Raw genomic sequence first — 70,987 nt, 5'->3', positions numbered from 1 at the left:
ATTGGCATATAGCACTGTGGAAGCTTAAGGTGTACAGTGCAATGATTTGACTTACATATATCATGAAATGATTACTACAATAGGCTTAGTGAACATCCATCACCTCATATAAATAGTAAATATATTAAAGAAATAGGAAAAAAATTCTTCCGTGTGACAATAACTCTTAGGTCTCTCTTAACTTTCATTTATAACGTACAGCAGTGTTACCTTTATCACATTGTACATTATATCTCTAGTACTTATTTATTTAAGGCTTCTTCTTGAGCAAGGCTGGTGTGTATTGACTGAGATGATCTATGAGAAGCCTGGACACAGGGGCCCTCGAGAAGGCTCCTCTCCCTCAGCCCGGGATGCCCAGGGGAGGGACCCCGGTGTGGGCAGTCCGGTGTCCCGCTTTTCCCACCAGAGATGATGATGCTGAGGGGAAGAGGGCAAAGGCTGCTCAGAGGAAGATGATTCAAGCGCTTCCCTCTGTAACCAACACTAAGCTGCTTTGTTATGTGAATACATGAAATCACCTGCTGCAGCTGGCACGCGGGGCACCGAGCTGGATCCGTGTTTCTGACCGAGTTTCTCCCCAGGGCACAGGCGTTCCGCGTTTTGCAGCTGGAATCAGGCGGCCTGGGTGCTCAGCGGCTGGTGCCTGGCGCCCTCTAGTGGCTCGAGGGAGCCTTTCCTCCGCAGCTGAGCCGTGGGGGCCCCGGGGCAGCCAGGAAAAGCTTTCCTCAGGGCCTACTGTGTAAAGGGTATTTTTAGGAACCCCCCACTGTCCCTGAGAACCCATCTGTGAAATGAGTGGGGGAAACCGGAAAGAGGACTTGGAATCCGAAAGCTGGGACCTAAGGCCCCCGGTTGCTTTAGCTCTTCCTGTGTGAGATGGGGATGCTCATATCCTCCCCACCTGCTTCCCAAGATCTTGTGAGAATCCTATGGGATGTGATGGGTGACAGCAAATTACTGCGTTCATAAGAAAATTACCAACAGAGTGAGGTCCAGGATGCTGAGGACCAGTGAAGGGCTGGGGCAGAGGGCTGAGGAGAGGGGAGGCAGTAGAGGGATGGAGTGAGCAAGACGGTGGGGGGCACGGGGTTCAGCAGAGACAGGCCCATGTGTGCAGGGCAAGGGGAGACTTTTGGGGGAGATGTGGGCAATGGCATTGGAAAAGGAGATGCGTAAATACTCATTTCTCATTCCTTTCTCTTCATTCAAAATGATGGTTATATTTGCTTCCATACTAAAATGAAAAAATTAAAATATCTACTTCTCTGAGTTGCTTTCCCGTGGCTTGGTACCCTCAAAAAAAAGGTCCCTACCCCCGCTGAAGGCTGTAATGAGGCCAGTCCTGACCCCGCCTGTGCTCTGGGTCCCCTTCCCCGGCACCCACCAGGGACCCCTGCACATTATCCCCCGTTTGCATCCCCCCTCAGCTTAGTTTTCCGGTCGTTCCTTGTGTTCCGGCAGGAGGGCCCCTCAGTTAGAGCAATGAGGAGGGCGGCCTGCCCGCCTGAGGCAGGACATTCAGTGCTTCAGAAAAAGAGTCTTGGTTTCTAGCACCCAGGCTTTTCCCTTCATTGGCTTTGTTCCTAACATCTCCAAACCTCAGTATTCCCATCAGTAAAATGGGGAAATAATAACTACGTCATAATTACTCAATTAAGATTCAATGAGATCATGATTGCATATATAATATTGTGCCTGGCACTTAGGAAGAAAATACATGTTAGTTTATTCAGGAAGTTTCTATGTTTTAGGTTATAAATGAGAAGCTGCTTGACAAGGAATGTCAGCCAGGCTTCCCATCTCAGGAAAGAGGAAACCTTGCAGTTTGGGATTGCAGAAAGCGTTGGGGGTGTGGGGGGGGGGGGATGGGAGGGAGACAGGAGGGAGAGAAGGGGGGAGGGGAGGGAGACACACCACTGTGTCTGGGCAACACTGTCATCTGCCGAGGTGCCACCTGGCTGCGCGGTGACTCAGCCTTCGCTAAGGCTTGACCCAAAGCAAAGACCACCCTGGGAGAAGCACATGTAATTATTATTATTTTTCCATTTTAATATAATAATAAATTGAAACCAAAGCAGATGAATGACTTGCACGAGGTCACCTGGCCAGTGAAGATTAGAACCCAGACCTTTGTTCTTTCTGTTACCAGAAATGCATTAACCAAGCTGGCAGAAGGAAAACTATCTTTACTGTGATGTAATTGAAAACATACTACAAATGAAATTCCAGTTCAATATTCAGGTCTTACAATTCAGGGTGACCAGTACCCGAGAGGTGCTGGGGTTTCTCAGCTTCTCCAGGTCACCACTATCGACGTATCTTGATTGACAGGAGAAGTCTCTGATGTCTAACCAAATATACTGCTGCTGCAGCCCACCGAGTGCATTCCTGGTTGTTTTTATCTTCAAGGAAGAGAGAACACGTATCCATGTAACCCTTTCTAAAATTGAAAGCTGTTATGAAATTGATTTCCATCCCAATCCCATTTTACCTGAACATTCCTGTGGTGCTTCCCTCTTACCTAAGGCACCCCAGAGCTGTATGAAATTACAGATGGCTTTGAGGTGTCCACATGCTGAAAAAGCTCTCAGGCAGCCCTGAGGGAGGAACAGGGTGCACTAATAGAGGTGCCCCAGAGACAGAGTGGCCAGGATAGAAATTCACTAAGAGTTCCCCACAACCCAGCCAATCTAGCATGAGCACAGCATCTCAGAAGTGCTCAGCAAACACTGGCTGATTGAATAGAAGAGTCAGAACTCAACAGTTGAGGGTCAGGCTGGGAGCTGCACAGGGCTTTCACCCCAGTAAACCAGAAGCTTCTCGAGGCACAGCAAGTAAGAGCCCAAACTGACATTTAAGCAGAAGAGTTGTCATTAATTCATTCATGACTGTATGCATTCATTCAGCTGTGTTTACTGGGTGTCAAGCATTAGGACCAGGAGGGATGGCCTACAACCCAGCCTGTTCCCCATACCTGGAAGCACCCAAGTTGGTGGTGGAAACAGACAGGAAAACAGATGATTACCACACGACGTGGTCAGTGTCACTGGGGAGGAGTCCCAGGTTCCACAGGAGCCCAGAGCTGGGCTCCTGCCCACAGTGACACAGAAGGTGGGCCCAGGTGGAAGGAAGAGGCTGGGCCCAGAGCACCCATCTGTTCACCTTTACCAAGGAGGACACACTCATGCCCAGAGTGTTCCTGGATGCAGCGCAAGACCAGAGTAGGGCACTCGGGTCACTCCAGCCCTGACTGACCGCCTTGGGGCAATGCGTCCTGCTAGAGCACTGCACAGCCAGGGCAGCCCGGCAGCCCCCTGAAGGTCTACAGAATGTATTTGGTGACTAGGTAACACCCTCGTACGATTCCTAAATCAGCACACTGCAAAAAGGTTTATAATGGGATGTTACTCCTGTCTCTGTTCCCGTCAGCCTCCTTCCCTCTGTCCCCCCACAAGTACCCCTTCTTGGTGTCTTATGTATCCTTCTAGAGTTTCTTCATCCAATTTCGTATTTCCTCCTTTTCTTACATAAAGGTAGCAAGCTATCCACACCGGCTTGGACCTTGAAGAGAGGTGCATTTCATTTTCAAAACACTACTGATCTCAAGTAGACACGATATCCATTCTGCCTACGTTCTGGTTTATTGGTAAAAGCAGAGCACAGGTCAAGGCTTTAAGTATTTGACTAGATATGCAGAAAGGCCTGTCTACCCCATCGCGAACGGTGAGGGAAGAAGCACAGTCAGGCTCTCTGGTGTCCCTCCCCAGAGCGTTGCTTAGTAATGGTCACGTGCGGACAAGGATGAAGAAGGTGTGTTTGTGCCCCACGCGGCCTGCCGCTGGGGATCAGGGGAAACATTTTAAAATCTTTTAACTATGGAGATCATGCCTGCTTATTGCAAGCAACAATCTAAAGCAAAATAAACAGAGAAAGAAATCAACTGAGAAGTCAACCTCAATCCCACTTCCCCAAAGTAACTATTGCTAACTTTTGGGCCGGAGGTCTGTGCCCCCATTTCACAGGAGAGCAAAACTGAGGCAATAGATGAGGGAGTGTTTGGGGGGGTTCCTGAGAGAAGTCAGTTATGAAACGAGGGCTGTGCCTGCTCTAGGCCCGGCTGCCCCCAGAGTCCAGGTGGAGAAGCAGAGAGTGGGGGAGGGCGGGCAGGGGGTTAGCTGGCGCCCTTCCTTACTCTTACCCATCTCCGTGCTTCCTTTTCCTCTGCCTTCCCGTGTTTTCCACTTCTACTCCCTGTGTCCACATCTTTCCTCGGCCCTTGTGCAACTCAGAACAAGGACAAGTCTTCCTGACTGCGGCACACCCAGGCTTCACAGGGCGCTTGGCACAGAGGGAGTGCTGCGCACGTGTTTCTTGGGAAGGCTGCCCTAGCCTCTCACACCAGCTTTTACTCCTACAAGGCGTCAGGAGGCATTCACGGGCTTTCCTGGTGGCTCGGGCCCCAGCCTCTAGACCCTCTGTCCAGGGTGTCCTCTGCAGCTCCAGCCCCCGCACCCATCAGCCCTGTGAGGAGGCGGGCAGCTGAGAGGGCTGGCCTGAGGCCCCGCAGAAAGGCGACCGGAACTGGTTTCCAAGGGGTGGCCCTCTTCGCCTAAGCCCTGGAGGCCTGGGGCCGCAGCCACCTTGGGTGAAATCTAGTCCTGACCACACCTGGTCGAAGCTCAGAAGCAAAGGGCAGGGGGTCCTGAGCAGGTGGACTCACCTGAGCCAGGTGGACCCTACACACCAAAGCATGAGCCAGGGCCTAGCAGTTAGTAGGTCCTCAGTAAATGTATGTTGGTGGATTTAGGCCTGGGAAGGAGGTGGCCTTGCAGGGGGGCAGAGGAGAGGAGATGAAGGGCAGTCTCCTGTCACCTAAGACAGCTTGCCAGCAGGCTGGGTGCAGAAAGGACAGAATTTGGTATCAGACTTGGATTTGAGTCCTGGTACCACTTCCTAGCTAATTAAACCAGGGACTGAACTCGGGCCACAGCAGTGAAAGCCCGGAATCCTAACCACTATGCCACAGGGAACTGCCTATTTCCTTTTTTTTAAGTTTTTTTTAAAAAATTAATTAATTAATTTATTTTTGGCTGTGTTGGGTCTTCGTTTCTGTGCGAGGGCTTTCTCTAGCTGCGGCGAGCGGACGCCACTCTTCATCGCGGTGCGTGGGCCTCTCACTATAGCGGCCTCTTGTTGCAGAGCACAGGCTCCAGACGCACAGGCTCAGTAGTTGTGGCTCATGGGCCCAGTTACTCCGCAGCATGTGGGATCTTCCCAGACCAGGGTTTGAACCCATGTCCCCTGCATTGGCAGGCAGATTCTCAACCACTGCACCGTCAGGGAAGCCCTTTTTTTTTAAAGTTTTATGAAGTGTAACTTACATACCCTAAAATTCATGCACTTTAAGTTTACGATTCAATGACTATGTCCAGAGTTGTGCAACCATTGCCATAATCTGATTTTAAATCACTTCATCACTCCAGAAGAAACCCTGTCCTCGTCCCATTCCCACCCCAGCCCTAGGCAACCAGTCTATCTCTGTAGAGTTGCATTTTCTGGACATTTCATGTAAATGAAATCATATAATTTGTGGCCTTCTGCAAGCAACTTCCTTAACATGATGTTTTTGGGGTTCGTATGTTGTACCATGTGTCACTACTTCCTTTTTATTACTGGAATAATATCCATTGTGTGGGTATAACACATTTTATCCCTTCACCAGTTTTTCAGCATTTGGGTTGTTTTCACTTCTTGGCTATTTTGAGTAACGCTGCCACAAAGAACCATGAGCAAGTTTTCGTGTGGACATCTGTTCTTACCTCTCTCGGGTAGGTATCTACGAGTAGAATTGCCTGGTCATACGGCAACTGTTTAACCTTTTGAAGAACTACCAGACTGTTTTCCAGAGTTGCTGCACCATTTTACACCCCTACCAGCAATACACAAGGGTTCTAACTTCTCCACATCCTTGCAACATTCGTTATTATCCTTTTTATTTTTAACTAGAAGTCACACTAGTGGGTGTGAAGTGGTATCTCACTGGGTTTTGGTTTGCATTTCCCTCATAACTAATGATGTCGAGCATCTCATTAGCCATTTGTAAATCTTCTTTGGTGAAATGTCTATCATCTTTTCGGGCCACTTACTTAACCTCTTACTCTTAATTATACCCAGCTCCTAAGGCCATGAAACTTTATGTAGAGGGTTTGCAAAGGGGCTGCCATATAAGGAGGGCTTAAAGATGACAGCTTTTAGTACTGTCGTACTCGTTGTCACTTTGGCCCCCTAGGAGTACGCTGGAGTTGGGGCCCAGCTGCCCTCCCTCCTCAGGCGTGTTGGTCGTGCAGCGGATCACCTTGGGGGCCGGCTGGAATGCCATCAGCTTCTGGGGTTGAGGCAGAGGGCCGAGTGAGTGGCCAGGCCCACTAGCACCCACCCCTCCTCCCCTCACACAGGACCGCCAGGGCCGAGATGGGCACCTTCTCGACAGAGCTGATGGTGACACCTGCCGCGCAGGAGACCACAATGTGCCTGGCCTGGACGTCGGCCCCGATCTCGTCCAGGATGAAGGGGATGATGTGTGGCTTCACGGCTAGGAACAGGACGTCACTGTGCCTCACCGTCTCCTTCTTACTCCGGGTCAGGTTCACAGCCATCTTCTGTGGGAGGAGACCACTGGGCTCATGGGGTGCAGGGACCTCACTAGGCCCAGGAACTCCCAAGGAGCAGCTGAACCCCCCAACAAGCCTGGAATTCCCTGCCCCAGCCCCTCAGGGTCTGTCTGCCCCTACCGCCACCGGCACAGTTTTCCGATGTTGCTACCCGGCAAGTGAGCATAGGTGCTGGACACGGACAAGCTTCTCCCCGGCAACCAGGAAATAGCTGTCCCCCATCCCCACTTCTCTGGCACCCAAGGCACCCCTCTGCCAGGTAAGATGTCTCCATGGCTGGAAAGCCTGGAGAGCCTGGGAAAGGAGGCCGAGTTGGTGGCCCCCAGTGCTGGCTTGATTCCCAGCCAGGGCAGGCCACGTAAGACAGGGAGCAGCCAAAGCACTTGGTCCTCCTGACTAAGCTTAAACATGTGAACTCCTGACCAGAAACTGGCTATTTTTAGTGGTACTTTATGATCTTTTTTTTTTTTACCCCCAAAGTTTAAAGTTTATGCATACAAAGTTTTAAATATATATTTTAATTGTAGGCAATCCCATTTCATTTTCTTATAATGACCTTGCTGACTCTAAAGGCTCATTTTGTCTGCGCAGCGGCCCCTGCTGTGGCTCCCATGGCCATAACGTTTGATGCCTGTGAAGTTCCTTTGGGTACAAGTGTTGGATGGATGAGATGAGATGAGATGAGCAAAGACCCATCCTCCCCACCCAGCCACTTAGGACATACCCTCAGGAAGCCTGGTGCTGCCATTCTGCCATGCACATATACTCTCCTTCTCTGGCACCTGTCTTCTTGGGTGCCTACTCTATCACTTTATTCCGTCTGAACAGACAGAGAAGTCCAGAAAGGAAACGGGGAGTTCACTAAGCTTCCAGGACTGCCCACCTCACTCCTCTCCTCTGATCCTCGCATCCACCAGTCAGATGGGTTGAGCTGTTCCTGCCCTTCCTCCCTTCTCACCCCCCACCCCACGGTCCTGCCCCCTCTTCACCTCCAGCTGTCCCAACAAAGTGGACAGTGCTTCATTTCTGCTTTCACTTGTCAGGGGTCTTCACTCTCAAGGCTTCAGGACATCCTTCCTGGTCTGTCTCTGGATAGCAGGCTCATCTTCCTAAGAATGGAGATGATTCAGGGAATGAGGGCGAATCCTGAGCTGCTCCCAGCCAGTCAAATGGCAGGTCCCTTTGACTCCTTCCCGATATAGGAATCTCCAGGGAGTCACACTTTGCATGCATATTTGCCTTGCTGTTGTTGTTCTTATTACCAATAATCCATGTTTACTGTAGAACAATTAGAAATTAGATCAAATGGAAAAATGAACACTGCCTTTAATCCCACCACCTAAAGAGAATCAATGTGACTCTTTTGGAATATGACTCTACACCTCTTTTTCATATGCGGTAAGGCCCACCTTAACCTTGATTTTTCTTTTTTTTTTTTTGGCCATGCCATGCGGCTTGCGGGATCGGGCCTTTTCCCCGACCAGGGATCGAACCTGGAGCCCTTGGCAGTGAGAGCGCTGAGTCCTAACCACTGGACTGCCAGGGAATTCCCTTAACATTGATTTTTTAAAACAGGTACGTACTCCTGTTGTATGTAAACAGGTCAGGTTGTGTATGAACAGGAGATTCAAAAACCGAAACAATTTGGTTTTAGGATGGTGGGATTATGGGTAGTTTTCAATTCATTCAAAATTAGCTGTAATGTTGTTACTTTACTCAGTGGAAAAAAATTGTAATTACAGCTCACTTCTAATGGGATTTGGTTCACTGTCTGTATTAGTTTTCTGCTGCTGCCGTAAGAATTCACCACAAAGTTAGCAGCTTGAAACAAAATGGATTAGTTATCTCACATTCTGTGGGTCAGAAATCTGAGTGGGCCCAACTGGCTTCTGTGCGCCGAATCAAGGTGTCAACTGATCTGGGTTCTTATCTGGAGGTTCTGGGGGGAAATCGGCGTCCAGTCTCATTCACGTTGTTGGAAGAATTTGGTTCCACGTGGCTGTAGGACTGAGGTCCCTTTTCCTCGCTGGCTGTCAGCTGGGAGTCATTCTCACCTTCTAGAAGTTACTCACATTCCCTGGCTCATGGTCCTTTTCATCTACAAAGCGGCAATGGCAGATTGAGTCCTTCTCAAGCTTTGGATCTCTTTGACCTCCCCTTCTGCCTCATCTCTCCTGCCTCCAGCTGGAGAGAGCTCTGCTTTCATGTGATTAGATCGGGTACATCGGCATAATCCAAACCAATCTCTCTATTTTAAGGTCTGTAAACTTAATTACATTTGCGAAGTCCCTTTGCCATGTAACAGAACACAGTCACAGTTTCTAAGGATTGGGGGGCATGGACGTATTTGGGGAGAACATTTTGTCTACCACATTGTCTCCCTGCGCTGATGAGCACATCCTTACTTTTTGAAATGAAGCCGATTTCCTAGGTATTTTTAGCTCGCATGGGATGATGTGAGCAGGCCCATCCTTGCCACTGATTCCATGTGACTGGTTAGGAGTCCACAGACCTTTTAGAGCCACAGATACATCACTGAGAAGCTGGTAGAACTCTTTAGATGATTTTGATATCCTTCTTGTAGAGAAAGCGACTGTATGCCCTGGTACTCACAACATGCCAAGTGGCAGTTCTTCATTTTGACGTCTTATGGAGGTAAGATAGCCATTTACAAGTCAGAGACAAATCTTCTCTCCCCATCTCCAACAATATTCTTGCCAAGTCCTCAAGTCCTGGCTGTCCATAGACTAGCTCCTTTTCCCCTTTGCTATTCAGTTGCTATTAATTAACTTTGTACGCCAAAATAGAAAATCCATGAACTTCAATAAGTCAGGCATAAGGAAACCCCGTTGAGCGGGAAAGGTAAATGTAGGGGAGTTGCCAGATGTAGCGGCTTCCGAATGACATGTTAACTAATGCCTGTGTCATCAGCAGAGCATGGGGCATGCTGATCTCTACCCCATAGATTTGCATTGCCTCAGCCTTGATTTCTTCATCTGAAAAATGGGAATAATAATACCTACCTCAAGGAGTAGTTGCAAGAATTAAGTCGTATAATGTATATGAGGTTGCCTAGCATAGGTCCCAGGTTCAGAGTGAATGCTCAGTAAACATTCGCTTGCCTTCCCTGTCCCCAGAACCACTAATACAATAATTGTTTACAATACTATTTTTGGAATGAGAGTTGGAGGGATATAAATATTACAAATAAAAGGAGAATCTAAACCGTTACTACAGTCTTCAGCGCCACCTAGGGGTTGGGGGATCTTGGTCACGCCCACTCTTCAGATCCTTATGTCGCTCTCATTCCCCATTATTGCTCCCTCTCTCCTACGTCAAGGACACTACAAATTAAATACAGAGACACAGAGTGAAACATCACTTTTATTTCAGCAGATTATCTACATTCGATTGTTTTCTTTTTGCTAAGTAAAAAAAAAACACACGTAAATACATGTGGGTTCTGGTGATAAGTTCTCTAAAATAGTGGGGGAAATAACCTACATATGCACAGGCAATGCTCTGTCTCTGGAGGAGCAGAGGAGCGGGTGAGTTTAGGGCTGTCTGATCCCCAGGGCGATGAAGTCCTAGAGCTGAATCCCAAATCCTCCTTTTTAAAAGGAAATGGTGGCCCAAAGCCTTCTGCATTTGTCTGAGGTCACAGTTTATGGCCCTATTAGATCCAGAAACCAGGTATCCTGATACCCTGTCCACTGCCCCTAGCCTAGAGCCCTTCATCCTCCCTTCTAGCACTCTCTCAGGGGACTGGGGACCCAAGTATATGTACAAAAGCCCAGAGTGGGTCAACATTTTGGTGAATGGGGCTTCTTTTTAGACCTTCTCCCTACCTAGGGGAAACAGAGGGATTTTTTGTTTTGTTTTAATTCATCATATAATAGAGTAAATCAGTCTATTTTCGCACTTCTCATTGTAGGGTCTGTTGTCCCACACTCGGTTGAGAATCTGCTAGAGAACAGAAGCTCCTAGCTGACAATCTGTCCCTGCTCAGCTATATCCTTTAACAAGTAGGCTGGGATTTCCCTCTACAGCTCTGCAATCGGGTTGCATTAATTACTCATGTAAGTGCTTAGGGTGGGTGACGGACAGGAGAGCAAGAAATGGAAGGACACACGAGACAGGTAAAATAGGGCACTCAATTGGGGCAGGGGTAACTTGCTAAGTAGAAAATTAAGACCTATGTCAAGACCTGCTTTGTGCACGTGTCTAGTCAGAGCCTCCATGGCTGCACCCCACACCTACGGCTCCAGCTTCCTTGGTACAGGCGCCCCATCCGAGGCACAGCTGCACTTCTGCACCCTCATGTTGGGCAAGCTGACCACCTGGGGCCTGGGCTTGCCTCCCTCCGGGACGCTGACAATCATGGGCAGCGAGGTCGTCTCTGAGGCGATGCACTGTCTCGGCCCCAGAAATGGCCACCTGAAGGTCAGGGGCTCTGGGGGCTGCTGGCAGGTGCCCACACACTCATAGGCCAGGAAGCCTGGGGGCTCCAGGACCCAGTTCTCAGCCCACTTCATCCCCTGCAGGTCAATGTACACCTCCCGGCGGCAGCAGCGGGTGGCCTCGGTCGCTGGTGCCTTAGGATCACAGTTTCCCTGAGCTCTGTGGGGGGCAAGGAGAGGCAGAGTCAGAGGTCAGCTGGGAGGGCAGAGGTCAGCTGGGAGGACAGAGGTCAGGGAGCCCAGGGCGGGGCTTAGTGGGGCATCTGGAGGGAGACTTATGGTCCATCTCTTGTTATGTTCAAAATGCTGGCTATTTGTGATAAGTGGTGAATGAATAAACATATCCAAAACATAAATTATGAATCAGTTACTGTTCACTACAGGTTTCCTATTATGCTAGGCACTGAACTAAGTACTTTACATATATTATCTCAGATGATACTTGCATTTCATCCTCAGATGAACCTTGAAGAGGTTCCAGTATCATTCCCATTACACATGAGGACACAGAGACCCAAAGGTGTTAACTGACATGCCAGAGTTCCTGCAGCAGTAGAAGGCAAAGGTACATGGACCCAGGCTGTACGATTCCAAAGCCCTCTTATTAATCACCCTAGTACACAGCTCCATCCACTCCAAAGAGCTAACTTGTCCCAAGAAGAAAGAATTCACCAATGCCAGAGGAAAGCTGTTTAACCCTAGTAACCGCTAATGCTAATATTTTTCAAAGAATTAATCAGGGAAGAGGGTAGAGTGAAAAGAGATGATTACAATAATGTATACATATCAATGACAACATAAAGCTTGTTGAAAATACCTGAAGTTTTTTGGGTTTTGGTTGTTGGTTTTGTTTGTTTTCTTTTTGCCTGTTGGTTGGCTTACGGGATCTTAGCTCCCCGACCAGGGACTAAACCTGCACCCCCCCTCACCCCCTGCCCACAGTGAAAGCGAGGAGTTCTAACCACTGGGCTTCCAGGGAATTCCCTGAAGATATTTTCAATAAAATATTTGAATAATAAAAATTCCTACCATTAGAAACTCTTAACATGTAGTGGGGAATCAGTTGCATCCTGGGGCTATCTGCATCTGCCCCCCAGCTGGTTCCTGCCGCCGTGGGCTGGGACCACCCAGTCTACTAGAGTCCTGGCCCTTGGGGTCAGCGGGGCCCCTCCGGGCACCAGGGGAGCTCTGAGGGTGGCAGGGCCACTGAGGCGGTGGCCAGGCAGGGAGAGACCAGCCCCTGTTCTGTCTCCCTGGGCCAAGCTCAGTTACCTAAAAATCCCCCTATGTGTCTGGGCCTTGTTTGTAACAATCTCCGCCCAGCGGGAAGGCTGGCAGGGCTGACAGGGCTACCTCAGCTGAGATGCTGAAGATCAGAACCCTCCCCTGGGGGCACCTGGCCTTGGGTCTAGCTCTGGGCACTGAGAAGGAGAGTCCAGGCCCAGGGAGGTAAGAGGCTGAATAGGACTCAGGATGGCTGCCTCCCTGACAGCTGAATAGCTCGGCGTTACGCTACAGTGTTGTCCTGACACCTTTTCATCCACAATAACGCACTTTAGTATTCACAGCGCTGGGAGATGGGTCAGCTAGAGTCACACCAGTGCTCCGGAGGAACAAACAGAGAAGCAAAAAGATGATTCTAAAACCATTTGCTCGGGCTTCCCTGGTGGTGCAGTGGTTGAGAGTCCACCTGCCGATGCAGGGGACACGGGTTCGTGCCCCGGTCCGGGAAGATCCCACATGCCGCGGAGCGGCTGGGCCCGTGAGCCATGGCCGCTGGGCCTGCGCGTCCGGAGCCTGTGCTCCGCAACGGGAGAGGCCACAACAGTGAGAGGCCCGCGTACCGCAAAAACAAACAAACAAACAAACAAGAAAAACCATTTGCTCAAGGTCAGGCTACTGGTGGCAATGTGAAAACGGTACCCGGAAGCCCTGATTCTACGCCTCTCCCTAAGACTGTGCCAGGGTTCTCGCCACACCCACATGCTCCCATTGGTTCTGCTTTCTCGTTTCCATCCTCATCTTCTCTGATGCCTTAGCTTTGGCCCAGCTCCTTCTGGCCCCGAGGGGTGGGGCCCTCAGTGCAGACAGAGACCAGGGGCCCGGGCCCAGCCTTCCTCACAGTCCATGGTCCCTCCTCATCGCCCTGGGGAGCCTGCGCCCCCAGATCGCCTCCCCAGAGCAGCCCCCCCACCCCCACCCCGCGAGGACCAGGCTGCAGCAGGGAGGGAGGGCCTCACCTCGGAAGCTCTGGCTGAACCTCTTCCCCCGGGAGCGGGCCCCGTGGCTGCGCTGCAGCAGGGCCACGTACTGGGCCCTCACGTGGGCAGGGATGATCAGCCTCTCCACATCGGCCTCGTCCAGGACGGGAGCCTCGCTGAGGCGCAGCTGCCGCAGCAGGCTGCCCAGGACCCGCTCCTCGGTCAGGGCCGCCCCGGGGCCGGCCAGGGGCAGCGCCCAGAGCGCCCAGCAGAGCCAGAGGGGCCGCATGGTGCTGCTCGGGAGACGGAGGGGCAGAGCGGACGTGTCCCCGGACGAGGCTCCGGGAGGGTCCCAGCTGGGTGTGCTGAGGGCCAGGCTGGGCCAGCTTTATAGCCAGGCCTGGGCTGGGCCTGGGTGGTGGGAGGGAGGGAGCCCGGGAGGGAGGGAGGTCACACCCCTCGGACCTCCTGGGAGTTCAGCGGCCAGACAGGTCCCTGAGCCCCGAGGAGGGGGCTGTCTAGAAAGGGCACAAAGGGCTGTCTGGATGCCACACGGGCCTGGGGCCTCTGACCGCTGCTGTCTGGCAGCTCAATAATAATTTTAGTGTCTATTGAATTTGCCTGACCCCACCTCAGTCCTAGTCTATGAAAAAGTGAGCCTATTCTGTGGAAACGAGTGTCCCATTAGCCGGCTGCTTAAATCTCTTTCCTGCAGGCCAGTCTGGGTCTAGGTTTGCTCACTGAGAGGAAGGAGGGAAAGTGTTCTGCACTCCTGCCTGCTCCGGTCCAGGCCCCGTTCAGGGCACTTTCACAGAAGCCCCTTGAGTCGCCTCCCTCCATTCTCCAGTCCCTGCAAGCCCCCTCCCGCTCATCTCCACAGTCCCTCAGGTGACCCTGTCCTCCCCGTGACAGAAGGAAGCTAGACGCTATCAGGACAGGGAAGCTGGCAGCTCGGCTCTCTGCCAGTCCCAGGAGAAGCGATTTCTGCAAATGTCTTTGCAACCACAGGACTGCAGTGAGGGAGCCCTCAGGTGCAGCACCCTTCTGGAGAGCCAGCCCTCTGCACGGTGAGCCGGCCGCGGGCTCACAGCAGCAGCGCAGTCTGAGCCCAGGTCATGCCCGAATTCAGAACAACGGAGCTGCCCAGAGTCACGTGGGTGGGAGCCCCCAGTGCCTCCTCGAACACACATCTGAGGCTGGCTGGGCTCAAGTAGGGGGCCTGCTGCTCGCTGGCTATTTGAGCTGCTAACAAGTCCCCTAACTTCTCAGTGTCTCGGTTTCTCCTCTGAAGGAGGGGGCGATGACAGATCTACTTCACGGGCTAGTGTGAAGATTGAGTGGATTACACGCGTAAGACGCTGGGTGCAGCGCCTGGTGTAGTGAGCACCCTAGAGGGTTTGTTCTGGTTACATCTGCCTGCTCTTGCAGTCTCGGGGGCACCTTTCTAAAAATGACGATGATAAGAAGAGCAGTCATTTCCTGAGTGACGCTCTGTGCCAGGCAGTGTTCTGGGTCCTGGACGTGTATTCATAACAGCCCTAGGAGGCAGGTGTCGGCAACTGCAGATCTTCCAGATGCGAAGTCAGAACACTGCGTGGCGAAGGAACCTGCCTGCGCTCGCTCAGCAAGTCCCCGACGCCCCTCCTGGCACGGGGGATTTGAGTATGCGCAGGAGGAAGCCTTTCCCGAAAGGAGACAGCCTCACCTCCCCCTGTCCTGTCACGTGGGAGGTGAGCAACGACGGTGGAAGAGGACGGTGGTTGGGGGCCGAGGGGCCCAGTGCGCAGGGAGAACCCCTGAGCCCTTTCCCAGCAGGGGGCACTCTGGCCTCCTCTGTGGGTATGCTGTGTCACTGACAGGTCTCTCATGCCATCCCCCTGCCTCTGTGCTCCTCACATGTCCCAGGCAGAGGAAGAGAGAACCTTCTGGTGCTCGAGGGCGGAATTCCCCATGGATGAGAGCACAAATTGCACCATACGCCTATGTGCGTACATATAGATAGATAGATAGATAGACGTATGCATATACCTGCGCGTGTGCATTTGCTTGGGTTTTAGTAGTAAGGTGGGGGGGGGGCTTTGACTTCGAGGAAGGGGAGGAATAATAATAACGCTGATAATAATCATAACGGCTAATATTGTTTATGGGCTGCACACTGTTCTGAGTGCTTCGCGCAGGCTCAGCGGCCATGGCTCACGGGCCCAGCGGCTCCGCGGCAAGTGGGATCTTCCCGGACCGGGGCACGAACCCGTGTCCCCTGCATCGGCAGGCGGACTCCCAACCACTGCGCCACCAGGGAAGCCCACATTAACTCTTTATCCTCACAATTTGCCATGATTGTTCCCATTTTATAGATGAAGAAACTGAGGCATAAAGCTGGGTACCTGACTTACCCAAGGTCATACAGCTAGTAAGTGGCAGAGTGCGGGTTATTTGAAGGGAAGGAAACAAGGATTCTGTCAAACATGCTCACAGGACAAGGTAAGAGGAAATACAGAAATCCTGATAGTTGAACGGGGTGGGAGGGGTAATGGATGGGGGAGAGCTGGGAGCCTCTCAGCGGGCAGCACAATCATGACCTTTACTGCTTCTCTGCTCCCCTTTCCTTCTCTTGCACCTCTGTTTCCTCAGCATTTGTGTAATTCACAAGGCAGAATTCAAATCCCATCTTGGAGTTCATATATCACGTTGTTCCGACACCCCCTGAAATATAAGGCGCCAGGTCTGGGTCCGGCCTGTGGGGGCCCTTCTGCTCTCCCTGTGAAAAGTGTAGCCTTCTTCAAAAGGAGAGCTGTTGCCTTTCTTTGCAAGTGATTAGCAAGGAAAGGACTTACTTGATGCAAACATTTGGGCCTTAAGTCAGGCCAAAAGGTGCAGAAGTGTCACATTTGCAGGAGACCCCGGACTTGTGGCCCTCAGTCCCTGGAAGCCGTTCCATAATATGCAGTAGTCCACCACCCTCGCTGCTGGGTGAGAGGAAGAGATGTGGCTTATCACTGGCCAGGGTGGTGCCAAGGATATAACACCCAGGCTGCCCTTGCAAGCCGAGGCCCCCTCTCCGGGCCCCCAACATCTAGACCCCCCGGAGCTCCCCGGGGCTGGAAGCTCATGATGAGGCCTTGCGGGGCCCCTGTGCTGCAGCTCCCTGACCAGCCAGTGCGCCGAGGAGATGCCTCAGGGCTGAGGACCTCTGGGAGTCCCCCTGGTCAGAAGCCGCTTCTGCACCTGGGGTAACTGACCAGTTAAACTGAAACTTAGTTTTTCAGATAAGAAAGTAAAGTGGAAGCACCCTCCTTTGCTGGATTCTCTGCCTTTCCCAGGTGTCTCACTGGGCTCCTGGGCTGGCCTCCCAGCACGGAGCCGACTCTAGACTGAGTCCTTCATGGGAACTGGAACTGATCAGGACCAGTCCTGCCTTTGTGGATGGGCTTCTGGGGTCCGGTACTCAGGGAGCTCCTAGGGCCACTGGTGCCTGGGTAGATGGTCCACGGTTTGGAAACTGAGAATCCTTCCCAATTTCCCTTAAGGCGCGAGAGCCTGGGAGCATTTGTCACCCTCAGAGGATTTGTCCAGCAAGGTGCCCCATCCCCGGCCTTTTCCTGGCTACTTTGTAGAATCAGAGGGCTTAAGGCTGAAGTGGACCATCCCATCCATTCTCTTGCCCCCTGGTTTTTAGAGCTAAGAAAACTGAGGCCCAGAGAGGTGACAGCATCTCCAAGCTCACACAGGTAATGATGGATGCCTGCATAAAGCCAAGGTGTTTCGATTCCCAGCCCCAAATCTTTCCTCACCTTCAAACTATTTCCAGCACATGGTCCTGCAGGACCCCCTGAAGCTGGCTGGGAGCATCCATAAGCCCCAGGCAAGCTGGGGACTCAGTCAATCCAGGGTCGAGTCTGGGCTGGGCAGGGGATGCAGGGGAGGCAGACAGACAGAGGGCAAGTCTCCCAGACTCCTGAGGCTTTCTGGACACAGCCTCTTAGTCCTGCAGTGTGGATTCCAGGCGGACTGAAGAGTTTTGTTGGGGAAATAAAATAATTGAGCAATTAGCTAGTGGTGAATGTGGATTGGGAGACTTTTTTCAAGGGACCTATTAGTTGCAGGGAGGAAGGGCAGCTGCCCTTTGTCATGCAGAGCTGGGAACCAGGCCTCCCCTCCGACTGTGGATCTGGAGGGAGAGTCTGGTCAGGCAGTCTGTGGGGTCGGGTTGGGCTTGAAAAGTGGAAAAATTGTAAAAGAGCTTCCACTGACCTTGTGGGAGGGGAGACTGCTTACAAACCTCTCTGATTTCTAAGGTAGAAGGAGTGCATACTGTTTACGAACCTGTGTTGTTAGGGGTTTGAAAAGTTTGTGAAGACTTTTTTTCCCAGAGATAGTATGTTGTGTAACCGTGTGAATTCTGTACAGGCATGCAATTACTCCGCCTCCCGTCTGTTTTGTTGGCATGTTGTTGGCATGCACATGAGTTAGGACTGGGGACATTTACGACCAGTCTCCTCCCCACCCCCGGTGGCCTTTAGATAACCTAGACTGGCAGCCTCGCTCTGTCTTCCCCAGACCAGAGTCCACGGTTCCTGCAGCCGCTTTCCCTGACCTGGCGTCACCCGGCCCGGCCACCCAGCACAGCTTGGCCATCGTGGAGCCACAAAGCCCGCAGCCCCTGAGTGTCAGGAGTGCTCCCCCCCATGCCTCCCCTCCCTTCAGCCCCAGACAGCTTCTCTACAACCCCTGTTTGGGCACCTCCCACCTTCCGCCAGGTCTGGGTGTTTTTCCACAGGAGACTCTTGGGGGCAAATCATCTGAGGAGCTGGTGTAACTCTGGATTCCTGGACCCCAGCCCAGACCTCCTTAAGGGCTCGCATGGGGGTCCGGGGCCAGGAATCTGAATGTTAGAGCTTCTGCGCGTACACAGAGCAGGGTTGGGTGGCAGTGCGATAGCAGTCCTGTGGGAGAAAGGCATCCCATCCTACCATTAAGGAGAACCGTAACCCAGCCCTTTCCAGAGGGTTCCTCAGCTTCCTGATTGCCTGAGATGAGAGGAAATAAAGTGACCAGGAAAAAAAGGGAAACGAATTTTTTCCCTGAGGTCTTTTCTGGGCTTTTCCTAAACATTTGAGAGTCAGAGCAGACAATCAGAAAGGTTTTATTTTTCTCCCTCTGGTAAAAAGCCCTTTTGTGTCTTTCTCCACAGCTTCAGTATTTCTGAATATTTTCACATTCAAGGACCGTTACATAGGACACAGGAGCCCAGGGTGCTGATTCTGAACCGTGCCTCTCTGCCCAGGTGACGCCTAACTTGTCACTCTCGTGGCCACACGGAGCACAGACGGAGGTTCCTCCCCCGAGGCCCAGCCCGCTTTCCCACCCCTGCGTCCTGCCCCTCACATCGCCCTCCACTCGGCATTCAGGCCTCTCACAGAACACCTCCTGGAGGGTCATCTAGTGGCTCATTCTTCATCTCTCTTTTATCTTTGAAATGTTCTCATCTGGCAAGTCTCAGCATACATTTCACTTCCTTTATGAAAACCCTTCCTAATGTTCTGAGCACCCCCATCTCTCCCTGCCCAGTTCATCACTATGTTCTCTGGATGCCCTTGGTCTCTCGTGAAAACAGGGGGATGACACTCCCTGTGACATTCTGGAAAGAGATGCTGGGGTGCAGCTCTCCCGACAGAGCACGTGCTCAGCGAGGGACGGACACCCTCTAGGTGTAATCATGTCTAACATGGTGCCCGGCAGATAGTTTGTGCTCGAACTGCACTTGCTGAAAAAAGAGAGAGGCAGGGGGTGGGCAGCAGGGGAAAAAGAGAAGAGTAGATGAATGGAAATTAGACACATGAGATCTTACTCCAGATTAAGGCCACTATTGATTCAGGAAACTAATAGCCAACACATACAACGTTAAAGTTGACAAACTTGGCAGATGGACAGACAATGAGAAGCGTCTCCTGTGCTCACCTCTAACCTCTGCTCTGCTTCCCCAAAGCAACACTAAATCTTGTATGAGCTCCCAGAACGTCTGGACCTGCACAAGCCCAGGTGTGTGACAACATCCGTGTAGTAACATGTTCTCCTGTTTTCACCCGACAACACATCCTCCGCCGCCTCCCTGCCCTTGGAGACACAGCCAGGAGGCAGCAGGGCCGGAGCTGGGTCCTGGTTCTCCTGCTCTCACGTGATTCCCTTGGCCTTTTCTTTATGTTTTTTTCAGTGTGTCAAGATTTGCTTTTATAAACTAACTTGGCCAGATTAAGAGACTGAACAATACTTACACTTCTGAACTTCAAGGATCTAAAACTTGTCACATACTCCCCACCCAAATCCCCACCATCTTTTAGGGTAATATGACATGAATAAGTAGGTCAAAACACTTTTGAAAAAAATTTTTTTTCTTAATTTCTACTTATTCATTTATGCAAAGACAGTATCAACATAGGTAGTAGGAACACATTTTTTTTTTGCGGTACGCGGGCCTCTCACTGTTGTGGCGTCTCCCGTTGCGGAGCACAGGCTCCGGACGCGCAGGCTCAGCAGCCATGGCTCACGGGCCCAGCCGCTCCGCGGCATGTGGGATCTTCTCGGACCAGGGCACGAACCCACGTCCCCTGCATCGGCAGGCGGACTCTCAACCACTGCGCCACCAGGGAAGCCCCCCCACCATCTTTTTAGATGATATGACATGAATAAGTAGGTCAAAACGCTTTTGAAAAAAAATTTTTTTTCTTTATTTCTATTTATTCATTTATGCAAAGACAGTATCAACATAGGTAATAGGAACACACTTTTAAGTTTAATTTTCCATTTTGAAAGGTTCAGAATTTTGTCTCTTCTTTCTACCTTTTTAAATACTTCGGTCCAACAAAATAGCACACAAATAAAAAGTTTATTCCCTTACTTTTCTTAAGGTCATATTGGGATAATTAGAATTGGCTCTTTAGAATTTAGGTATCATTTATAGTAAACTGGAGATTTAATCATAGAATAATACATGTAAAATGTTATAGCACACACACACAAAAGTACAGAGAATTTTAAAAAGAACAAATTTCAGGGCACTTTCAAATTCTGAGGCATAAGAAAGCACTCTTGGGGATCCTTAAGTTAAAAGACTCTTCCCTTCAGATTCAGAATGAAGATTGTTAGGAATTGTAAGACAATGGGCACTGATGATATGGCTGATGGAAGATTCATTAGGCTAGGGAAAAATGGAGTTTCCATGTTTTAGTGAAGGGGCTGGCCAATGAAAGAAAACCCAGGAAGCCACTTTAAACTCATGTCCATGGCAGGTCAAATGATGCCGATAGAAGTGTTTCCCTTAGAAAGGTATTATCCCATTGCTACCTTTCCAAGGCTTAGTCCTCAAATTTTTTATACTGATACTTCTCTTCTTCACATCACCTGTTCTAGGAGCAAACCTCCTGGAAGAACGGTGCTGCAGACTGGAAAAACAAGACTGTGGGTATAGCAAAGGGGCTCTGGATCTCTAGTTATTTGTCACGGTTTACACTGTCTAACGAGGAATCTAGCTGATGTAAAAATGGACTGTTAACTCTAGATCTAGTATACTTTTGGGATATGCTTATTGCTAAACAACTTTTTTGGTTTAGAAATGCCAAAACTTCCTTGACTCTCCTGGACATATATTACTTTAAAACGGAAATATAATAGGCTAAAAAATAAAAATCTATCTGTTCTTTAACAAATATTTTAATGTTTTTATAGAAACAATTCCTTTCAGGTGCTCTGAGTAACTTTTTTTTTTTTGCTCTGAGTAACTTTTAAGTGACATTAAAAAAAGTTTCAGGGCTTGCCTGGTGACACAGTGGTTAAGAATCCGCCTGCCAATGCAGGAGAAACGGGTTCGAGCCCTGGTCTGGGAAGATCTCACATGCCGCGGAGCAGCTAAGCCCGTGCGCCACAACTACTGAGGCTGTGAGCCACAGCTACTGTGTGCCTAGAGCCCATGCTCCGCAACAAGAAGCCACCACAATGAGAAGCCCGTGCACTGCAACAAAGAGTAACCTCTTCTCCGCAACAAGAAGCCACCACAATGAGAAGCCCGTGCACTGCAACGAAGAGTAGCCTCTGCTCATCTCAACTAGAGAAAGCCCGTGCACAGCAACGAAGACCCAACACAGCCAAAAGTAAATAAATTTAAAAAAAACAAAAAAAAGGTTCAGCCTTCTTTAATACCAATATTTTGCACAATTTAAGATATAGCCATTGAGTTTAGCATTTCAAGGGAAAAAAAGTAAAGAGAAAAAGGAGAATGGTAACTTATCGAGAAGTTTATGTAATTAATAAAGTTTAGTTTGTTTTGGAGTCTTTAAAAAAAATTAGGCCCAGAATTTAATTATCCTAATTACCATCCCAATCGGATATCTCTATGTGTGGATTCTAGATAAGATAAAATATTTTGAACTAATAAATGTAAGACCCACTGATTGGACTGTTTGTTTGGAATCTGTTTTACTGGGTTTAGATAAGGAAAACTTCAATAAAGCTAACTATATACTGAGTTCCACTAAAAAAAAAAAAACACAACTCTGCTTTTGTGGTAAATTTCTGGACAAATCATCAGAGCACAACATCATAGATATTGTACTGTTCACAGGTATTTGTTGCAGAAGTGAAGTGCTTGTATTTAAACTATCAAAATTCTAACCCTTCAAAATAGGTTTTCTAAAACAATTTTTTTTGCAAATCAGCATTTGCTTTTAAACTCTTAAAATGTCAATTAAAAAAATCCTTACAGATAAATCTTAAAGTTATTGCTTTCAGTCTCAATTATTTTTTTACTTTTAACTATATATTGAACACAGAATCAGTTTCTAAGTACATGTCTAATGAAAAACAGTTTCACTGTAAAATAAAACTAGGCAATCTAATATAACCTGTATAGAAAAGTCTGAGTGTGATTTATCAAAATTCAGAATTAAATTTCTATAATAGTTAAAACACTTTCAGTCTCTTCTTACTATTCAAAACCTGCAACTTCCTATGAGACTAGAAAGTCAGCAGAGAAGATCAAACAGACTTAAGCACTGCCCAACTTCTTCTAAAGTGATGAACTCGGGCTCCCTTGGTGGCGCAGTGGTTGGGAGTCCGCCTGCCGATGCAGGGGACACGGGTTCGTGCCCCGGTCCGGGAAGATCCCACATGCCGCGGAGCATCCGGGCCCGTGAGCCATGGTCGCTGAGCCTGCGCGTCTGGAGCCTGTGCTCCGCAACGGGAGAGACCACAACAGTGAGAGGCCCGCGTACCGCAAAAAAATTTTTAAAAAATAAAGTGATGAACTCTTAACCTTGAAGTAGTCATCTTGAGTAACAAGGGAGTTTCTCAGTCTATTCTCTGGATTAAATAGACACGACTCCACCATCTGTACGCTTCAGCCCGCAGATTTCTTTTGTGGGCCGTTTCCAGAGGATGGAGTAGCTTCATGAATTGAACGTTCACTTGGCAAAACTTCAGCTCCTGGATCAACTTCATTACAGTGGTAGTTAACAGCCGTATAATCCAGAGGAATAACCTAACTCCTCTGCTCCCCAGTAGGCCACTGAGGTGGCATCTGATAACTACAAACCCACAGCTGATATCCGGTCATAACCTGAACTGGTGAATTTGGATAAGGAGGATAAGCCTGAACACACTGAGTCATCGTGGTTGGAGGCTGCATATAAGCTTCAGTGTTGGGATTACTCCAGTGTCTGGATTACACTGAAACTGTGGTAGAGGAGGAGGATTACATACCAAAGGACGGGGCTTCCCTGGTGGCACAGTGGTGGGGAGTCCGCCTGCCGATGCAGGGGACACGGGTTCATTCCCCGCTCCGGGGGGGATCCCATGTGCCGTGGAGCGGCTGGGCCCGTGAGCCATGGCCGCTGGGCCTGTGCCTCCGGAGCCTGTGCTCCGCAACGAGAGAGGCCACAACACTGAGAGGCCCGCGTACCGCAAAAACAAAAACAAAAACAAAAGGACGGCGCTTCCCTAGTGGTGCAGTGGTGGGGAGTCCGCCTGCCGATGCAGGGGAAGCGGGTTCGTTCCCCGGTCCGGGGGGATCCCACGTGCCGCGGAAGGGCTGGGCCCGTGAGCCATGGCCACTGGGCCTGTGCCTCCGGAGCCTGTGCTCCGCAAAAAAAAACCCCAAAGGACGTGGCTGTACATGATAAGCACTTAAATTTTGTTTCCTGATTGCAGGGCCCAGTTTCAGCTTTTTACCATGGAAATTTATCTGTGATTCTACTGTCTCCTGCACATCCATGTCATTATAAAATGAAACAAATCCATAGCCTTTGGACATGCCAGTTCAGTCCGTGATTATCTTCACTTCTTTTACTGAACCATACCTAGCAAAGAAACTTGTAATTTCGGTTTCATCCATCCTAACATCAATTCCACCACCAAAAAAAAAAGAAAAGGTATTTGGCATGATTTTGCCTTCTGGTAAAACATAGCCTTGGCTGGGCGTAGTTGATGAAGGCTGGGTGCTGGCCTCTCTGGAGGCAGCTGAGTTTGGAGTCTCAGGATTTGCAGCCTCAGGATGGCGGCAGTCAGGGTTCCCGCGGAGGGGCTTTAGGAAGAGCAGGGGCTGCTGTTAGGCCTGCTCGTGCCCGCCGCCCGGCTTGACAGGGCGCAGGCGGACGAGCGGGGACAGTCAGAGACGGGTGGCGAGGCCGAGGGGCACAGGCGGACTCCCTTGGCCTTTTCCTTAGGATCACCTGTTCTAGATGGAAAATTCTTTAAGGCCTGGATCAGATCATATTTTCTAGGCTGTCAGTACTAAGTTCATCCTAGTGGAGCCAGAGTTCTAACCAGTCCGGGGGAGAGTGTTAATGGAGGGCGGTGGTATTGATATTTGACATCATTAATTGATATTTGCTATGATAATCATTATTATGGTACTGATATCATTATCCTATTCTCTACCTCATTCTCTACCTCTCATACCTGATAAAGCAGGGAGGAAGCCTTTGCACATTCTGACGGGTAATTGGAAAGGTGGCCTGAGTAAACAAAATACATAATAACGAGTGTGGAGTCATTTGGGAATCCCTAGGATTAGCTCTGTCCTGCTGAGCCAGATCCTTTCCCCAGATACTTCAGCATTTTGTTAATGGCTCAGCACTGCATCTATCATGGAAAGGAAACGAGCTTTTGCCATCCACTCTGGTGAGAAGCTACTGGCGTGTTTTACCCGCTTCCTGCATGTTCATTAGGGAATGTGACACTCCAGCCACCAAGCAGCCCCGACACCTCCTGGAAACACTTTTTGCTTCCTCTGCAATGCAGCTCTAAGCTGTCCTTTGAGCATTTGGCCTGCCGCTTGCTCTTGGAGCTCTGAGAGTTTCCTGGTGGGAGCTGATGAGTTTTCTAAAGAGCCGTGTGTGTGTGTGTGTGTGTGTGTGTGTGTGTGTGTGTGTGTGTGTGTTCAAGGACGTATCTAGGGTACTAAATCAAATAGCAAAGAAAGGTTTATAATGAAAAGTAATAGTCTCCCACTCCATCCTTCCCCACTCTTCAAACGTCACTTCTGACGGTTTACCTCCCAAACCAGAAACAGTATGCTTGATTTCTTACCTTAGACGTATCTGTTGACTCCCTGCTACGAAAAACAAGGGTTTCGCTCTTTTCCCCCCCTCATTCTGGATTCCATCCTCCTCTCAAATTTTTAATAAACGCATTGGTAATTTTAGTTATTTTCATCACTTTTGCAAATTTAAACAATATACAAAAACCTCTATTTCTTGCTCCCAGAGCTGCAGACCGTGTCTTATTTTTGCATCATGTAAAACTAGACTATGAAGCGACCATGTCTTGCACCTCCTCACCCAGCCTGGTCTCCCAACCCTGTACTAGCTACACCTTGGCATTTGCGATGTCAAGACTGGTAACCTTAACATTCTGTTTAGTCCTTTGTTTATAAGTTGATTTTAAATGCTGAAAACAAGTAAGTGACATTTATGTTACCATTATTAGGTAAATATTCTTTATTGTAGAGCCAAAAAAAAAAAGCTATGGGTCCAAAATAAACCCTGGGCCACTCATTCTAAGCGAAGTAAGTTAGAAAGAGAAGGACAAATACCATATGATATCACTTATATGTGGAATCTAAAATATGACACAAATGAACTAATCTATGAAACAGACTTACAGACATAGAGAACAGACTTGTGGTTGCCAAGGGGGAGGGGGTGTGGGAGAGGGTTGGACTGGGAGTTTGAGATTAGCAGATGCAAACTATTATATATAGAATGGATAAACAACAAGGTCCTACTGTATAGCACAGGAAACTACATTCAATATCCTGTGATAAACCATAATAGAAAAGAATATGAAAAGAATATATATATGTATAACTGAATCACTTTGCTGTACACCTGAAACTACCACAATATTGGAAATCAACTATATATTCAATTAAAAATCATTCTGAGAATACTAATTATAATTTTTGAGCATTTTATGTTCCCAAATAATATTTGTTTGCTCTAGAGTCAGTCCTTCAAAGGGGACCAACCTAAGGAATCACCTATTACTTTGGAGAAAGTAGGGCTGTGGGTCTTCACTATCAAAATTTATTCTTTGGCAAAGACCTGAGGCCATGTCTCCTCATTGTGAATTTAGGTCAGCGTGCTTCTTGTACGAGGATGCATGCATTTCAGCCTCATCTTCAGTGAGAGGCTGACTAGCGCTCTGTGAGCAAAAGAGACATCCCTGGACATCACCCAAGTCCCTCGTCCAAGGGCAGCTTCTAGGCTCCCCCAGGGGCACTAACCACAGAACTGTGCAGCCCCTTGACTCTTTCCTGAGGAAGATTTCTCTAAGAAAATGGTTCCCCTCCCCAACTTTCCCCAGATCCTGGAGAAGCCTCTGAGGTGGACAAACTGAAGGACTGGGATGTAGGAGCCCAACACTTTGCCCGAAATCCTGCAGAAGGAAAGCAACCGGTGTGCCCCACAGAAGCCTGAAGAGGCAGTGAGATTGCGAATGAGACTCGGGGCTGAAGCTGACATGCTGTTTGCAAAAGAGCGCAACACAGCCCTTGCCCCTTAACCTGCTCGCGACCACTCACAGCGGGCAGCCTCTCAGAGGAAGATGTTGCTATCGCCCTATGTTAACACGGCCTGTTACTGGGTGTCTATAAACAGAATAATACTTTTTTTTTTTTTTAAAGCCTTCAGAGTCCTTGCAAGAAGGCAGGCTCCAGCTGGAGTGGGTGGGATGACCTCTGTCAGGCGGTCTGGCTACAGGACCCTGAGGCCAAAGCCCTAAGGCAGGTCTCTCAGTCCTGAGGACTTGTTTGCCTTGTCCCGGAAAGAGAAGCCATCTCCCTCTGAGGGAGGCCAGAGGAGGGAGGCTGAGGGAGGCTGAGCCCTTGCCACCCCTTTGGGCCTATGTAGGAGAATGCCAGGAAGGAGAAAACAGGGAAGGGTGGAGGGAGGAGTTTTACAAAGGATGCAGCAGAGATGGGCCCTTGCTTCTGTGGTACCCTATTCCTTCCTTTGCCTTCATCACATCACTGTGGCCGCTTCTTAATTTGTTAACAGTGGGAGGGAAGTTTAGAACTTCCTGGAATCCAGCCTCAGCCGATGTGAAACGTGTCCAGCCAGACCCCAGAGGTCTTGGCAAATCAGCTTCCTGCCTCCCAGAGGCTGAAGCCCTGTCAAGAGGACAGAGCCCCCTTGAGGAAAAGCATTTATGAGTAGGGCAGGAAGGTCAACCCTGGAACCCCTAATGGTGCCGCCTTTTCTCCAAAGGAGCGAGACAGAGCAGACCCTGTGGCTCCGAGATCCCCGTCCAAAGGCTCAGTGTCCATCGCTTACATCTACCTGGGTCTCCTTGTCATCACATACATTCCATTTCTACCCTCACAACAATGGGGGCCTTTGAGAAGGAAAACTGAGGCCAAAACACACAAACTAATATCACCCAAGGCCATGAGCCTGAATGTCAGGGACACCACTGGGATTTGAACGCAGGCCCCCTGACCAGGGTAGACCACGCCCCGCAGCACCTTAATCTCGTGGGTAAACAATCTCTTAATCTCAGTAGGTGGGCCACTTCTGGTCAGCCAGCTCATCCCATCTGCAGTTCATTCATTCAATCAGCATTCACTGAGCACCTATCAGTCACCAGACACCTCAGGGCTGGGGAGACAAAGACAGGGTCCCAGCAGTAGGAAGTCCACCCTTAGTAAACAGACAGCTGCACGGGGTGATAAGTGTGGCTGGGCTGACGTGAGGCTAATGTGGATTCTCCCTAGCTTCCCAGTGAGCAGTCGATGTCAGATTTCCCTTCCTCTGGGGTTTGGGACATTTCCACGCTGACTGGCAGAGGTAGCCCTGCCACCCACTGAGCTTTGGGGTTGGAAAAGGCCCTGGCACAGTGACTCACGGCTGTGATTCCTTATGACCTGTCTGTGCCACAGCCTTGACTACAAAGCAAGTGTCATTCTTGACACGCCAAGGACACTGGCCAGGCTGCCTGTAGGCCCATTAATGTGACCAGGCTTGGCAATAGTGTCCATGAACTGGTGCTCAAGGCATGTGAAGAAATAAGACAGGGCCTAAAAGAAAGAAGGGTGATGAGTCAGGGAATGCGTGGCTGAGACCCAAACCGAGGTGCTGGCTTCTTTGTGCAGCAGGAACCCTTCCCTGCTTCTGAGTGGCCCCAGCGCCCGCTCCCAGACCGAGCCCAGCTCTACCTTGTCGCAAGTCAGGTGGCCTGGAGCTGCGCTCTGTGCCTTAGTTTCCACATCTACTGAATAAGGAGGATGACAATAGAGCCTCCATTGTAGGGTTATCTGAATTAATATTTGTTAAGTACTTAAACAGTTCCCAGGACATGGAAAACACTATGGAAGGGCTTTTTAAAAAAAATAAAAGAAGGGATCCAAGAGGCAGTGGCCCCATTACCTTCAGCCAGGATCCCCTCCATGGAGCATGGAGAAGTCAAAAGAGGACAGGCTTAATCAACAGGAAGGTAGCACTGTTGGTGGAATGTAAATTGGTGCAGCCACTGTAGAAAAAGGTATAGAGGTTCCTCAAAAAACAAAAATAGAGCTACCGTATGGTCCTGACATCCCACTCCTGGGTATATATCCAGAGAAAACTATAATTCGAAAAGATACACACACCCCAATATTCACAGCAGCACTATTCACAATAGCCAAGACATGGAAGCAACCTAAGTGTTCATCAACAGATGAATGGATAAAGAAGATGTGGTATATATATATATATATATATATATATATATACACTGTGTATATAATATTTCATTGTGTATATATATATATACAATGGAATATTACTCAGCCATAAAAAAGAATGAAATAATGCCATTTGCAGCAACATGGAAAGACCTAGAGATTATCATACTAAGTGAAGGAAGTCAGAGAAAGATAAATACCATATGATATCACTTACATGTGGAATCTAAAAAATGATACAAATGAACTTATTTACAAAACAGAAACAGACTCACAGACATAGAAAATAAACTTATGGTTACCAAAGGGGAAAGGTGGGAGGATAAATTAGGAGTTTGTAATTAGCAGATACAAACTACTATATACAAAATAGATAAACAACAAGGACCTACTGAATAGCACAGGGAACTATATTCAGTATCTTGTAATAAACTATAATGGAGAAGAATCTGAAAAAGAATATATATCTGAATCACTTTGCTGTATACCTGAAACTGACACAGCATTGTAAATCAACTAACTTCAATAAACAAAAACAAAAACAAAAAACAGGAAGGTAGCATTATTCGGGCACCAAATTAGTAAAGACTTCTTTTGAGAAGTTAATAATCAATGTTGCAGAGAGAGCAGTGAGAAGGTGCCAGGTGCATTTACAGGTGCCACCTTTGCTGCAGTAATTTGGTCATATGTATCAAGGGCCTTAAAAATATTCATAAACTTGCCCCAGTAAGTCTCCTTTTAAATGAATCTGTCCCACAGAGATAATTTGAGATTTAGACAACAGATGAAACACAAAGATTTTCTACAGCATTTCATACAATTACCAAAAATATTAAAAAATTCCCAACAAAAGAAAGATAAATACACAAAATAAATTGTTAAATAGTCATAAAAAACCACGTTCAGAAGAATTTTAAATGGCATAAAGAAAGCTCACACTATGCAATGTCAGTTAAAAAGGAATATATATCATCATTAAAATTTATGATTTCATGCTGGAGGGGGCATGGACAAAAGGGAACCCTCCTACACTGTTGATGGGAATGTAAATTGGTGCAGCCGCTATGGCAAACAGTATGGAGGGTCCTTAAAAAACTAAACATAGAGTTATCATATGAGCCAGCAATCCCCCTTCTGGGCACATATCCAGACAAAACTATAATTTGAAAAGATGCATGTGCCCCGATGTTGACAGCAGCACTATTTACAATAGCCAAGATGTGGAAACAACCTAAATGTCCAACAACAGATGAATGGATAAAGGAGATGTGGTACATATACAGTGGAATATTACTCAGCCATAAAAAAGAATGAAATAATGCCATTATCATACTGAGTGAAGTAAGTCAGACAGAGAAAGACAAATACCATATGATATCACTTATATGTAGAATCTAAAAGATAACACAAACGAACTTATCTATGAAACAGAAACAAACATACTCACAGACATAGAGAACAGACTTGTGGTTGCCAAGGGGGAGGGGGTACAGGAGAGGGTTGGGTTAGGAGTTTGGGACTAGCAGATGCAAACTATTATTTATAGAATGGATAAACAATAAGGCCCTACTGTATAGCACAGGGAACTATATTCAATATCCTGTAATAAATGGAAATAGAATAATGGAAATTTCAGTCAACGCACGCAGAAGAAAAAGAAATTTACCAATGTGTTAACAATGATTACTACTGAGTTGAAGAAATCTGGGTGATTTTTAGTATCATCTTTATATTTCTTCTGTATTTTCCAGAATTTCTGAAGGCCTTTTTTAGTAATCAGAAAAATGAGATTTTTGTTTTGCTTTGCTTTGTTTTTAATGCACAATCTCTGTAGTTAAAACAGATAAATTCTGACAATAACCTGCCTGCTTAGGAGCTTGGGCAAGTTATTTAAGCACTCTTGATAACTCGGTTTGATCCACCACAAAATGGGGGAAAGAATACCTACTTCATGAAGACTGGAGGATGAGAAAATGAAGTAAAGCCAGCACCTGACGGTTCCGTCCACCACACCTTAGGCCAGGGGAGATGCCGTTGGGGAAGAGTCCCATCCTCCCTTGGGATGTCAGAAGAGACCTTCTGAGAGTTTACAGACTGGCTTTGCTGCCCTTACAATTTTGAAAAACATTCAGAAGGAAGTGCTTCTTGGCTGCATAAGCTGTATCCATTAACCCACACAAAGAAATTTCCTTCCAAGCATTCAATTGAAACAGCGTTCGTAAAACGGTCTTGCAGACAAAAGTTGTCAAGAGCTGTTCAAGGGTTGGGGATTGTTGTTGGTAAGAGTTGTGTGACACATTGGAATATTTTTCAGCCACAAAAAAGAAAATCCTGCCATTTGAATAAGTGGGATGGAGCTGAAGGACATTATGCTAAGCAAAATAAGCAAGACACAGAAAGAGAAATACCACATGACCTCACTTTATGTGGAATTTAAAGAACAGTCAAACTCCTAGAATCAGAGAGAAGGATGGTGGTTGCCCCGATGGGGGGAGGGGGAAGTGGGGTGATGTTGGTCAAAAGTACAGCGTTTCAGTTATGCAAGATGAATAGGTTCTGGAGACCTAATGTACTGCATGGTGACTATAGCTAATAATACTGTATTGTATAACTGATATCTGCTAAGAGGATGTAGCTTAAATCTTCTCACACACATATACAAATGGTAAGTACAGAGACGTGATAGATACATTAATTAGCTGGATTGTGGTGATCATTTCACAATATATAAGTACATCAAAACATCAAGTTGGGGCTTTCCTGGTGGCGCAGTGGTTGAGAGTCTGCCTGCCGTTGCGGGGCACGCGGGTTCGTGCCCCGGTCCGGGAGGATCCCACATGCCATGGAGTGGCTGGGCCCGTGAGCAACGGCCGCTGAGCCTGCGCGTCCGGAGCCTGTGCTCTGCAACGGGAGAGGCCACAACAGTGAGAGGCCCGCGTACCGCAAAAAAACAAACGAAAAAAACAACTGCCCAAATCAATGCACTGAATCCCACATGCAAGCACGCACCAAAGAGAACTTTCCTCATCTCCCATGTACGTAAGTCAGGATAGTGGTTACTTGGAGGGGTGGTGACCAGAGGAGGCATAAAAGGGGCTTTGGGGACGCTGGTGATATTGATTGTCAATCTGGATGCTGGTCACACAGTTCATTTGTAAAAAATTCACATTGTACTGCATGATGTAGTCACTGTTCTGTATGTATGTATGTATGTTATATTCAATAATATGTTTATTTTAAGACCCCATTAACGAAAAGGCAAGCCGAAAGTAGGAGGAGATATTTGCAACACAGAAAAAGTATGCCGGTACATATATCACTTAGCTCTTTGCCAGCATGTTAAATTAAGGGCTTTTCCTTCTAAGATCTCTTCATCCTTCTCTAACTATGCATTTTTATGTGTTTCTATAGATATGCGTGATTTGAAAATAAATTATTCTTTGTGTTTATTGAACAGATTTTCCCTCATTACAAACTTTTAAATGCAGATGAGTGGAAATTCTGCTCTTTCTCTGGGGAAATTTTTCAAATAATTTTGTTATGTTGTTCTTGGTTTCTTTCTTCCTCTAGTTAAAAGATTTGATATATTTCTTTTTAAAGCTCTTTACCCGATATTCTCAGTTTCTCTCCCTCCCTACATCATCACAAAGCGCTAGGAAGTCAGGAGGAGACACACGCTGTCAGCATGCCCCACCTTGATTCGACGGAAGGAGAAACTGAGACCTTCAGTCCAGCTACCTGACCAGGAGGCTGTGGATACAAGGAAGAGAGGGAGAAAACCTGGGTTCCTAACAGTCAAGTGCAGCGCCTTGCAAGGTCACAACCACCTTCTAATATCAGTACTTTTATAAAAGCGCATTTAGGACAAGTGAGCAGGTGACACTAAATCACGGCAGGTCACGCCCCCTGCAGACAGCCCGACAGCGCCCATTCAGCCAGGCGCTCATCAGAGCATCTTTACCGAGCCCACGGCAGCGACCCAGACGGCCAGGTCTGCATCTTGTGAAGCTCCCATTCCAAGGAGAGGAGACAGACAATAAACAAGCCACCAAAGAAGCCAGATAATGTGAAGGAAGTAAACAGGGTGCTGAAAGAGAGAGTGACTGGGGAGGCCTCACCAAGGAGGCAACATCTGGAGTGAGAATGAACCAGCGCCAAGGGAGCAGGGAAGATGGTTCCAGGCAGAGGGCAACGTGAGTGTGGGGCTGGGAAAGGGCTTGGCTTGTTCCGGGATCAGGAAGCGGCCCGCGTGGCCAGAGCACAGAGGCCGAGGGGCGGAAGCTGGAGGAGGGCATCCCAGCCATGGGAAGCCTCTGACTGAGAGCCACAGGAAGCCACTGAGGAGTCTTAAGCAAAAAACGGACGTGATCTGATTTGCATTTTAAAAGATAATTCTCATGGATAAACAAAGTGTGGTACACACATACAATGGGATATTATTCAGCCTTGAAAAAGGTAGACATTCTGACACATGCTACAACCTTGAGGATATTAGGCCGAGTAAAATAAGCTGGTCACAAAAGGACCAACACTGTGTGATTCCACTTACGCCACGTACCTAGAGTCATCAAGTTAATAAAGACAGAAAGTAGGATGGTGGTTGCCAGGGGCTGGAAGCGGGGGGGATGGGGAGTTACCGTTCAAAGCGTTCAGAGTTTCAGTTTGGGAAGATGAAGAAGTTCTGGAGGCGGACCGTGGTGACAGCTGTACAACAATGTGCATGTAATTAATGCCAGTGAAGGGTATGCTTAAAAATACTGAAAATAGCAAATTGTATGTTACGTATATTTTACCACAATAAAAGAAAAACGTTTTAAAGGTAATTCTACGTGCTGTGTAGAGGATGAACAGCAGGGTTGGGGCTTCAGAGATGAAGCTGAGAGACCTTCGAAGACTAAAGTGCTGAGGGCAGCCTGTCGGAGGGGTGGAGGCCTGACTAGGCAGTGGCCGTGGGGGTGAGAGGAGAGGGCAGATGTGCCGTCCAGGTCATTCCGGACTTGGCCACGGACTGGACTGGGGAGAAGGGGAGGGAGAGGTCAGTATGTCTGTGACCTAACAACAAATGACAAGAACAGAATACGAAATGCAGTAACAAGAAAGCATTCCCAAATAAGTTGTGCTAGCGTAGGATTTCATGTTTTCATTTTCAGAATTGTCTTTAACGTTGTATTAAAAAATGATGTATCTGGGCTTCCCTGGTGGCGCAGTGGTTGGGAGTCCACCTGCCGATGCAGGGGACACGGGCTCGTGCCCCGGTCCGGGAAGATCCACATGCTGCGGACCAGCTGGGCCCGTGAGCCATGGCCGCTGAGCCTGCGCATCCGGAGCCTGTGCTCCGCAACGGGAGAGGCCACAACAGTGAGAAGCCCGCGTACCGCCAAAACAAAAACAAACAAAAAAAAAAGATGTATCTTTTTTCCAACAAGATTTTAAAACCCACACATAAGGCCATTTACAGTCTCCAAACCCGGCCTGTCTCAGCACGCAGGACACTGCATCAGACCCCCGTCCATTGGGTCGTGTTCCAGTGGGATCTGCTTCAGGAGCTCAGCATCCTCCTGACTCCCGGCTTTTGTCTGACAGCAGAGCGGGTCAAGTGCAGTCCCAACACTAAAAAACACGAGGCACCGAGACGGGTGCTTTAGGGAAATGATCTCGTTGAATCCTGGAGACAGCTCGGCATCCTCAACGCTGTGTGTCCTGGGGCTGAGCATTTCCTGTTTGTAAGCGTTAGTTTCCTGTCTGTAAAACAAGGATAACGGTATCCTTTGAAGGGTTGCAGTGAGGAGCAAATTAAAGTATTTGAACAGTGTTTTCAACTCAGATTGTCTCTTTCTTTGGCAAGGTCTGGGAGGGTCTGCTGGAGGTTACGGGGGCAAAGAACAGCAGCTAAGCTTCCCCACCTCAGCCAGCCTTTGTCACTACGGCTGGACAGGGAAGGATTTTATGAATCATTGTGTGGCATGCACGTGCTACATCTTAGTAAGAACGCCATCATTTTATACCCATTTTTTGTCTGGGGTGTAAGATCTTTTAAAACCCAGGCCCCCAGTCGCCTCCCAAGTGACCTGACCTCACTCCACCAGATGGAATGAGTCCTCCTTCTTCGTGCTGTGTCGCCTATGAATACGCTTCATTATTGCACCTTCTATGTATTGATAAAAAACTACTATAACCACGTTCTAGACACCTACTTTGGCTGCTGGATTTGAGCTCTGTGAGAAAGGCATCCCCAGGGCGGGGGAGAGTAGAGAACAGGGCAGGTGCTCAACGAGTATTTGTTAAAATAAAATTGAAATAAACCAAAGTGACGTTCCAGCAAAGGAGCCATAACATGTTTCATTGTTATAAAAATTACATACATGGGACTTCCCTGGTGGCACAGTGGTTAAGAATCCTCCTGCCAATGCAGGGGACATGGGTTCGAGCCCTGGTCCGGGAAGATCCCACATGCTGCAGAGCAACTAAGCCCATGCGCCACAACCACTGAACCTGCGTTCTAGAGCACGGGAGCCACAACTACTGAGACCACGTGCCGCAACTACTGAAGCCCACATGCCTACAGCCTGTGCTCCACAACAGGACAAGCCACCGCAATGAGAAGGCTGCGCACCACAACGAAGACCCAACACAGCCAAAAATAGATAAATAAAAATTATATACATATACACATATATACATAATGGAATATTATACAGCCATAAAAAGAAGGAAATCCTGCCATTTTTGACAACATGGATGGACAATGAGGGCATCATGCTAGGTGAAATAAGTCAGACAGAGAAAGACAAACACTGTATGATCTCCCACATATATGGAATCTAAAACAAAATAAAACAATGACTCGTAGATACAAAGAACAGATTAGTAGTTAACAACAACAAAAAAAGTAACATGATCATAGGTCATAGAATATTTAGGGAATATATGAGATTAGAAAGAAGGGGGAGTAATCCATTTTCACATCCCCCAGTGATAATTTTGGTAAACATTAACCCGTATTTCTTTTTTTTATATATTTTTATTTATTTGGCTGCACCAGGTCTTAGCTGCGGCATGCAGGATCTTTGTTGTGGTGTGGAGGATCTTTAGTTTTGGCATGCGAGATCTTTAGTTGCAGCATGTGGGATCTCTAGTTGTGGCATGTGGGTTCTAGTTCCCTGACCAGTGATCGAACCCAGGCCCCCTGCATTGAGAGGGTGGAGTCTTAACTGCTGGACCACCAGGGAAGTCCCAACCTATATTTCTTTCCAGTCATTTTTTCCTAGATGTGCTCTGTTTTTACATAATGATTTTGTAATTTATACATGCAATTTTTAAATCTGGCCTCTTTTAACATTATAACTGTTACAATATTTCATTCTTAAATCTCAAGGTCAGTTTTCATTCTTTTTTACCTCTTTGATCTGGATTATCCATTTTTCCAAAAATCATGTTTCTAAAATATCAATATAAAGAATTAATGTCTCGAAGCTTTCAAAATTGCTTTATCAATAAACCCTGTTTTTATAAATTGAATCTTATATAGAACTCCAATATACAAAGAGATAATACTTTATTCAAACAAAATCATTTTCTAAGTCAAAAGCCTGGTATTTGCTTGTGGCAACATCAGTCAATTCGCACACTAAGGCTATTTAGATGAAGACAAAATTGGAGCCTGGGGCTATATTACAGCCTCTAAGGAGCTACACCCACAGAATCACGGCACCCTGAACACCCTGGGATTCTGTGGCAGCTCCATAGAGAAGGGGACAGACCTGCCAGCTCCCCAGGAGCCTGGCAGATGGGTTTCCCTCCCCATGCCTGGCTGTGACCAGTCAAGACTTCCAGGCAGTTCCAGGAGCCTCCCTAATTCCGCCAAGTGAACGGAGGAGAGGAAGAAGCATCTCTGAGGAACCCCATCTACCTCGACACTCACATAGGGTGACTTGGGGGATTGCCTTTAAACAAAGCAGCCACTTATCTCTGACTTTCCAGGGCAGAGGCTAGGATTTTGTCCTCCCCACCCCCAGCCTGATTTCTCCCTTCTGCCCCTCTCCTGCAGTCCCCTCTCACTCAATCTGTAGTCAAGGGCTTCCCTGGTGGTGCAGTGGTTAGGAATCTGCCTGCCAATGCAGGGGACACGGGTTAGAGCCCTAGTCCGGGAAGATCCCATGTGCCGCGAAGCAACTAAGCCCGTGCACCACAACTACTGAGCCCACGTGCCACAACTACTGAAGCCCACGTGCCTGGAGCCCGTGCTCCACAACAAGAGAAGCCACTGTAATGAGAAGCCTGTGCATCGCAACAAAGAGTAGCCCCCACTCGCTGCAACTAGAGAAAGCCCGTGCGCAGCAATGAAGACCCAATGCAACAACAACAAAAATAATTAAAAAAAAAAATCTGTGGTTGAACCTTCCAACAGCCTTTCTGAAGAGATGAGAAAGAAGGAAGAGAAGACGGTATATTTTCTTGTGTCTGCGTTTCGGGACAGGAAGCTAGCTCTGGTCAGAGGCCTCTTCTGCCGGCTGGAGTGAGGGCAGTGAGGGGCAGTAGTACAAGCTGGAGCATCAGTGCACACAGTTCCCACTAAAGTGACCTGAGGACACCGGGCAGAAATAAATATGTCAGAGGTGTACAAAATACAGCTGTACCCGCCTCCCCTAATTTGTTTTATAACACAAAAATAAAGCAATTGTTACACAAGGATACTCCAATTCCTCTGGCAGAAAACAACAGCAAATGATTAGGAAAGAGTTGTTTTGTTGAGAAGTAGCTCTGGGATATTCAGCAAGCCTGTAAATGAGTTATTAACACCTGGTAGAGTGGAAGCTGAAATGCAATACGGGAATCTAAGAATCAGAATGGATAGAGCCTGGTCAAATCCAGGCCAGCTGCCCCTGACCCTCTGTCTGTCACCTCACCTCCGAGCAGGCTCCCACCCTGTCCTGCTCCTGTTCACATTTGTTGGTGCCCAGCACCCTCTACTGGCAACAAGAAAAGTCTTTCTTCCTCCAGAAATTGGCAGTTTTGTCACTTGGCAGGTGGTGACCAACAGAATCCCTTTCTGTAGGGTTGCCCTTCCTGCCCAACTTGAGATTGCTGTCAGATTTTATTTTGATAAAATATTAAGTTCCAGTCATTTTCCACAAAGACCTTCAAAGGCACCTACGTTTACAAGCAAAGGTTTCAAAGGCACTCCGTGGGATATGCCATATGATGGATGATGAATATATTCGGAATTCTATGCTTATTGTTTTTATAAAATACGTCATATTAGGGCAGTAGTACATTCATTCGTTCATATTTTTTGAGCAGCTTCTATGTACCAGGTACTAGAAAACAGACAAATATTTCTGCCCTGATGGAGCTTATCTCTATGGGGTGAGGGGGGCGGAGAGGGACATTTAATAAACAAGTAAAATAAATAGTATGAAATTGGTGGTACAATAAAGAATACGCAGGAAAGAAAGGTACAGATGTGTATGGGGGAGGGGTAACTGCCTTTTTAAATTAGTGAGGATATCTGGAGATACAATGTTCTGGGCAGAGGGAAGTTGGTGCAAAGCTCTGGAAGCAGAGTGTCTTTGGTGTGTTGGGTTTGTCCAAGAAGCAGCAAGGAGGCCGCCTTGGCTGAGGTGGAGTGAGGCAGGGAGGAGATGAGGTCAGAGAGGGGTGAGGGCATAGACTGTGAAGGGGTTGCCGGGGATTGTAAGCAAGCACTTGGGCTTTTTTTTTTTTTTTAAAGGGCTTCAAATGCTTGGCTTTTTTTTTTTTTTTTTTTTTTTTTTTAATTTTTGGCTGTTTGGGGTGTTCATTTCTGTACAAGGGCTTTCTCTAGTTGTGGCAAGCTGGGGCCACTCTTCATCGCGGTGCACGGGCCTCTCACTACCGCGGCCTCTCTTGCTGCGGAGCACAGGCTCCAGACGTGCAGGTTCAGTAGTTGTGGCTCACGGGCCTAGTTGCTCCGCGGCATGTGGGATCTTCCCAGACCAGGGCTCGAACCCATGTCCCCTGCATTAGCAGGCAGATTCTCAACCACTGCGCCACCAGGTAAGCCCAAGCAGTTGGGCTTTTTATTCAGAGGCAGATGGGGCTCTAAACAGATAAGTGACATGATCTGGGGTACACACCTCCAAGTGTTTTACTGATAGACGGGCACAATTAATGTTTGGAAACTAGAGGTCTGCAGAATGAACTCTAAAATCAGCCCACTGTTTCCTTTCACTGAGACCCACATTGGAGGAGGAAACGTGAGCTGTCTTGAAAGATGAGAACTTCAACAAGCAGATGTGACAGGCCTTCCTAGACTAATCGTCATTCCTATGCTAAACCTCTAAGTGCAGCAAGTGATCTAGTTGGGAAACTGAGGTATCCAGCACTGGGGGCCTTCTCCGTACTGAATGCCCATTTTCATTGAGTATTTGTCTACACTCCTAACTCTCTTCCTTACTAGTCCTGATTCCTTACCTGAATCAGACTTCTCCCCAGAAACAAGTCGACAGACAGATGGCTTAGAGGGCCTGTGTGTCACAGTGACACCTGGATTCCCCGTGTTCTAGATCAGACACACACGGAGTGTCATGAAGTTTAACAGTTGGTACCTTCCCGATTTTGATCAGAGCCAGCCTAGACTTGTTAATACCTGCTATTAAAATACTGGACTTTCTGGGAGGCACTTTTAATTTAGAAAAAACACTAACAGGGGCTGGTTCAGGTTGGTAATCTGAGAACATACATTTAACTCCTTCTTGCAAACTCCCACTTAAGTGACCAAAGGACTATAACAAGAAAACTCTGTATTAGTACTAGAAACGGAGGAGAGAGAAAGGGTGCTACATTCAAATCAAAGTGTGAGCAAGTAAGTGAAATGAGTCAGACAGAGGAAGACAAATTCACAATCTGACTTACATATAAGGAAAAAAAATCAAGCTCATAAAAAAAAAAAAAGAGAGAGAGAGAGATCAGACTTGTGGTTACCAGAGGTGGAGGGTGGGAGAGGGGGAACTGGAGGAAGATAGTTAAAAGGTACAAATTTATAAGATTAAAAAGTACTAGGCTGTGATAACCTATATAAGAATCTAAAAAAGAATGAATAAACGTATACATATAACTGAATCACTTTGCTGTACACCCGAAAGTAATACAACATTGTAAATCAACTATATTCCAATAAAATTTAAAAAAAAATTTTTTTTTAAGTACTAGGGATGTAACGTATAACAGGACTATAGCCAACACTGCTGCCTGGCATGTAGGAAAGTTGTTACAAGTAAATCCTAAGAGTTCCCATCACAAGAATTTTTTTCCTTTTTTCTTTTCCTTTTATTGTATATATTTGGGAAGATGGATGTTAGTTGAACCTATTGTGGTAATCAGTTCACAATATATGTAAATCAAATCATCATGCTGTATGTCTACAACTTATACAGTGATGTATGTCAACTATTTCTCAATAAAGCGGGAAAAATAGAAGTGTGAGCCAGGGCTTTCCTGGTGGCGCAGTGATTGGGAGTCCGCCTGCCGATGCGGGCGACATGGGTTCGTGCCCTGGTCCGGGAGGATCCCACATGCCGCGGAGCGGCTGGGCCCGTGAGCCATGGCTGCTGAGCCTGCGCGTCCGGAGCCCACAACAGTGAGATAAGCCATTGGAATGGACCCCAGCAGAAGCTCATTAACATCCCCACCCGTGGACCAGTGAGAGCTGGACAAACTACAGCCACATATAATGAGGTCAAGATGGTCAGTCTCGGTTCACCGTGAACCTCCTAACTTCCGGTCTTTAATGCTACAAGGGGCAATTTCAGAATTATGATCTTCTTACTTTGCCAGTCAAGGTCATTTTGCTTTGGGGAGCAGGGTGAGGGCTGCTCACACTTCCACACTCAGTGAAGCAGGGCACAGCTCGAGCTGGCAACTGAAGGGCATAACCACGCCACTTGGGAAAGGGGCACTGGCCCAGCCAACTTCATGCTGCCACAACAGAAAAATTTTTTGGACATGGCTGCCCAAATCTCTCACACGTGAAAGAACCTCTAATCTGACAAAGTAAACCTCCACTAAATCTAAACTCTCCCCTTCCCCCTTTGAGTGTGCTTTTTAAGATTTGCACAGGTACCCACATAATTTGAAGAAAATGGATTTCAACTACCTGAACTAGAAAAATAATCCTAAGCAACAGAAGAACATACTGTGGCAACCATGAATAAATACCCTTCAGATGCCCCGGTGGAGAGCATCATTGACTAATGGTCCCATCGGCTGCCCCCTGGATCCACCAGGTTCACCCCGGCCTACACTTCCCGGGGACTCTTTCTAGCCAATGAGCACGGTGGGGTACTAAGGCAGGCCCATTCAGCGAGATGCTGGATTCCAACAGATGACTTTGGCTTGAGTCTCCATCCGCCTGGCTGAATCTTTCTTGGAACTGTAGTCCGAGATTCTTCCCATCTCCTTTCTTCCCTCTCCTTCCATGGGTGTCAAACCTAGATCTAAAGCCTCTCCCTACCTTCTCTGGCACCAGCCCCCAGCCGCAGCCCCCAATGAATCTCTTGTATATCTAATCCCATCCTAGCAGACATAAATGCACGCACATGCAGACATACTAAAAAATCGAAAAATTGTAAAGAAATCAATTTGAGGGATTAGAGGAAAGGTGCCCTTATGAAAGAGAAACAGTAAACATAGAAGACCCTAAAGCACATGCATACCGAGTTTCAAGAGAACACATCTAAAAACAGAAGCAAGTAAGCATGAAGAGGGACTAATCTGAGAGTGAGAAAGATTCTCTAAGGGAAAAACCTAATTGCTGACAACCTCAGGAGGAGTGGTAAACAGCAGACTGGATGTGGCGAAATATCAGCTTCCATGGAAACAGAGCAGAGAATAAAGGCAAGAATCAAATAATAGGAGAATAATGGTCTAAAATTAAAAGGCTAGTCTTCAGACCTCAAAAAGGTTTCCCAACACTAAGAAATATTAAGGAAGAGACCATACCTAGAAATAACGTGGTGACATTTTAAAATCTAAAGGATAAAGATATAGAGGTATCTATCTAAGGAGAAAAATTCACATTGTGCGCAAAAGAAACTCAAAATGAGACAGAAAGCTTCTCTTCTGCAATACTCTATCCCAGAAAACAAAAGCAAGTATCTATTGTTTTTAAAGGAGAAGACTGTAAGCTAAGGATTTGATATCCAGTCACGGTATCACATGTGCAAAGGTAACAGAAAAACACTGCCAGGTATGTGACGGTTCAGAAAGTGCACCACCCATATACTCTTTATTTAAAGAAAAAAAAGAAAGAAATTAAGAATACCAGCAGAAGACCAAAAAAATAGTAATAATTAAAGAACTGGGGCTTCCCTGGTGGCGCAGTGGTTGAGAGTCCGCCTGCCGATGCAGGGGACATGGTTTCATGCCCCGGTCCTGGAAGATCCCACAGGCCGCGGAGCGGCTGGGCCCGTGAGCCATGGCCGCTGAGCCTGCGCGTCCGGAGCCTGTGCTCCGCAACGGGAGAGGCCACAAGTGTGAGAGGCCCGCGTACCGCAAAAACAAAAACAAAAACAAAGAACTGGCCAGACTATGTAGTATGATACTGGAACATTAATTTGGGCCCAAATAAAAACTGAGACATTACAAAGGGAAGGGAAGGGAGTGGAGTGAAGATACAGTAAAAAAAAAAAAAAGCAATTAAGAGAAACCAGGAAAAACAGAGCGGTGTCTCCGTAAGGTTGTTTCTACCATCATGAAACAAGGTAATGTCCAAAATATTCCTGAAAGAAGATAATAAAGAAAAAAATGCACTTCTTTTTGATTCCTTAGGTAACCATTTACTGTCCAGTTTTGCCCAAGGCATTTCATTGAACAGCTGTTTTCTGTGTAATAACCATACTTCTATATAAACAGAGAGTCCCTGGTAATACCGTGAAGGGAATTTTGGCATTGGCTTTCTCCTTTACAGGAACACCGTTTGAAAAATCAGACAAAATCAATAGCTAAGCACGTCTAATAAATGCTGTGCAGAGTTTAGCCCATTACATTTATGCCTTATGTAATCTTCACAACCCTACCATTATTCCTTTTACAGCTGAACAGACTGATTCCCAGAGAGGTTAAATAATTTTTCCAAAGCCACATAGCTTGTGAAGTGTATGAGCTAGGACTGGAAATATCTCCAAGTCCAAGTTCTCCATCACTACACTAAAATGCTTCATTTTCTCCAGAATAAAAGCACTTACACACAAAATTGTGCCTATAATTTTACTTGTAGTTTTACAGACAACCCTACTGAGGTGTTAGGAACCATTAATACGTGTGTATGAACAATTTCACCACGTAAAATCATCCCTTCATAACTCAAAATATATGGACTCTTGCAATTCAGTTTATAAAGATATAGATACACACACATCTGTAATGCAGTACTAGAGGTTCTTCTCCTAATATGGCTGAGCAGCTTCTTTTGGACCAACCTCCTGTTGTTAATAGGTATAAACTCTGGACAAAATACAAAAAAACAACTAACTGAATACACTGGAGAATGACCAGAAGCAGGCAGAGTTCACACTTCAAAGAAAAGAACAGCACTGCGGAAGTCTCCCACTTTTACAGTTTTTAGTCCCTATTCTATACCTTGCCAAGCAGCTAGAACTCTGATGGAAAAACTGCAGAGTATTGTTGATAAGAATTCAGGGAAATCACAGCTGCAGGAAAGTGAGGGAGGAGGTCCTGCAAGGCAGAGCCAGAGAAGGTAAGCCAAAACTTCTGTCTACTTTAACTCTGCTCCCTGAACCACACAGGCACAGGGCAGACTCTAAGCAGCAACTGAGATATGAGGTGCTGCCCACCTAGAAAAAGAGTTTAGGGTTTGAGTCCAGCCAAGTTACATGCCTAATAGGAAACAAAGAGCTATACTCTTGAAGGCATAGAACAGAATCCAGAATCTCTGTAAAATCATTCACCATATCCAAGATACAACCTAAAACTACTCGACATGTGAACCATCAGGAAAATGAGATCCATTTTCAAGAAAATCAACAAAGACTGAGCCTGAGATGATCCACGTGTCAGAACAAGCAGACAAGGATTCTAAGGCTGCTTTTTCAAGTTTACGTGGAACATTCATCTAGACAGACCATACGCTGTGTCATAATACAAGTCTCAATAAAACTGAAAGGATCGAAATCATAAACAGGCTATTTTCTGACCACAGTGGAATTAAAAGCAGAAACCAGTAACAATAAAATACTTAGGAGAAAAAACAAACACTTGTTCTATGTTACGCCATCCATAAATATTAACTCAAATGGATTAAAGACTTGAACTTAAGACCTGAAACCATAAAACTCCTAGAAGAAAAGATAGCAGTAAGCTCCTTGACATAGGTCTTGGCAATGATTTTTTTCAATCTGACACCAAAAGTATAAGCAACAAAAGCAAAAATAAACAAATGGAAATATATCAAACTAAAAAGCTTCTGCATAGCAAAGGAAACCATCAACAAAATGAAAAGGCAGTCTACTGAATAGGAGAAAATATTTGCTAATCATGTATCTGATAAGGTGCTAATATCCAAAATATATAAAGAGCTCATATAACTCAACAGCAAAAAAAACACAAATCAAAACCAGAGTGAGATATCACCTCATACCTATTAGAATGGCTGTTATCAAAAAGACTAGAAGTAACAAGTGTTGGCAGGGACGTGGAGAGAAGGGAACCCTCCTGCGGCTTGGGCTTCCCTGGTGGCGCAGTGGTTGAGAGTCCGCCTGCCGATGCAGGGGACGCGGGGTACTGCCCCGATCCGGGAAGATCCCACATGCCGCGGAGCGGCTGGGCCCGTGAGCCATGGCCAGTGAGCCTGCGCATCCGGAGCCTGTGCTCCGCAACGGGAGAGGCCACAACAGTGAGAGGCCCGCGTACCGCAAAAAATAAATAAATAAATAAATAAATAAAACTAGAACTACTATACAATATAGCAATTCCACTTCTAGGTATTTATCTGAGGAAAATGAAAACATTAACTTGAAAAGCTATACGCACCCCCATATTCACTGCAGCATTATTTATAATAGCCAAGATATGAAAGCAACCTAAGTGTCCATCGATGGATGACAGATGAATGAAGATGTGGTAAATATATACAATGGAGTATTATTCAGCTGTAACAAAGAAGTAAATCTTGCCATTTGCAACAACATGAATGGAACTTGAGGGCACTATGCTCAGTGAAATAAGTCAGATAAAGACAAATACTGTATGACCTCTCTTAAGCGTGGAATTAAAAAAAAATTTTTTTTAATTAAAAAAACCCCTCAAGCTGATAGATACAGAGAACTGATTGGTGGTTGTCAGAGGCAGCGGGGTACAGGGTGGGAGAACTTTTCTTTTTAGTTTAAATAAACTGAAAGTTTAACATTTGCTAATTAGACAACATACTTCTAGGTAATCCCATGGGTCAAAGAATTCACAAGGGGGCTTGCCTGGTGGCGCAGTGGTTGAGAGTCCGCCTGCCGATGCAGGGGACACGGGTTCGTGCCCTGGTCCGGGAGGATCCCACATGCCGCGGAGCGGCTAGGCCCGTGAGCCATGGCCACTGAGCCTGCACGTCCGGAGCCTGTGCTCCGCAACAGGAACGGCCACAATAGTGAGAGGCCCACGTACCGCAAAAAAAAAAAAAAGAATTCACAAGGAAGCTAGAAAATACTTGGAACTGAGTGAAAATGAAAATACAACATATTAAAATTTTTGAGATGCAGCTAAAACAGTGCTTAAAGAAAAACTTACAGCTTTAAATATTTATACTAGAAAAAAAGTCTAAAATCAGTGACATAGGACTTACCTTAAGAAGATAAAGAAAAAAGAGCAAAGTAAACCCAACCTAAGTAGAAGAAAGGAAATGATAAAGAGCAAAAATCAATGAAATTAAAAACAATTAAAAATCAACAAAGGCAAAAGTTGGCTCTGAAAACAGAACAAAACAATAAACTCCTAGCTAGACTGATCAAGGAGAAAGCAGAAATTATCAGTACCAGAATGAAAAAGAAGTTACCACTACAGCTCCTATAAGATGTTAAAAGGATAGAAAAGACTATTATGAATAACTTTATGTCCACAAATCTGACAACTGGGGTCAAATTCTTTGAAATTATAATTTACCTAAACAACAGAAGATGAAACCCAAACTCTGAATAGCCCTATATTTATTAAAGAAATAAGTTATAAGAAACCTTCCCACAAAAACAACTTCAGGCCCAGAGGGTTTCACAAATTAATTCTATAAATCTAATAATGAAAAAGAGGATAGTTAGAATTTGGTTATTAAAAAGTCACCTTTAATAGCAACAAGAATAATGTCCAAGAGTCAACATTATACAGGTTGTAAGCGCTAGCCTATAAAGAAACAGGAGATCAGCTCCGATGAAATTCACTTCCTCTTCCCTTTCGAAGGCTTGGCAAATAAAGCTGGATCTATCTGCTCCTTTGCCAGTCCTCTGACAGAGAAGAGCCTCGCCGCCCGCTCCTGGAGAGTGCCCCCGCACTTCAGTCCCCGGGCCGTGAGTTCACACTTGAGCTTCTCCAAACCCAGCAACTCCACTTCTGCAACAGAGCTGAACGCCAGTAAATCTACAGTTTCCTGACCAATATCCTGAGAAGAAGAAAAAGAAAGAAAAATTTTAAATAGGTCCATTCCTCTGAATAAAACTTTCTTCAATTGTCATCGACCTTCTGTTTTCCAAGAAATCTTCATTTAATATGCCATATCTTACTACTGAATTTTAATAATCATGCTATTCTCTACACATTGTCAATACATATAATTAATAAATATTAATTTTTTATCTATATACTTAGAAACAAGTATTCAGAAGAGTAACAAGTTATAGAATTCTTGAACAGATTCTTAATATTACTTTTCTTTTTTGATTTTTCCAGTAAAAATTCAAACAGCAAAATGTACCTCACCTACCCCCATACTATGACCAGAGAAAAGAGCAGCACCCTATAAAGCCTCATTTTAATGAGATTCCTATGCCTGTGAATCTACTAACCCCATAATCCTAAGCTTTCTATTTTAATCAAATAACTGTGATTATCAAAGTTCTCACTTATATAACTTGACAAATTTAAATGCTGTTCAAAAGACTTGCAACTGTTCTATCCACCAAGTACCTTTATAGACTTTAAGACAAAATTAAATACTTTTTTTTTTTTAATTAAATACTTCCAATGATGGGTGCTCTGCAAAGAATGAAAACATTCACCACCTAGGTTTTTTTTTTCTTTTTTGCAGTACGCGGGCCTCTCACTGTTGTAGCCTCTCCCGTTGCAGAGCACAGGCTCCGGACGCGCAGGCCCAGCGGCCATGGCTCACGGGCCCAGCCGCTCCGCGGCACGTGGTATCTTCCCGTACCGGGGCACGAACCCATGTCCCCTGCGTCGGCAGGCGGACTCTCAACCACTGCGCCACCAGGGAAGCCCTAGGGTTTTTTTTTAAAAAACATATTCAAAGGTCAGTAATTTTCTCTCACAGTAAGTTGTTTTTTAAAAATATTGAAGAGCTCTAGGGACAAACTATCTTTCTAGGTGATCTTTATTTTTTTTTTTAAAAAAGTCCATTTTGTTAAGATTTCTGTAGTTAATCTTGGCTTCTTTATATACGGCCAAATCCTAAACCACCACTTATGTGTCTTTGGAGAATCACACATGGTTGTACATGATTATTATGAATACAACAGCTACAACTACATCAAGAACAAAATTTTCACAGTCAAAAGCTCAAAGATTGAAAATCAAATCAGGTTTTATTCTATTTTCCTTTCTTCATTTTTCCAAGACTAGGATAAACTCCTAGCATATATGAGTAACATAAAAGCTACATGCTTGTAACTCCAGAGATGGTGTAAGGGTCAATTTAAAGCCCTTAGCATAAAAAATTTCACTATCTTCCCTAGAAAGGGCAATATGTGCATTTTTGCTTATTTAACCAGCACCAGTAGGGAAGGTGCTGGTTAAATAAATAATGATAAGCTTTGTGTTTACCAAAGAAGCCAAGTAGTTCAGGTTTCATCTATCCTAAAAAGCAAATCATTAGACTGAAGAGTGAACGTTAAAGATTTTTGCTGAAGTAAGTCCACTAAAGGCGGCAAATAACTATTTAAGGAAAAGCATGCACAATGAAAATAAATTTTAAAAAGGTTGAGTGTGGGGCTTAAGATTTAATGATAAATTTAAAAGGAGCTGCTCCTCTTCTACAGGAAAGATCTTCACATCCAACTGACAACTGTGTTCAAACAGTAACTCACATGAGAGAAAAACTAAGTAACTAGAAATTTAGTGATAGGAAAATAAGCACATTTTATCAAAGCTAAAAATGCCATCTATCATAATATGCATATTATTAGTGCATGTTATTAAGAAAGAATAATAATACCAATTAAACTATAAGGTGATATATATTCAAATTCAGAGATATTAAAACGTGAAAAACGTGCATCTTAGAATTGATGAAATATGGAACCAAGGACACCACCTAGTGGCAAAATAATACCAATTCCAGAGCTTTAAAAAAAACAAAAACTGGGCTTCCCTGGTGGTGCAGTGGTTGAGAGTCCACCTGCAGATGCAGGGGACACGGGTTCGTGCCCCGGTATGGGAAGATCCCACATGCCGCGGAGCGGCTGGGCCCGTGAGCCATGGCTGCTGAGCCTGCGCATCCGGAGCCTGTGCTCCGCAACGGGAGAGGCCACAACGGTGAGAGGCCCACGTACCACAAAAAAAACAAAAAACTAAGGATTTTGGGGGGGGACATGGCAAGCTTCACCATCATCTATACTTCTGATTATTAAACAAGCTTTTCCACTAAGCAGCTGATGGTAAAAAGCACATCTTTTCATTTTAACGACTTACTACAGAGATTAAACTGATTTGGCTTCAGACATCACCCCCCGCAAATTTACTTACTGTGTTTCCTGACTGGCTTTCCTCCAGCTTGGCAACAGGTATGTTTTCCCTGTCTCCTCCAGGGGCTCCCTTGGCACCTCTTTCCCCATCAGTCATTTCTTTGGTCTCCTGCTCCTTATTCAGTCCAACTCCAGCTGCTTCCTTTTCTAAGGGTTCTTTACTCTCTGCCTCATTTTTCTCCTGGGTTTTCTCTGTTTCTAAAGCCATCTTCCTTTCCATGTACTCCTGGGTAGATGCCTCTCCCAGCTCAGCATACAAGTCTTCTGAAATACCATTCCCAGAGTCCGTCACAGGGGTCTGTAGTTCTTCTCGTGATCTAGAGTCTGCACTCAAAACTCTTGCCTGCTGAGAGCTACTAGGAAATTCGGCTGCCATCTCAACAACATCACTGCCATTTTGGGGAACGTGAAAGCTCATTCCTGAAGTACTAGGTGCTTCTGCACTGTCATCATCGGAGCTCGCAGAGCCAGACCCTTCTGCAGTCTCTAGTCCTTCCATGCCCAACCTATTAGAAGCAACAAAAAGGTTTAACACCATTTACAGCTTCTACTTAAAAAAAAAAAAAAAAGAGTTGCAGTTTGTCCAGGAAACAGACTCTGAATAAAGGTATCGGCTAGCTAGAGAGGAGAGTAGGTGAGTTTCAGAACAAGATACTCCAGAGAGGGATAAAAGGAAAAAAAACTTCAGTGAGACTGGAAGCAACATGCCAAAGATCCAACAGGATCTCTTTTTAAAAGCTGTGACTCTCTTAAAACAAACTGGTTTTGCTTAAAACTTTTTTCCCCAATACTGTATGAATTTTAACTGTTGGAAATTAGATAAAATAATAAACAATTAAAAGAAAATCCTGGGAACTCCCTGGCAGTCCAGTGGTTAGGACTCAGTTTCCACTGCAGGGGGCACAGGTTCAATCCTTGGTCAAGGAACTAAGATCCCGCATGCCACATGGCACGGCCAAAAAAAAAGAAAGAAAATCCTGTTTTATTCATAATTGCCCAAGACTGGAAACTACCCAAACCTCTAACAGCTAGAGAATGGTTGATAAACAAATTGTGGTACAGACATACCACGCAACAATACTTGGCAATAGAAAGGAACGAACTACTGATACAATATAATACCATCTGTGGATCTTGAAAGCATTATTGTAAGTGAAAGCAGCAGACATAATGACATTCTGGAAAAGACAAAACCATATGAACAAACATCACACCAGTGATCAACGGTTGCCAGGAATGGAGGTGGGGGAAGAAAATTAACTGCAAAGGGACACGTGGGAACGTCTTAGGGTGATAAAAATATTCCATAGCTTGATTTTGGTGATGGTTACATGACTGTATATTATAAAATTTTCAAAACGTGTAGAACTGTTCAAAAAGGGTGAATTTTGGGCTTCCCTGGTGGCGTAGTGGTTGAGAGTCCGCCTGCCGATGCAGGGGACACGGGTTTGTGCCCTGGTCCGGGAAGATCCCACATGCCGCAGAGCGGCTGGGCCCGTGAGCCACAGCCACTGAGCCTGCGTGTCCGGAGCCTGTGCTCCGCAACGGGAGAGGCCACTACAGTGAGAGGCCCGTGTACCGCAAAAAAAAAAAAAGGGTGAATTTTACCATATATAAATTATACCACAATAAACCTGGCTTAAAAAAAAGAAACCCACAGGAAATACTACTATCTTTTCTCTCAGGAACATTTAATTCACATTTCAGAAAGAACACAAAAAATTCTATGCTGGACTCACAGAGTTACATGGTGTTTAGTTAATAATTATCTTTCTATCCCCAAAGGGGAGGCCAACAAGGAAACCAAGATCCATTTGCACTTATCATATTCTAGAACTCGGCCCAAGGGAACTGAGCTGGTAACCAGAGGACCAACTGGGAAGGGTGGGAGAACTGTAAGAAGAATGGATAAGAAAAAGTACTGTTGTGCTTTTCACCTGCAGGTACAAAAGTGGTGAAGAGAGGTCTGGCAAAGTGACCAAAGACCTCAGTGATGACGACGAAAAACCACAGAGAAAACAGAACCACCTGGAAAGTAAAGCCATGGCTTCCACCTGGAATTTCTGAAAGTTAACTCTTTCAACACCTAACAGTAATTCAAGTATAAAGCTATTTTTATGTGACTTTCCACTGTAAGGAAAAGAATTATCCTTTAGATTCTATGAATGGCACTTATGGCAGAAACCATTACTAATGTATACAATGTGAGAATCACCGAAACCTGAACTGAAGCACTCTGGAAAATTTCTGAGCTTCTGTCAGACTTTACTTAAAAGTATGTTTATTCCAGGTAGATAAGAAAAAAATATAGTAGGTAAGTTTCAGAACAAGATATTCCAGAGGGATAAATAGAAGGAAAAAAAATTTTTTTTTTCTTCAGTTCTCAAAGATCTGTTTGAAATGAAAATGAACACACTTACCAAAAGCATTTCCTTTTCTCTGCACTGGCTGCTCTGTCTGTTTTTGATTTGTTAGGCCGTTTCCGACTCTCACCGACTTCTGCCGATACCGTCTTGCTGGAGGCAGCCTGCATACCTAACCAGACATTTTAACAACTCAGTTTCTACTATCAGGACTAAGTTCAATTAAAGAATTTATAAATAATCTGAATTGCAAAAACAGCTGCAATCTAAAGCTCTACATTTAAATTTCTTAACACACCAAAATTTAATCCAGTTAAAAGGAGACTAATCTCAAATTTATACAGATTTAAGATAAGCATTCTGGCTCTTGAACCGGATTTTTAAGGCACCATGTCCAATTTGTAATTTTGAGGCTGACAGATTCATACGTATCTCTCCTCAAACCTAACGATTCATCCCCTTGTGCTTGTTATTTGCACACAACTGTCTTTCCCCTGTTATGCCATAACCCTTTTGATGGAAAAGACTCCTTATTCAATTGAATGCACAACAGCCCTAGCATAATGCTTTGGATGCTAAAAACATAAAAGTTAATGAAAATCATTCTCATTAAAAACCGTGTTTTAAAAAAGGGACCTAAAACTGGAAGCAAAATGTTGGGGTCTAGGCACCTCCTTGAAGACTTAGCTTATTCCCATGAAGCACAAAAAGTATTCTTACCTGGGGCCCATGAGCCCACAGAGTTCAGGGGTCAAGTATGTCAAATGCTGTGAGAGTGTATGGGTTTTTTCCCTGGGTTGTATAAAAGATATACTGTATTCATTACTGAGGGGAGAAATTCCACAGCTTCATCAGTTTCTCAGAAGTCTGTAACCCAAAAAGGCTTAAGAACTGCCCTCTGTGTGGAACAGCTGGCTGCAGGGACGCCTGCTGATGGCACTAAGGAATCCTCATTCTCACCTCGGAGGACGGAATCCTCCAGACGCTCGGCCATCTCATGGCACTGCTGCTGGTAGTCGGGACTGGTGAAGCAGTGCCTGGGTTCTGCAAGCTTCCGCTGCAGTCGTTCCAGGCGCTTTTGCTCCTTTTCAGCTTCTCGCTCGGCTTGTTGTTTTACCCACTCAGCCATTCTGGGGATGGGAGAGAAGAGATGTAACTGAATGGCCATATTATACACATGTGTTTTTATACATAAAACACCCCACCCAGACAAATTAATGCATTCTTGTTCATACTGTGATATTCCCTCAGAAAGGTGTGCCATGCTTACTACTTAGCATACTGTTATGGACTTGACTAAAACCCAAAGATAATTATTAAATTACAGAAAAAGTTAAATCTGATAACAACAAATTAGAGCATAAGTATTTCAAGTTTACATTTCTGATATGCATGGCATGCGTACAATCACTAATGCTAGAAAAGTATGTTTCTAAAAAAAAATAAAAACAGGTGGGCATCTTACGCTTTTTCGTGATTGACATCTCGCAGTCTCCTTCCACTGAGATCCCGGCAAGCTTCTCGATTGGTTGTCTTCTCAATCTGAGCACCAAGTGCTCGGAGCATAGAGCCAAAACCTGAGCAAATATGTTTGGAGAAAGCAGGTTAAAAGTGTTCAAGAATGGACAAAAGCCAAATTTGTGAAAACAGTATTATATCACAAGACTACAGGTGATCTCTACTTTCTTTTCCGTTTTAAAGGAAATGTACATCAAGCTTCTAACCCAGGTGGCAAAGGTTAAGAGTACTGATAAACTTGGTTCAATCTCATGCTTTTTACACTTCCTCTTATACTCCTGCAATATTGTATCAATACCCACACCACTGGGCTATTTTAGAGGGCTTTACCTAGTGCCAGAAATCTCAAGATTCCACGATTAAGAATTTAAAAAATTATATGGTGAGATTTTGCAAGGAGGCAATTTTAAGCTGTCACTGGCTGATACGACAAGCTTCATTCTTACTGACACAATTTCGAACAGCAGGATGATTATAATCTGAAATGTTAGCTCTTTGAAAACCAAACCGAATCACCACAGATTTTGAGAAAGCCTAAGGATTACATGTTAGTGCATCAGGAGAAATACCAAGAACTGTTCATATTCAGTTTTTGCTCTTTTAGTTTCTTTTTTCTCTTCTAAGATGAGTTACTACAACCAGGACCTTAATCTACCTCAATCTGTAAATGGTTGTATTTCATAAAGTGACTTTAGACCTCTCTTGGAACTACAATAACTAGGCAAAAATCTTGAGAAAAGCACAAGGAGATTTGATTGTTTTGACACTCGTCTGCAAACTGGACAGAATAACAATCACCCCTCTTCATCTAATCCTCCCTAGAGTTTGAGAGCCTAGGGTGCCTAAGAGTGATCCAGCTGGAGAAGGTGGGAATTTTATCATACGGTATCTACCTCAAAAAGAATAAAAGAGAAAATATGCAAAATTAGATAAGCAAACAAAGGATTTCACAAGGCAAATCGAGGCTGGTACATTACAGACACCAAGGAGTTTGTTAATTTAATACATATGGCTACAGAACACAGATGTGTTACAACTAAGCCATCAACATTCATGCCCTACCTCCTTTTCCACCACGAAGTCTGGGTTCCAAACTATAAACAGCTCCATGCTGCACTGTGTCACTGGTGTTAACGAGTAATCCATTGCATTTCACAAAGTAGCATTCCACTGGAATATCCTAGAGACAAGTTTGGGGGTTCTTTCAATGCTGTTTATGAGACAATACAAGTTTCTTGCAGAAAGGGACCTAGCTTATCTTTTTATTACTCCAGTTATAAGGAGACGGTATGTGTTCAATTAATATTTGTTGAATTGCAAAAATGGAAACTACTAAAAGAAAAAACTCATCTTGTATGATGTATTCTAGGTACAATTTCTTCCTAATACTTAATCATGATATATAGAAGAAATTTCTGCCTTTTGGGTGAAAAGTAAAACTGCTCTCAGGGCTTCCCTGGTGGCCCAGTAGCTAAGACTCCACACTCCCAGTGCAGGGGGCCCAAGTTCGATCTCTGGTTAGGGAACTAGATCCCACACGCCACAACTAAGAGTTTGCATACCACAACTAAAGATACTGCACGATGCAACTTAAAAAAAGATCCCGAATGCTGCAAGAGCCCGCATGCAGCAATGAAGATCCCACGTGCCACAACTAAGACAGGCACAGCCAAACAAATAAATAAATGTTAAAAAAAAAAAAACAACAGAAACAAAAAACCTGCTCTTTCTCCTTCTCTAATAGGAAATAGGAGTCAAGGTAGAATATTCAGTGCTCAGACCTAGTAACTCTGAAGGTCCCACTTCCTCTGACTTTTAAAAACAGGTAGTATCAAGTTGAACACTGAGTGGCCCCAAAGTTTAAAAGTGACATCATGAAAAGTGTAGATAGGGGTAAGAAGAGAGGAGAGGAGGAGAAAAAGTATGATTTTTGTGTGTGTGTGTGGTACGCGGGCCTTTCACTGCTGTGGCCTCTCTTGTTGCAGAGCACAGGCTCCGGACGCGCAGGTTCAGCGGCCATGGCTCACGGGCCCAGCTGCTCCGCGGCACGTGGGATCTTCCTGGACTGGGGCACGAACCCGTGTCCCCTGCATCGGCAGGCGGACTCTCAAACACTGCGCCACCAGGGAAGCCCTGATTTTTAATATACTACCTATATAAGCTTTAACAGCTTTAGGACCAGCTGGCAGTTGGTGCCTCATCTCTTCTGCCAGCATCCCCCTGAGTTCCAGCCAATCACTGCAGAAGCCCAAGTACACTCCCCCAAACTCACTCTATGTATTTCAAAAAAATTCTCAGATCAAATGATGAAAAGAAAATATAAAAACTGTAAGTCTTTCTAAACAAGTTTCTAATGCCATAAAATGAGACAAGAGAGGAGTATTCACCAAAGTTATATGGAACTTAGGAGGCTGACAATTAACTCTGCAACATGAAGAAAAGAGAGATCTAAATAGGAATAGAAAGGAAAAATGCATTGCCGTCATCTTCCTGAAGTGGAAACTATGAACATTCATTCTGAACCACATCATACAGCTATTTCAATGGGACCCATTCATTCATTCAGCAAATATTAAGTACCTACTATTTGCCAGGTACTTTTCAAGTGTTGGAATACTACCATGAATACTACAGTGAATACAGATCCTGTCTCATGAAGCTAACATTCTAGTGGGGGAAGACAAATAATGAACAAATTATATATCATGCCAAGTGGTGATATGCAGGGTAAAGGGGATAAGATATGTGGATGGGTGTGGTGGTAATCTATTTAATATATATATTCAAGGAAAGCCTCTCTGATCAAGTGACATTTGAGCGGAGAATTAAAGAAAGTGAGAGAATGAGCCATGTGACTACCTGGGGGAACAGTATTCCAGACAGAGACAAGAGCAAACGCAACAGGAATGAACTTATTCAAGGAATGACAACACAGCCAATGAGGCTAGAACGAAGTACACAAAAGGGGAGTGATAAGGCCTTCGAAACCACTGTAAGGACTCTGGATGTTACTCTGAATAAAACTATTGTAGAGTTTTGAACAAAGTGCGATTTGAGTCATGCTCTTAAAGTATCACTCTAGCTGTTAAACTGAAAGTAAGACTATAGAAGCAGAGAGATCATTGAGAAGCTATTGTGATAATCCAGGTAAGAAATGAAGGCTATTTGTACCAGGGCAGTAGTGGCAGAGATGATGAGAAATGTGAGATTCTGAGGATACTCTGAAGGTAAAGGCAACAGGATTTGCTAATGCTCTGGGTGAAGGGAGTGAGATCAAGAGAGGAATTAGAGATGATTGCAAAAATCCAGTCTGATAAATGGGAAAATGGAGCTGTCATTCATTAAGAGGGAAAAGGAAGTTTGAGGGAGAAAATTAGTCTCATCTCAGATATTTTACTTTGAGATGTTTATTGCACAGCCAGATGGAGATGCCAAATAGACTGGTGGCTATACAAGTCTGGAGTGTGGGGAAGAGGTCTGCACTGGGGATTTACATTTGAAAGTTGTCGGCATACCATACCGACGGTAGTTAAAGCCATGAGTATGGATGAAATCACTGGGATGAGGGAGGGGCCCCTCCAAGATTAGAGTTCAGGCTGATGAGGAGGAAACTGTAAAAGACTGGAAAGGAGAGGCCAGTGAGGTGGACGAGAACTGTGATATCTGGACAAGTGAGAAAAGTGTACTCCGGCGGGGAGTGGTCAATTGTGCAAACTGGCACTGACAGACAAAGCAAGATGAAAACTGCAAACTGATCACTGGATATGGCAACATAGAAGATACTGACCAGTATGACAAGGAGCTGTTCTGTTGGAGTGATGGGAACAAAAAAGCAGAACTAGAGTGGGTTCTAAAGGAGAAAAGTTATATGTTCAAGAATATTTTTTTATAAAGAAAATCAGAGAAAATAAGGTGATAGCTAGAATGGATGTGGGCTCACGTTTGCACACCGGTAGGAATGATGCTGTAAAAAGGGAAAACACTGGAAAATACAGGGGAGAAAGAACTAACGCCCAAATAAGTCTTTCAGTAGGTGAGGGGGAGGGGTTACTGTACAAAGTAGAAGATAATTGCAAATTATTTGTAAAATAATGACAGTGCATCCACAGTAACCGACAAGGAGGCTGAATATACAGCAGGTACCTACCAGAGGCACTGGTGTGACGATGCAGAAATTCTCTCCTTACTGCTTGAGTACAAAGTATGATCCTTGGGATGGAAGAAGTCTTGGAGATTTAAAGAGAGATGTGAAAAAGTAATCTACGAGAGTGAAAGAGTGATGAACTGAGCAGTGCCTCTCAACCCTTTTCACACCATGGTATACACAAATAATATTTGGATGACACCCTAGGAAAAATGAGCCAGGCTATTAAAGATGTGTTGAGATCCTGGGTTCTGTCCAGCTGCCCAAGGACTACTTAGATCAATATTCTCAGCAGTCCTGCAACCCAGTGGAAGCATGCTCTGGGTTAGAGAAATACAGTAGAAATGCCAAGCACCACTAAGTTTGGTGTTTATGAATTTGTAGTGAGACTTGTTTGCGTGATTAGTTCCCCTACCACAGTCACTGCCCAGATGCCAGGTAAAACAGGTGGAGAGCTGGATTTAAACTGACTGGAGTTTTCCCAGGCAAATATGATACCAGGAGAGAGGAGCAAGGGAGCTCAGGCTATATGCAATGATGTGATTAACATGAAGGACTATTCTTGCCTATAAAACACTGTCCACTTTAAAGAGTTCTAAAAATTAAATGAGACATATAATATACCTCCTATATGTTTAATGTTTATAAATTAAAAGCTACTTTAGTTTCTTTTACTATCTTATATATCCAATGGGTATGGTATTTCTAAAATCCTAAATAACTTTAAAAGACTTTAACATGAAGGCTGAAAGATTATACATCATGCATCATACTTCATTTCCAAACAAAACTGCTTATTTAACGAGACAACTGATTAACAAAATGGCATTTTCTACTTGTTAAGATTCTTGTCAGTTAATAATCACTAGTAGAAAGAAAAAACAAAGAAAATTTACAATCAATTTAACTGTTTTTAACCATTACAGAGCATTTCAAGCAGAAAGTATTACGTGTGTCTTTGGCCAATCAGCCGAAGGCCACCAGAGACAACATATAGTTCAACAACTCAAATTTCTTGACTCACTACAACAAGAGAGGGACTGCACACAAGAGGAATCATGAGGTGTCTCACCAACAAATAAAAAGATATAGTTATTATAGGATTTGGGGTGGATGGAATTTAGGTAAAATTTAAATGAAACAATGTTTTGAGAGGCTCACAATAAAGCAGGGCTGTGTGTATAAGAGTCAACATCAGGTCTAGACTGTGAAGGAGATCCAGGCTCCTCTTTCCTCGGAAACTACAAAGTTAAGAGAAATGTGGAATGTTGTGTCCGGAAACCCCTAATCTGAAGCTCTGCACCTGCGAAATCAAGAGTGCTTCTCTACGTCAAAGTGACTTAGATTCTCAAGGTAAGAGTGGGATGCTTCTTACTGATATAACTTCCAACAGCAGTTTATTCTTATAGTCTATGATTTTTGAGGTAAGGTTTCACAAAGACTAAAAAAGCAGCAGACTTTCAAGGAAGTCATTATGACATTTCATCACTGTACCATGTCCTTGGGAGAAACACTGTTTCCTATTAACTTTGCAGCTAGCTTTATCTGTGTATTATCCCAGTCTGATGAAGAGCCAGGCTGACTTTTACTTTCTCAGGGAGAGCTAACACTAACTTTATCATGTGTCAGAATAGTTCTGTTTTAAAAGGCATAAGCATGAACTTGAGCTATTTTTATTCGTTCCAGTGTCTCATCAAATGCCCTTTTATAAGTTTTGTTCATACTTGTTATGGCCATGTGTCTTAAGTATATGAATGAATCCATTCGTTTATATTTCTTGCTTATTTTAAACTATTTTTTCCAAGACCCCTCATAATTAAGATCTTATTTTTTTCTGGTCTCACTTTGGATCAACTGTCAGTAAGTTTGAAAACTGGTCATCAGATAAAAGTCATTTTCAGAGATATTAAAATCCAACTATTTTGGAAAATATTTCCCCATTCAGATGGTAAAAACATTTCTGACAGTTTTTAAACTGGACTGAAGTCTAGGAAGAAAAATGGGGAAACTGAAAAACCACATTATTTGCAAACAGACATTGCTTCTTCATGGAACCAATCCAAGTAAAGATTTGGTTTAGACTGCAGTGTTAACGTGTTAATAGGAGATCAAATGTCAAAATTAAAATTAGATTCATTGAGACCAGCATATTCTTTAAATAACTGAATAGGTTTAATATCTTATAGATGGTAAAAGCTTGCTTACTTTATAATTAAGTAAACCACACATGTAACTTTAGAAGTCAATGACAGGTTTTCAAAAATATGCCTGGGCAAATCAGAGCATCATAATGATTAGTGAAAACATCTACATGACAGGCCCTAAGAATCATGCGCTCGACATGACCTATGTGAGTGCTTGGCCCCGACCAGTGACCAGATAAATCCATTTCCTTCCCAACCATCCTTTGGCCTGGGTTTGGATATGACATACTTCTCTAGGTTGGAGCTAAGAGGGCTGTGTTATCAGTGGACAAAAAATGCACGTCACATAAGCACAGAGCGAAAGTAAGGAAACGAGCCTTAAAAATCATCTGGTTCAACTGCCTCATTTACGAATGAAGAGAATACCAAAGTGTATTCTGTTAGTCCAGACTGAGGGCCGGACTAAACGCCCGTGAGCGGAGGGGTTTTTCTCCCTTCTGTGAGACAAAACCACCACAAAACAAAAGCAAAGGCAGGGCTCAGCATCAGTTTGAAGCACCTTAAAACCCTAACCCTCAGCCTCAAAAACTGAGAACCCCAAAGAATAGACGTGCCCCCGACAGACCCTCACCGCACCTAATCCTGCCCCTGTCCTGCTTTCCCATTCCTTCCAGGAACCACAAACCTGACCTGATCTTGGCAGTGTCGGTGGATAAAATCGCGTACGGAGCGCGTGGCCGAGGTACACCACACCGCCTTGCACCCGAAGCTGGGGCCCCGAAGCCACACCACGGCCGCAGGCTCCGCCATTTCACCCAGTCGCCGAATCTCAAGACTCCCAGAAGCGCTAAGCGCCACAACCAGCTCGGCGTATCTTGATGACGTTGAGCTCGCCCTCCAGCGCCCCGCCCCTCACATCTTCCGCTCGTCTTGTTCCTCCCCTGGGGATAGTCACGTGACTTGGGGCGGCGGGGCCTGCTGCCTGGGGGAGGGGAACAGGAAGAGCCTGACAGAGGCAGATAAGCCCGCGGAGCACCCGGGCGAGGCGTTGCTAGGAGAAGTTGCTAGGGCGGGGCTCCAGGGACTCTCTATAAAAGGCTAGCGCTGGGTTAGGTTTCGAGCGTTTTGGCTGTAAGCGATAAGTCGGTAACTAAGCACCTCCCTGTGCCGCAGGCTTTGGCCCTTTTCCTCACGTCTGTGTAGTTATTTTTGGGTCGCAGGGAATCGTGGCCTGAGAAAGAGCTGCTCCCTGGGGGCGTGAGGAGGGAAAGTTCAGTCCCGGAAGCGGTTTTGGGGGGCTGCTTCCTCGGCTCTGGGGAGCTCCCCCAACACTAGGGGCAAGGGAAACGAAGGTCAGGAGGTTTCTAAACAACACCCTTGGGCGGTTTTTTCCTCCCGGTTTACCAAGCATTCTCTTCCTTTGCGGAAACTGCCAACCTCTCGGTTTCTGCCTGCCACGCTTAGTTTATTCGTACTTCCGCCTGTTTGCGCTCTGCGTTAGCTTCACTTCAGCTCTGTTTTCAAAATATTTCACAGCAAGTGGGCCCTTGTGAAAGGCAGTGGCAGGAGTGACGCTTATAGAAATGCTGCTTCGAAAAACCCTGCCGTAACTTTCATTCCGCACCATGGAAACACGCTCGCACACATTTGCATAGCCTAACTTTAAGGCTCTGGGAATCCGAAGGAGTCCCTTCATATTTAATATGCTGAGATTATGGTGTTTCTAAAATCCTGAAAAATATAAAGGCGACGAGTGTGAAGATAGGAGGGTTCTTAGGAGATATCTGCACCTGTTAAACACAAATATATCCGCCCGCAGAATCGAATTCTCTGACGCTCAGGTACTTGGCAAATGAAACTCTGCTGAAGGGAAAGCAACAAAAAATTCAGAAATCATTTTAACTGTGGCGGTATGAACAAAAGTAAAATTTCAAGGCCTCTGAAGTTATAGACTCTGTTACCTTTATTTCACTTACACAGGAGGAAAAATGAGAAAGTGCCTCCGTGGGGGTGCCAGGAAATAAAAATTACACAAAATAACAAAGGTGCGGTGCTAGAGACCAGTGTTTTGCAAAGAGGGTGACATGGTGACCCTGGAGTCAGTAAATGTCTCACTAAGTATGTATCTTTCTAATAAGGGAAGTCCACATTGTTTATTACTAACAAACACCATATCTAGTCCTTCCAAAACCTGAAGTCTGAATGAAATTGTTCACTCTTTATCCCTTTGTTGCATTTAAATTCCTATTGTTAAAAAAAATCCCAAGTATTGAAAAGGCGTTTGTCATATAATATATGAAATAACTATTATTAACTTTTCAAAGACAAAAATCTCCTGAGCAGTATATAATGTTGTTAAATCTTCACAATAAGCACTTAGCACTATGACACACACAAAGTAGACATTAAATCAATATTAGCTGGATATTTGATGAATTACTAAGGTATTAAGTCTAATTATTCCCAATATACATCTGAAGAGACATAACTTGCACCAAGAGAACGCTTTCTCTCCTAAGGATGCAGATTCAACTTGGGTTTTCATTACTGAATACATTTAAATAATGAGGAAATTGATGTACCTAAAGTTAGGGCTGTGGCCAAGAAAACAGTGCACATCAGTGGAAAAAAACCTAGAAACACAGCTGCCTGGCTGGATGGCTGAGAGTGTGTGGTGGTGTCCAGTAGACGGTGTTGTGTGGCCAGACTGGTCAGTGGTTATGATAAAACAGAGATAACTGCTGCCACGTTTCCCACCTCACGGTGTTAGGTAGGGAAGGGACAGGAAGACACATGTAGGGTTGTGACACTAAGTGGTGAGGGGGTGGGGGCCTAGTTCCTCTACTATCAAAAGAGTGTAGCTGTGCTCTTAGAACTGTATTTGGTGTTCTTTCCAATAAACCACACTGACCTTGTTTCTGCCCATCTTCTCCAAAAGATTGACTCTAGCTATACAGTTGCTTTTTGAAGACTGGTTCAACCGCCACAAGAAGGACACTGTGAGAGCATCCCGAGGCAATGGGGAATATTGTTCACTGCCAGGAAATGACAGCACCAGACAACGTTTGTGTGGCAGCCCGTGACGGGGGCTCAACTGAGCCAGAATGTCCTGCTGGTCTGTAAGAACAGGAAGCAGAGCCGTACAGCTCTGGCAGTTTTCATAAATGACAGCAAGGCTCCTGAACTACTGAATTCACAGACTATATCCGTGTGTGACATACAAGTCGCACTTCCGCGTTTTCAGCCATGTTCGTGCTCAGAGAAGACGAAAGGAGGTTGTCAATGCCGTCTTTACGACAAAAGACAATGGGACAGGATGACTCCTCCAGTGCCACAAACGCAAAACTGCTCTAGACTCCCCAATTGGTAAGTGTCACCTTGTAGATGGCTCCCGACCCAGGAACAATGAGGTCAGCTCCTAGGATGGAAAAACAGCTTCTGGGTAAGAGCTGTGTAATCCACACTGGGTGGTGGTTGGTGTAGGAGGTGGAGCCTGAAGCAAGCACCCAAGATGTTTGGCTGCCAATGAAGGCACAGCTCCACCCTCCTTCCTTTACTGGATGGAAGAAAACAGGACCCGTCAAGGGTGAGATGGAGTTGAGAGGTAGAAGAGGTTTGTGTTTAGCTCTGATGCTGGAAAGGATCTGGAGAGGGCAGAAGAGGAGAGTAGGGTAGAAGCGCAGAGCAGAGATAAAAAGCTGGACCCACAGTCAGTGCTGAATGTAGAAGCCCACCTCTTTGTAGTATCAGCAAGAAGAAAGCATCTTCACTTAGGGTAGACTTACATCAATACATTCTGTCACTCCTGATTGCCCTAGATATTACCTTGTTTGCATCATCATGCCAACAGTAGTTTCCAAAGCCTTATTTGGTATCATCATTCTTACATCACCATCAAATAATGTCATTACATTAAAAATTTCTGCCGTGCTGTTCAGTGTACTAGAACTATAAAACAAAACTGGCAAAGCACCTATCTTTCAGAAATTTACTATCTCAGCACTGGAATTTTTTCAACACTGAAATTTAATTTCTCTCCAGTCAATAGATATCCACAATCCTTTATGAATTCTGCATAGCTAAGCCTTTCAAAAGGGGATTTTCCTGCTGGAGAAGTGATAAGTCTTTGGGAGTATTTTTTCCTTTACGGATTTGACATTAGAGTATGTCCACTACATTACATTAGTCAGTGTTCTCCAGAGAAACAGAGTCAATAGGAGATATATGTGTGTGTGTGTGTATACAGAGAGAGAGAGAGAGACACTTATTATAAAGAATTGGCTCACACCCCATGCAATTATGAAGGCTGACAAGTCACAAGATCTGCAGGGCAAGTGGGCAAGTTGGAGATCCAGGAAAGCTGATTGCGTAGTTCTAGTCTGAAGGTCAGCAGGCTCAAGACTCAGAAAGAGCCAATGTTTCAGTTTGAGTTTGAAGGCAGGAAAAAGCTGATGTTCCAGTTTGAAAGCAGTCAGGTAGAAGGAATTCTCCCTTACTGGGAGGAGGGTTGGGCTTTTTGCTCTATCCAGGCCTTCAACTGATTGGACGGGACCCACCCACATTAGGGAGGGCAATCTGCTTTGCTCAGTCTGCTGGTTCAAATGTTAATATCTCATCCAGAAACACCCAGAATAACGTTAGACCAAATATTTGGGCACCTCGTGACCCAGTCAAGTTGACATATAAAATTAACCATCTGGGAGGGAGACGCAAGAGGGAGGAGATAAGGGGCTATATGTTTATGTATAGCTGATTCACTTTGTTATACAGCAGAAACTAACACACCATTGTAAAGCAATTATACTCCAATAAAGATGTTTAAAAAATGGGGCTTCCCTGGTGGCACAGTGGTTAGGAATCCGCCTGCCAATGCACGGGACACAGGTTTGAGCCCTGGTCTGAGAGGATCCCACATTCCGAGGAGCAACTAAGCCCATGTGCCACAACTACTAAGCCTGCACTCTAGAGCCTGTGAGCCACAACTACTGAGCCCACATGCCACAACTACTGAAGCCCGCGCGCCTAAGAGCCCATGCTCTGCAACAAGAGAAGCCACCGCAATGAGAAGCCTGCACACCACAATGAAGAGTAGCCCCTGCTCGCCGCAACCAGAGAAAAGCCCACACGCAGCAACAAAGACCCAACACAGCAAAAAATAAAATAAATTAAAAAAATTTTTTAAAGATGTTAAAAAAATAAATAAAAAGTAAAAATAAGGGGCTTCCCTGGTGGTGCAGTGGTTGAGAGTCCTCCTGCCGATGCGGGGGACGCGCGTTCGTGCCCCGATCCGGGAGGATCCCAAATGCCGTGGAGCGGCTGGGCCCGTGAGTCATGGCCGCTGAGCCTGCGCGTCCGAAGCCTGTGCTCCACAACGGGAGAGGCCACAACAGTGAGAGGCCCGCGTACCGCAAAAAAAAAAAAAAAAAAAAAAAAAAAAAAAAAATTAACCATCATGTCCACTAACTGGAGTTATCTTTAGTAAAGAAATAACCTTAACTATTTAATTTTACTTTGCACCTGAAGAGGAAATGTTATGTGGTGAATAGAGAGACTGAGAAAAAATTAGATGTTTCTTACTCCCCAGAGGTTTCACTGTATGAACTCAGGAAACTCATCTGACTGCTCTGTGTATCTGCTTCTGAATAGCTGAAGAGCTACACTACAGCTGTTGTTAGAATTTATCTTTGTACCGCAGGGTGTGGTCAAACTTCAAGTGGCGAAATCCTTTGAGATTTTTTGAATGAAAGGTGTTGTACCTTATTAATTAAAATGTCAGGGGTCATTGGGCAACTGAATTAGGATTCTAGGTTAAATAAATTAACTAAATTTATTTTAATAACTCAGCTGTCTGCCTAACTCATCTACCTAAGAACACATTTTATAAAAGTAAAAAATAAAATAAGCCCAAACGTCTCTACACAGCTAACGTCTGTGAATTTATCTCATAAAATCCTAGACTCCTTTTTTATCCATTAATTAATTTATTCATTCATTTAACAGATATTTACTGAGAATCTACTAGATGCCAGGCACTGATCTAGGCACTGAGAACAAGAAGAGGGTAAGATAGACAATTCTTCATCCCAGAGAACTTAGATTCTAGTGGGACCATAGAGGCAAAGAATACTACATTTAATTACATGAAAATGGAAATGCTTCTAAAGGACAAAAGATGTCACCAGCAAAATGACAATGCTAGGAGAAGATACTTGCAATGCACATAACCAAAAAGGATTAGTATCTGGAATATATAGAAACATTTCCTAATCAAAAAGAAAAAGACAGACAACCCAATAGAAGAATGAGCAAATGATATAGAAAAAGAAAGCCAAATAGTCAATAAACATGAAGAGATTTTCAGCATAATTTATAACAACAGAACCCTAGACTCTTTTTGTTTTAAAAAGGATTCTAAGGGAATTCCCTGGCTGTCCAGTGGATAGGGCTCGGCACTTTCACTGCTGTGGGCCTGGGTTCAATCCCTGGTCAGGGAATTAAGATCCAGTGAGCCACGTGGCGTGACCAAAAATTTAAAAAAATAAAAATAAAAAGGATTCTAAGAAGGGTGGTGGTCTGCTACAGAAAATTAGTAAATTAATATGAAGTAAATTCTATGAAATGGGGAGGCAAGAATGAAGAGCGAAATGGGGGCTGCAAGAGTCTGGTGTGGGAACAAGAATGAGAAGTAATAGTTGCTGGCCAGAGTGATATAAAAGACAAAACTAATGCCAGGGAAGACTTGGAGAAGATTTTGTGATGGGTCAAACAGCGTGACACACCACTATAGACCCTGGAGATCTTCCTATATCACAGCAGAGTGAAAGCCTTGAAGGAAAGACTCAGTTATGTGGAGTGTACCCTAGTTAAGATGACAAGGTGGCATGATACACATTTTAGAAAAGATCTACCCAAAAGGTAGAATTTTGAAAACTCATGAGAATATAGGTTAAACTCTAGCAATAAAGAAAACTCAGCTCTCCAGAACAGCATGTTTCCCGAAAGCTCCAGATGTGAAAGTCTTAGCTGTTTAGGCTCTCCCCACAAATAACTTTCGTCTTCTAACATATTTCAAATAGAGGGTAAGACAGACTGCTTTGTGTACAAATAAACAACTTTCTCCTTGTTACTATAATATGATGGTGATTTCAACACATAACTTCTCTTTTAATGACCCAGTGCCTTGAAAGACAATCTGTGCCACTCTGGGTAAGAAGATAAGTTTGGAAATGACACAAAAATTCTCTCATTTTCCATCCATTAGTAGAGGGCTTTCTTTTGAATATTTGCTAAAAATCTACAACCCAGGTATCTGGGCTAAAGGATTCATAAAGGATATGAAATGCATATTTCTCCTGTAATCACTGTTGAAATCCTCTGGACCTTGGAAGAAGGAGAGGAGTAATGCATATTATGTGCTGCTATTAGGAGATGCAAACAACTCATATACAGTCTTCAGGTATTAGTGTTAAATTAGAGCAGTGTTTCCCAAAGTGTGTTCCATGAAGCGCTAGGTTCTTACAATGCACTATTATAAAAGAATTCCATTTTCAAATAAATTTGGGAACACTCACATACCGTATGCTGGCCCCTAGAGATTCACAAAGTTCATTAACATGATAAAAGCCCTGAGAAATTCTGTTATCTTTGTTTAATCCAATATTTCACAAACATATTTGACTATGGAACTTCTTTTCTAGATACACCTATTAGTTTGCCCTAGGATTAGTATTTTAAAAAGGTGAGGCTGAAGTATGGTTAACTGTGGGTTCCCCCCCCCAGTTTTATTAAGATATAATTGACCTACAGCACTGTATAAGCTTAAGGTGTACAGGATGATTTGTCTCACATATATTGTGAAACAATTACCACAATAAGTTTAGTTACCATGCATCAACTTGTAGAGGTACCAAAAAAAAGTTTTTTCCCTTGTGATGAGAACTCTTAGTTAGGATCTACTCTCTTAACAACTTTCAGATATACCACACAGCAGTGTTAACTACAGCTATCAGGCTGTACATTACATCCCTAGTGCTCTTTTACCTTATAAGTAGAAATTTGTACAATTGACCACCTTCATCTAATTCTTCCACCCCACTCCCCTGACCTCTGCTGACAACAAATCTGATCTCTTTTGCCGTGAGTACTTTTTTTGTTTTGTTTTTTAGATTCCACATGTAAGTGAGATCATACAGTGTTTATCTTTCTCTGTCTGACTTATTTCACTTAGCATAATTCCCTCAAGATCCATCCATGTTGTTGCAAATGGCGTGATTTCCTTCTCTTTCATGGCTGAATGATATTCCATTGTATGTATTCCACAACTTCTTTATCCATTGATCCGCTGATGGACATTTAGGTTGTTCCCATGTCTTGGCTGTTGTAAATAATGCTGCTATGAACATGGGGGTGCAGTTACTCTTCAACATAGTGTTTCCGTTTCCTTCAGATATATTCCCAGGAGTGGAATTGCTGGATCATGTGGTACTTCTATTTTTAATTTTTTGAGGAACCTCCATACTATTTTCCATGTTGGCTGTACCAATTTACAATCCCACCAACAGTGCACAAAATTTCCCTTTTCCCCACATCCTCACCCGCATTTGTTTTCCCTTGTCTTTTTGATTATAGCCTTTATAATAGGTGTGAGGTGATATCTCATTGTGGTTTTGATTTGCATTTCCCTTATGATTAGTGATGTTGAGCCCTTCTCATGTACCTGTTGGCCATTCATATATCTTCTTCAGAAAAATGTCTGTTCACATCCTTTGCCCATTTCTGAATTAGATTATTTGGGATTTTTTTTTTTTTTTGCTATTGAGTTGTATGAGTTCTTGGATATTAACCTATGGGGATCCTAAATTTAAAAAGCCAGAGGGGCTTCCCTAGTGGCGCATCCCCAAAAAAAAAAAAAAAAAAAAAAAAACAGAGACGCTGACCACAAAGGCAATTCCTCAGGGTATTGTAGAGCTCAGTTCATTTTAATTCAAAAAAACAAACACATTTTTTCCCTCCACACACTGTCAAAATCCACTTTACCATATATTTTTTTTCTAAATTGTTAGGACCTATGCTGGTGAGCTAAGGCTTCTTTCTGCCTCTTGGGGGATAAGGTAATAAGTGAACACAATGGCATTCCTTGTCCTCTTCATGCCCACATGCAGAGTCAATAAACACAAAGGAATTTACTGTGTCAAGATGAACCTCCATTACCTTCATAGTTCATACTGGAGATTTAGAGACCTGCAGTGTGAGTGAATTGTTCAAGTCAATTTAACAACCGCTTATTTCTTACCTCTTAAGTGCAGGAGAAGAGAAGGGAGAGAGAGGGGACTGGACAGAGAGATACCAAAATAAAAAAGTTTAGGGCCCACTCTCCTGACGCTCTAAAACCGTAATAAATGAAAAAACGTTCTTAAAACAGCTCAGACCAATAGATGCTATAATAGGCATTCTAACAGACAAACACGAACTACATCCTATAGGCATATAGGGAAGAGAGAGAGAAAGGCAAAGAATTTGAGTTTTGAATGGCTATGCATTGTATAGGCTGGTTAGGTAAACACACACACACACACACACACACGCACACGCACATGCACACGATAGAAAGGCACAGAAGAAGAGAGCACAGGGTTCAGGAGTGCAAGAAGTCTGAGTTACTGCAAGAGCATGCAAAGTGTGGGAAGAGGGTGGAAACCGTAGAAGAGAATGGCTGGAGGGGTGGATAGGGCTTTTAACTCCAGGCTGAGACATCCAGACCTCAATCTTCAAGGAAGGGAGAGACCACAGCAGGTTTCGAACAGAAGAAACGTGATCAGATCTATATTTCAGAAAAATAAATCTGGGGAGAGATCAGAGTCATAAGCAATCACACTTTATTGAGTACCTCTCCCTACTGATAGCTGATTCCACAGCATCAAGACCTACTAGTAGGTCCTACAGTAGGCTGTTGCCAAGGTCAAAGAGGCCTGCAGGCAGTGACAGCGAAAAGAAGAGAACAGGCGGGAGACACTGAGGAAGCAGAATGGCTAGCTTGTTCCCTGCCTATTCACCATGACGTGGCATCCTCACAGAGAAGTCATAGAGAAACCACCGTCTGGAACAGAGATGATCATGGGGGAAGAAACAGGAAGACATTTGGTGAATCTTGAGCGTCTTCTTCCTGCCTCAAGACGGTTGTTGAGTGCTGAGCAGGGAAACTCAGGGACTCGTTTCTGTTGTGTCTTTATCTTCAATGCACTTCTTGCCAGATCCCTTTTCTTTGCCTTTCGTTTTACATATCTGGGCTCCGTGTGCAGCCTGTCAATGTCTGTGTTATGAATTCATAATGATATTCTGTTAGTATCTGCATGAATCTGGAAAATGCTTGTGTGTTTGCATCATATTGTGTTGACCAAAAATTGTGTTCGTTTTTTTCTCCGTAAGATGGCTCTAGTAGCAGTTAGTTGTCTTCATTCAAGACAATTTTTGCATTTAAAAAAAAAAATCAAAATTGGTGAATTTTTGTGTAGCCATTTTAATATTGAAGGTGGAAGGAAAAAAGCAACATTTTTGGCTTATTATGCTTTATTATTTCAAGAACAAAAATGCAACCGAAACGCAAAAAAAGATTTGTGCAGTGTACAGAGAAGGAGCTGTGACTGATTGAACGTGTCAAAAGCGGTTTGTGAAGTTTCGTGCTGGAGATTTCTGGCTGGACAATGTTCCACGGTCAGGGAGACCAGTTGAAGTTGATAGCGATCAAATTGAGAACAATCAATGTTATACCACATGGGAGATAGCCGACATACGTAAAATATCCAAATCAACCGTTGAAAATCATTTGCACGCACTTGGCTATGTTTATTGCTTTGATGTTTGGGTTCCACATAAGAGGAAAAAAACCCTTCTTGACCATATTTCCGCATGCAATTCTCTACTGAAACATAACGAAAACGTTCCATTTTTAAAACAAATTGTGATGGGGGATGAAAAGTGGATACTGTACAATAATGCGGAACGGAAGAGATAGTGGGGCAAGTGAAATGAACCACCACCAATCACACCAAAGGCCGGTCTTCATCTAAAGAAAGTGGTGCTGTATATATGGTGGGATTGGAAGGGAGTCCTCTACTATGAGCTCCTTCTGGAAAACCAATCGATTAATTCCAACAAGTACTGCTCCCAATGAGACCAACTGAAAGCAGCACTCGACAAAAAGCGTCCAGAATTAGTCAACAGAAAACACAATCTTCCATCAGGATAACGCAAGACCGCATGTTTTTTTCCTGACCACGAAAAAACTGTTACAGCTTGGCTGGGAAGTTCTGATTCATCCACTGTATTCACCAGACATTGCACCTTCGGATTTCCATTTATTTCAGTCTTTACAGAATTCACTTAATGGAAAAAATTTCAATTCCCTGGAATATTGAAAAGGCACCTGGAACAGTTCTTTGCTCAAAAAGATAAAAAGTTTTGGGAAGATGGAATTATGAAGTTGCCTGAAAAATGGCAGAGGTAGTGGAACAAAAGGGTGAATACGTTGTTCAATAAAGTTGTTGGTGAAATGAAAAATATGTCTTTTATTTTTACTTAAAAACTGAAGGAGGGACTTCCCTGGTGGCGCAGTGGTTAAGAATCTGCCTGCCAATGCAGGGGACATGGGTTCAAGCCTTGGTCCAGGAAGACCCCACATGCCGCAGAGCAACTAAGCCCGTGCACCACAACTACTGAGCCCGTGCTCTGCAACAAGAGAAGCCACTGCAATGAGAAGCCCGCGCACTGCAACGAAGAGTAGCCCTCGCTAGCCACAACTAGAGAAATCCCGCACGCAGCAACGAGAACGCAACACAGCCAAAAATAAATAAATAAATAAACAAAAAACGAAGGAAAGTTTTGGCCAACCGAATACATCTGCATAAATAGAAAACCCCAATGAAAAGGGCTGGATGCCTAGCATATTCATGGAATACAGATATACATAAAGACGTTAGGCCTGAACCTGTTACCCTGAGTTACATTCCTTTGTGTGATTGTTGTAATGTTGGATATATACCTTGTCTGTGCATTGAAATTGTTGTTTGCTGTCCGTGAGGCAAGAGGTGCTATAATTTTGACACTATCTAGGACTTATTTCAGGGTAAAAGTGGCTTCCTGGAAATACCACTACCTTTTCTTTGAGATCAAATCAATGTCCAAATCATTCACACCTCTCCCAGCCCCTCTTCCCCTGATGCTAACACCTTGTTTCAGCTGTCATGGTCTCTGGCCTGGGTGGGCTCTCAGCCACCATCCTCAGTCCCTCCACCCACACTCCAGAGTGATCTCCCTGAAACCAAATTTAA

General features: G+C 44.9%; 3 protein-coding genes and 1 pseudogene across 4 annotated transcripts; all 4 read right to left on the bottom strand.

Annotated features, from left to right (window-relative positions):
- Positions 1-6,238: 6,238 nt before the first annotated feature.
- On the bottom strand, positions 6,239-7,422 carry PYCR2 (pyrroline-5-carboxylate reductase 2). The gene is made up of 3 exons (XM_024753143.1): positions 7,399-7,422; positions 6,483-6,662; positions 6,239-6,388 (listed from the first exon to the last, which is right to left on the bottom strand). The coding sequence occupies exons 1-3, from the start codon at positions 7,420-7,422 to the stop codon at positions 6,239-6,241; spliced, it is 354 nt and encodes a 117-aa protein (XP_024608911.1).
- A 3,508-nt stretch (positions 7,423-10,930) lies between these two features.
- Positions 10,931-13,624, bottom strand: LOC112404952 (left-right determination factor 2-like). The gene is made up of 2 exons (XM_024753142.1): positions 13,335-13,624; positions 10,931-11,294 (listed from the first exon to the last, which is right to left on the bottom strand). The coding sequence occupies exons 1-2, from the start codon at positions 13,622-13,624 to the stop codon at positions 10,931-10,933; spliced, it is 654 nt and encodes a 217-aa protein (XP_024608910.1).
- An 8,738-nt stretch (positions 13,625-22,362) lies between these two features.
- LOC112404951 (deleted in azoospermia-like) lies at positions 22,363-32,561 on the bottom strand (annotated as a pseudogene).
- A 13,149-nt stretch (positions 32,562-45,710) lies between these two features.
- On the bottom strand, positions 45,711-59,542 carry SDE2 (spliceosome associated SDE2). Of its 2 annotated transcripts, none has more exons than XM_024753159.1 (7): positions 59,352-59,542; positions 53,436-53,553; positions 52,321-52,432; positions 51,816-51,985; positions 50,913-51,027; positions 48,494-48,998; positions 45,711-46,178 (listed from the first exon to the last, which is right to left on the bottom strand). In XM_024753159.1, the coding sequence occupies exons 1-7, from the start codon at positions 59,469-59,471 to the stop codon at positions 45,957-45,959; spliced, it is 1,362 nt and encodes a 453-aa protein (XP_024608927.1). In that variant the 5' UTR covers positions 59,472-59,542; the 3' UTR covers positions 45,711-45,956. The 2 variants fall into 2 exon arrangements, with proteins under 2 accessions (XP_024608927.1, XP_024608929.1); XM_024753161.1 differs by lacking the exon at positions 59,352-59,542 and adding an exon at positions 56,521-59,329 and having other exon boundaries at positions 45,843-46,178.
- Between the last annotated feature and the right edge of the window lie 11,445 nt (positions 59,543-70,987).

The sequence above is a fragment of the Neophocaena asiaeorientalis genome, unplaced genomic scaffold, assembly GCF_003031525.2.
Source record: "Neophocaena asiaeorientalis asiaeorientalis breed wild unplaced genomic scaffold, Neophocaena_asiaeorientalis_V1.1 scaffold634, whole genome shotgun sequence".
NCBI lineage: Eukaryota > Metazoa > Chordata > Mammalia > Artiodactyla > Phocoenidae > Neophocaena > Neophocaena asiaeorientalis.
Note: the sequence above shows the minus strand (reverse complement) of the source record. Positions and strands in the feature narration are given on the sequence as shown.

Coding starts and splice junctions, on each gene's coding strand:
- PYCR2 (XM_024753143.1), bottom strand. CDS start 7,422: ATGGCAGCACCAGGCTTCCTGAGG. Junction 6,663..7,398: donor CAGCACCAGGCTTCCTGAGG/GTATGTCCTAAG, acceptor CTCCTCCCACAG/AAGATGGCTGTGAACCTGAC. Junction 6,389..6,482: donor CCATCAGCTCTGTCGAGAAG/GTGCCCATCTCG, acceptor CCTCAACCCCAG/AAGCTGATGGCATTCCAGCC.
- LOC112404952 (XM_024753142.1), bottom strand. CDS start 13,624: ATGCGGCCCCTCTGGCTCTGCTGGGCGCTCTGGGCGCTGCCCCTGGCC. Junction 11,295..13,334: donor TGCAGCCTGGTCCTCGCGGG/GTGGGGGTGGGG, acceptor TGCCCCCCACAG/AGCTCAGGGAAACTGTGATC.
- SDE2 (XM_024753159.1), bottom strand. CDS start 59,471: ATGGCGGAGCCTGCGGCCGTGGTGTGGCTTCGGGGCCCCAGCTTCGGG. Junction 51,028..51,815: donor GGAGGATTCCGTCCTCCGAG/GTGAGAATGAGG, acceptor ATGTCTGGTTAG/GTATGCAGGCTGCCTCCAGC. Junction 48,999..50,912: donor GAGAAAAGGAAATGCTTTTG/GTAAGTGTGTTC, acceptor TGCTTCTAATAG/GTTGGGCATGGAAGGACTAG.